At 44.5% G+C, this 72,089-nt stretch overlaps 1 protein-coding gene across 1 annotated transcript; it reads left to right on the forward strand.

The window, feature by feature from the left end:
* Positions 1 to 17,807: 17,807 nt before the first annotated feature.
* ATOH8 (atonal bHLH transcription factor 8) lies at positions 17,808 to 54,348 on the forward strand. Its single transcript, XM_034772321.1, has 3 exons — positions 17,808 to 18,789; positions 34,952 to 35,143; positions 49,760 to 54,348. The coding sequence occupies exons 1-3, from the start codon at positions 18,148 to 18,150 to the stop codon at positions 49,763 to 49,765; spliced, it is 840 nt and encodes a 279-aa protein (XP_034628212.1). The 5' UTR covers positions 17,808 to 18,147; the 3' UTR covers positions 49,766 to 54,348.
* Positions 54,349 to 72,089: the final 17,741 nt, after the last annotated feature.

Here is a 72,089-nt window from a genome sequence, read left to right on the forward strand (position 1 = left end):
TCAGCTGTCTGCGCAGGGCTGGGGCGGCACACAGAGGGAACACACACACGTAGCCAAACATCTATCAACATCTAACCACACTGGTGACCCACAACCACTGATCTGGTAAGTAAGCAATCTGTCCTCTGTAGGAATCGTGATCTAACACAACAGAAAACCACAAGCTAGTTTTGGACTCATTATCTCTTATCCTGCCCTCTGTGGCAAGAGAGAACAACTTTTCTTCATTTTTTTATGGTAGCCTTTCAAGTATTTGAAGGCAGTTATCATGTCCCAGCTTAATCTGCTCTTTTCCAAACTAAACATACCCAGTTCCTTCAGCCTTTGCTCATATGGCTTGCATTCCATCCCTTTGATCTTGTTGCTCACCTCTGGATCCTTTCCAGTTTCTATATATTGGTGACCAAAATTGGACACAATATTCCAGCTGAGGCCTAACCAGGATCGAGTAGAGTGGTACTATCACCGCCCATGACTTGCATGCTATGCCTCTATTAATGCAACAAAAATTGCATTTGCTTTTTTTGCACTAGCATCGCATTGCTGACTCGTGTTGAGGTTGTGATCCACCACAACTCCCAGATTCTTCTCAGCAGTGCTTCTGCTAACCCAGTTATCCCCCATTCTGTATTTGTGCATTTGGTTTTTCTTCCCTAAGTGTAGCACCTTACATTTGGCTTTGTTGAATTTCATTTTGTTGCCTATAGCCCAGTTCTCCAATTTATCAAGATCCCTCTGAATATTAGCTCTATCCTCCAACCCCAGGCCCCTCCCGCAGCTTTGTGTCATCTGCAAATTTGATCAGTATGCTTTCTTCTTCTGTATCCAGGTCATTATTATTAGATGTTAAATAACACTGGACCCAGAACAGATCCCTGTGGAACCTCACTTGAGACCTCCCTCCAACCTGACCTCATTCCATTAATAGTTACTCTTTGTTTTCAGTTGTTTAACCAATTATATATCCACTTAATGGTCGTTCTACTGAGCCCACATTTCTCCAGCTGACTTATCAGAATGTCACGTGGGACTGTGTCAAAAGCCTTGCTGAAGTCCAGGTATATTCTGTCTACCGCATTTCCCCTATCCACCGAATCAGTTACCCTGTCAAAGAAGGAAATCCAGTTGGTTTGACTAGTTAATAAGTTTCATTCCCAAAGGCTCATATATTACCATCTATGGACTAAAAATTGCCCTTAGTGACACCCATAAAACCCCATTGCAATTGATGGGTTGCACAAGCGTAGCTGAGGGCAGAATCTGGCCCTTTTCTGGCCAGCTCCCAGGATTGCCCATTGCAGCCGGAGTTTGTCTCTCTCCTATACTCTTGTGTTAGGCCCCTTCCACACCACCATTTTTTTTTACCATGCCAGTAAACTGGTTATGGACACAAATGGATAAAAACAGGGTTACGGCGTGTGGTTACTAAGTGGTTAATAATTTTAGTGAATTTTAATTGGGTGCAGCATTTGCTAGCTACATAACACTGTAGTTATACATGCCGTTATATACATAGTTCAGTTCCTGAAAATGTTTAGAGGCAGTTATTTGGCTGTGTTGACAGGCGTCCCTAACTGTACCAGCCAGCACATTGAGTCCTCTTTCACATAACTGCACAATTAGCCATCCTCCAGTGCCTCTTTCCACCTGCTCTGGGTGGCATTCTATGTGCTTAACTTTGAAGACTTTTACTCCCCAGACTTCCCTGCCTATGTCACCGGAGAAATGGAGTATGCTTAAAATGCCCATAACTTATTTTTAGTGCACATAGTATATTGGCTACTCCTACTTAACCTCTCTCAAAATACAAAGGGACATTCATTGAAACTGATTCAACAATTACTTCAGCATGGGGTTGTCTGTTTGTTCTGTGTTTGTACAGCACTTAGCACAACGGGGCTCTGGTCCTACCACGATAGAAATAAATAATACATTTAAAATTGATAAAAGGAGACTTTTTTTTTTAGCCACAATGCAGAACTAGCCCACGGAACTCATTACTACAGGACATCACTAAAGCCAAAAGCTTAGTAGGATTCAAAAAGGATTAGACATTTATATGGGTAAGAACATCCCTCCTCAGAATTTGCTAGAACCCAGTGGCACCAGACAGCAATAGCCTCCTCCCCGCACCGCCTGCACACACATATGCACACACGGGCAGAAACACACACTGGCCTGAGATGAATTTATAATGGCAGTTACTCTTAAGCAAAGTAGGCAGTCATGGGATAAGAGGGAAGGTTCTCTCATGGATTGGTAACTGGTTAAAAGATAGGTTTAAATAGTGGTTTCCCCGCCCCAGGGGTTTGTATTGGGCTCAATCCTATTCAACATATTCATAAATGAGCTGGAAAAATGGGTAAACAGTGAGGTGGCAAAATTTGCAGATGATACAAAACTACTCAAGATAGTTAAGTCCCAGGCAGACTGCAAAGAGTACAAAAGGATCTCTCAAAACTGGTTGACGGGGCAACAAAATGGCAGATGAAATTCAATGTTGATAAATGCAAAGTAATGCACATTGGAAAACATAATCCCAACTATATATATAGAATGATGGAGTCTAAATTAGCTGTTACCACTCAAGAAAGAGATTTGGAGTCATTCTGGATAGTTCTCTGAAAACATCCACTCAATGTGCAGTGGCATTCAAAAAAAGTAAACAGAATGTTGGGAATCATTAAGAAAGGGGAAGATAATAAGACAAAAAATATCATGTTGCTGCTATATAAATCCATGGTACACCCACATCTTGAATATTTCATGCAGATCTGGTTGTCCCATCTCAAAAAAGATGTATTGAACTTGGAAAAGGTTCAGAAAAGGGAAAAAAAAATGATTAGGGATATGGAACGGCTGCTGAATGAGGAGAAATTAATAAGACTGGGACTTTTCAGCTTGGGAAAGAGATGACAAGGGGGGATATGATAGAAGTCTATAAAATCATGACGAGTGTGGAGAAAGTAAATAAGGAAGTGTTATTCACTCCTTCTCATAACACAAGAACTACGGGCCACCAAATGAAATTAATAGGCAGTAGGTTTAAAACAAACAAAAAGAAGTATTTTTTCACACAATGCACAGTCAACCTGTGGAACTCTTTGCCAGAGGATGTTGTTTTGGCCAAGACTATAACAGGGTTCAAAAAATAACTAGATAAATTCATGGAGGATAGGTCCATCAATGGCTATTAGCCAGGATGGGCATGGATGGTGTCCCTAACCTCTGTTTGCCAGAAGCTGGGAATGGGTGACAGGGGATGGACCACTTGATGATACCTGTTCTGTTCATTCCCTCTGGGGCACCTGGCACTGGCCACTGTCGGAAGACAGGATACTGGGCGAGATGGACCTTTGGTCTGACCCAGTATGGCCGTTCTTATGTTATGCTGCAGGGGGGAAAGTAGGGGGAGCACAGGGGAAAGGATGAGGTAGCTTGGTCATCCTCCCCCCCACCTCCCACCCGGAAATGCAGAGCTGAGTTTAGCTAGGGAGAAAAGGGGGACTCTCCTTGTGACCCCCCCCCCTTTCTGTGTAGGGTCTGTTTCTTGGCCCGGGTGTTTGCTTGAGAAGGGAGCCGTGTCTTGTGGGGTCTCTTCTCCCTCCTAAGGGAAGATTATGGTCCCACCAGTGCTCCAGTCTCACTGTGAGGGAGAGGCAGATGGACGGGGCAGGAAGGGAGGCTGCTGTCAGATGGGTCTTTGCTTGACACTAACAAACAGACCTACCAGAGAGGGGTGAGCTGGCTGCAACAATGTAATGAGGAGCATCAAAGTGGTGGGGTCCTTGCAGAAGTCGTAGCTGCCTGTCACACTAAGCAAGGCAGAAAGCTCCTGATTACAATGGGCATCCCCACGGACAGCAAGAAGCCTAAACCTCTTAGCATTATGTCAACGATAACCAGATCCATCCAAGTTCTTATACAGGCTTGCACTGATATTAGCAATGTGCCAGAACCAAAACCTCAGATCCAAACTCCTTAAACTTTGAGAGGCTAGAATCTGAATTCAGATCCAAAAGTGTTGATTGCCCCCCCCCCCCTCTAATGGCACAAGCCAAAACCCCCAGCAGTCCAAACACTTCTGAAATCCAGACTGCAGTTTGGTACTTCAGGCACATTGCTGATTTTCTATTGGCCTGTGTTACTTTGCACTGTACTACACCTCAAGGCCCTGGATCAGTATAAGAAGAGTCAGAAGGTCACGGAGATATCCAGGGCCAGATTGTCAGAAAGCTTTTAATGTCCAGAGAGCATTAATTTATGTAGTGTGAAATTTAGTAGGAAGCTAACCTGGAGATCACAATATCAGAGAAATAGCTTGAATAAGTACAAGTGAGTCCTCACTAGCAGTGCCTGCATCAATGCACAAAGCAGTGCATCGTGGGTAGCTATCCCAACATGCAACTTGCCGCAGTGTGTTTTGGGAAGTTTGTGCAATGCCTCATGGGACCAAAACATTGTCACAGAGGGGAATGGGAACATTGTGTTGGCATCCCATGATGCACTGTGCTCAATGGCAAATAACTCAGTGGTTTTCACGCCTGAAAACCGCTGCGCGTACACCATCACCCCAGAAGCATGGAGCCTGCGCAGTTGTGCACTCTTGCTGTGAGCATCTCAAACACCTCATGCCTTCAACTGCAGTATTTCCAGAGTTGAAGTAGGGTCCACCATGCGGAACATAGCGATGTCCTGCAAGCAGCCCTGCTGCAAGCCATTGAAAAAAACAATTCACAGTTGCTGCTGGCAGTCACAGAGCTGCTGCACTCTGTTGAGCGCCATTTCTGGTCCCGTGAAACAAGCACTGACTGGTAGGACCGCATCGTTTTGCAGGTATGGGATGATGAGCAGCAGCTGCAGAACTTTCGAATGCGGAAGGCCACTTTCCAGGAACTTTGTGCAGAGCTTTCCCCCGCCCTGCAGTTCAGCAACACAAAAATAAGAACAGGAGTACCTGTGGCACCTTAGAGACTAACAAATTTATTAGAGCATAAGCTTTCGTGGACTACAGCCCACTTCTTCGGATGCATATAGAGTGAAACATATATTGAGGATATATATATACTCATTCGAAGAAGTGGGTTGTAGTCCATGAAAGCTTATGCTCTAATAAATTTGTTAGTCTCTAAGGTGCCACAAGTACTCCTGTTCTTTTTGCGGATACAGACTAACACGGCTGCTACTCTGAAACAAAAATAAGAGCCACTTTGACAGTGGAGAAGCGAGTGGCGATTGCTATTTGGAAGCTTGTACTGCCAGACAGTTACCGGTCAGTGGGGAATCAATTTGGAGTAGGTAAATCAACCGTAGGGGGTGCTGTGCTCCAAGTGTGCAGGGCCATTAATCGACGTATGCTACAAAGGGTAGTGATTCTGGGAAATGTGCAGGACATAGTGGATGGTTTTGCTGCAACGGTGTTCCATAATTACGGTGGGGCGATAGATGGCACAATAGATGGCACCCATATCCCCATCTTGGCATCAGACCACCTTGCCAAAGAGTATATAAATGGAAAGGGATACTTTTCAATGGTGTTGCAAGCGCTGGTGGATCACTGGGGGCATTTCACTGACCTCAGCGTAGGATGGTCGGGAAAGGTTCATGATGTGTGCAGCTTTAGGAACTTGGGTCTGTTCAAAAAGCTGCAATCCGGGACTTTCTTTCCAGACCACAGAATGAGCACTGACAACGTTGAGATGCCTATAGTTATCCTGGGGGACCCAGCCTGCCCCTGGCTCCATGGCTCATGAAGCCATACACCGGTCATCTGGACAGCAGTAAGGAACAGTTCAACTATAGGCTCAGCAAGTGCAGAATGGTGGTTGAATGTGCCTTTGATAGTTTGAAAGGGTGCTGGAGAATTTTACTAACAAGGTTGGACCTTAGTGAAGAGACCATCCCCGTGGTTATAGCTACCTGCTGTGTGCTCCATAATATCTATGAAAAAAAGGGGGAAAATTTTCTGCAGGGGTCGACAGTTGAGACAGATCACATGGCAGCCATTTCTGAGCAGCCAGACACCAGGGCAATAAGAAGAGCACAGCAAGGGGCGCTGTGTATCCGCGAGGCTTTGAAAAGCCGTTTCAATAATGAGTCACAGTAATGTGAGCTGCTTTTCTGCATTGTGCTTTCCGAAACCTTCACCTATCTTGTATCACTGTCCCTGTAAAGCCAACCCCCAGCCCAAGCCCACTGCTTCTACTCAATAAAGAACATTTATTTCTCGAATCCATTTACTTTAACAAACATAAGTAAAGAGGGAGAACAGAAAAAAAAGGTAACCTTGGGGAAAAGGGGTTGTAAAGTTGGAATGGGAGAAACATTTTCAGCTGTGTAACATACCACCATATTCCAGACCATCAAAGATCTGTGAATGGGCACCTTCTGTTCCTTGTATCCTCCCCCTGAGTTAAGTGAAAGGGATAATGGACTTTTCACCCACGTCTCATAGAACGCATGGAGGAGGGTGATTCTGCGCCAGGCGATGCTGGCTGGCAGTCAACCAGGGTCTGCAGAGGGACTCTACCCTCCTGCTTCTGTTCCTGCAGTTCAACCAGACACTTCAACATGTCTGCTTGGTCCCTCATAATCCGAAGCATCTCATCCTACATCCCACACTCTTGCTCATTGGAACTTTCCTGCTCTCCATGACCATGACTAACTTCTCGGACAGTGAAATCCTTCATGCTCTCAGCTCTGTGTCAGCTGTCCCAGAGGCGTTCATTATCTCGGTGAACATGTCCTCCCATGTTCTCTTTCTCCTCCTTCTAATCAGCGAAAGGATGCTTTCAGGTGTTGATGACACGCCGAAGGTCACATTTCCAGCTGTCAGTTATGGGAAAAAATAAAGGAGCCATTGTACATGAATAAAATGTTTCCATAGCAAGGCCATTTTCATTAAAAAAAAACACCCTTATTACACTAGGTGCAAGCCATAACATAATCAGAATCCATAACTGTTCATTGTGCTGTTTTGCTGCTCCAGCCATGGTGAGTAGCCCCCCCCCCCCAGGTCATGGGTGACCGCACTTTTAATGAAGTTTATAGCATGCTCCTGTCAGGAGCAGAGGTAGCTAGTCGAACAATGGCCCTCCCCCATAGCACCACAGGAAGCTGTTTACAAATGGGGCAGAGGGAAGGGAAACGTTTTCACTCCCAAATTGCTGAATCTCTCATGTGGGGCCCCCGTCCCCTATCTGCCACTTTAAACCACTTGCCGACCCATGCCAAGCACAGTAAAAGGCACATTAGCGGCCGTGTGGTTGGCGATCCAGAATGTGGTGGAGTGGGGTGGGTCTACATGCCCTTTTTTTTCTTGTAAGAGAACTTCTCCTGTTTCCCTTAGGCGACTCTATGTGATACCAGTCTCCTGAGGGTAACAGCGGCGGAAAGGAAGGAGATGCTGCAAGCGTCTGGGTACAGACCCGGGTCCTTATGCTACTATGCTGTATACCACAATGATGCCAGCAGAATTAATTCAGGAGTTGCGTGGGAAAGTGTCCTACTATGGTGAAAGAAATAAGCCTGCCCTGCCCAGAAACCTTCTGCAAAGGATTGCAGAGTACCTTCATGAAAGTTTCCTAGTGATATCCATGGAGGATTCCCAGGCTATCCCAGCTCCCATAAACAGTCTTTTCTGGGGGCCACCCTCTGTGTAGCCTCTTGTAAGCAGAGAACCACAGCACCTCGCTTTTTCTTCTCAGTAAACATGCAATACCTCTGAATGTGTGTGCCCGCTAAAGTTTAACTGGACTTTGATTGTAACTGTATACTCACCAGAGGTGCCTTCCCCAGCATCACGGTCCGCCACCATGATGTCCTGCAACCCACAGGGCTCCAGGGTTAAAAATATTTCCTGCCTCTGGGGGAGAATGGATCCACCACTTACCTGTCTCCCATTCGCCTTCTCCTCTTCCTCATCCACCATATCATTCTCCTTGTTGTCCCTATACTCACACACCTGTGAGGCGTCCACGTTGCTTGTGGGGGTGCTGGTAGAGTCACCCCCAAGAATCGCATGTAGCTCATGGTAGAACTGGCATGTGTGGGATTCAGCACCAGAATGACTGTTCACCTCCCTTTCCTTCTGGTACGCTTAGCAAAATTCTTTTATTTTCATACGGCACTGCTGTGTGTCCCTCATGTAGCCCTTCTCCCCCATTCCACGAGCAACCTTCGCATAGGTGTCAGCGTTTCTTCTGCTGGATCAGAGCTCTGCCTGCAGACTCTTCTCCCCACACAGGGATGAGATCCACCACCTCCTGTGCAGACCAGGCTGGAGTGTGTTTGGGACATGTAGTCTCCACGATCAGCTGTGCTCAAGCTGGCATGCTCCCAGTGCTGATCAAACAGGAAATGGGAAATCAAAAATTCCTGGGGCTTTAGCAGGGGAGGGGCTGTTTCCTGTGTACCTGGCTGCGGTGCAGCAGAGTTGAGAATGACCTCCAGAGCGGTCATGGATGAGCATTGTGGGACCCTACCTGGAGGCCAATTAAGTCGAATTACACAACGCTGCATCTGCACTACCTCGCAGGCGACCCATGAAAATCGAATTAAGTGTTACGCCTCTTGCAGAGGTGGATTACAGAAGTCGACATTAGAGGCGACTTAGGTCGGCGTAAATGACCCAGTAGTGTGGACACATACATTAATAGGTCGACTTAAGGTGGCTTCCTTCGACCTTACTTTTTATTGTAGACCAGGCCTAAGTCAGTATTGGTTGTCTAAACCTTCTGGGAGGTAGCAGCTCCTAATTTATGGGTGTCCTGGGTTCCAACTCAGCAGCTCTCATTTTAGTAGGAGTATTGGTGCCAATGCAGACTTGATAACTTCATTTTACTCCGGTTAAAAGATTGTATTATAAAGCTTCAGGCTCAGATTTCAAAAATTGGAGCCTAACATTAGACTTCTATAGCCATATTTAGGCACCTAGGAAATAAGCTGCCTGACTTTTAAAAGTATCAAGCACCCATCCATTCTCACTGAAGTAAATGTGGATGTTTAGCACTTTTGAAAAACAGGCCATTTACTTAGATGGTTAGGACTTAAGGGGTTTAGGAGTTTATGTTATTAAGCCCAGAAGAGACCATTATGATCATCGAGTTTGATTTTCTGAATAACACAGACCAGTGTTATTCATCCAGGCTTGGTCTACACTAACCCCCCAATTCGAACTAAGGTACGCAACTTCAGCTACGTGAATAACTAGCTGAAGTTCGAAGTACCTTAGTTAAATCTTACCTCGGTCCACACGCAGCAGGCAGGCTCCCCCGTCGACTCCGCGGTACTCCTCTCGCCGAGCTGGAGTACCGCAGTCGACGGCGAGCACTTCCGGGTTCGACTTATCGCGTCCAGACAAGACGCGATAAGTCGAACCCAGAAGTTCGATTGCCAGCCGCCGAACTAGCGGCTGGGTATAGACGTACCCCCAGTAATTTTTTGCATCAAGCCCATAACTTCTGTTTGAACTATAGTATGTGCCAAGATATGATAATTACTCTCAATATTAAAAATGTATGCCTTAGTTCTAATCTGAACTTGTCTAGCTTCAGCTTCCAGCCACTGGATCGTGCTATGTCTTTTTTCGCCTACTGTCAGAAAATTCTTCCCCATGTAGGTACGGGTTGACCACAATCAAGGCACCTCTTAACCTTCTCTTGTAAGAAGCTGAATATAGTTAGCTTATCCGAATGTCACCATAAAACATACATTCCAGACTGTCTGCAAATCATTCCTGTAAGCTCTTTGCTGAACCCTTTCTAACTTTTTAACATCCTTTCTGAAGTGTGGACACCAGAACTGGACACAGTATTCTAGTAATTGTTTCACTAATGCTATGTACGGAGATAATACCTCATTCCTACTCTTACTTGATATTGCTCCGTTTATACACCCAAGGACCACATTTGCCCTCTTACAGCTATGTCATTGTACTGGGAGCTTTTATTCACCTGGCTATCTACTATGATACCTGAGTACTTTTCAGCATCACTGCAGGATATAGCACCTCATCTTGCAAGACTGGGTACCCATTTTCTAAAATCTTGGTCTCTGCCTCTTTTTCAGCATTAGAAGTCATATTTTCCAATATGTATGTTTTGCAGACGCTCTTATTTGCCTTCTTCAAATCCCACTTCAGAAAAAATGGGCCAAATTTCATTCCTGGAAGCAAAGCCAAAAAAGAAAAATAATTCAGGCAAGTAGGATAAAATCTCATAATGTAGTATAAGAGAATAAAGAGATAATATAACCAGGCTGCAAACAGTCATAAGCCTTTTCTTCTTCAATGGATATTGAATATATCATGTAAAAAGCAAGCATTTCAAAAGATACATGATGTTAGATCCATGGCAAATATGACTACAATATATATTGGGTGTGAATAGTGCTCATTTGTTACCTCACTTCACTGTCCATGCAGTTTCATATATCCAAGTGGCTTATTTTATAATCCTGCCCGTGTATGCTTGCCAAGTCTCCAGCTAGCTTAAAAATGTAAAAAAACAAACAAACAAAAAAACCCCCACTGATGAGAGACCATTGACTTTACACTTTCTAGCAACTCCCACTCTACTTTTTATGGGTATTTAGCAATACTACAAGGGCTCTTCTAATATGGGAGTTATTTCTTGTCTTTTCATTAATAATAACTGTGTGATTCATCACCTTTCTCTTTTTCTCTCTTTATAGTCTCAAATTGCTGATTTTATGAATGTATTTTTCATAGAACTATAAAAATAGTTGTTTTAGATCAGGGATTGGACAACTAGAAGGCTGCCAAGAACTTTTTTTTTTTTTTTAAATACTTCATAATAAAAGAATGTGCTCCTGAAGGCATTTATATTGAAAAAAGTTATCCCACTCTCATTTTATATAGAGATATATTAATGTTATAACCTCGGAAAAAGGATTTTAAAATGCAAATGCTGTCAGACTACTAACAACAGTGTCACAGTGCATAGCACCCCAATTAAAAGTTAAAGAAGAAAAATTAAGACGGAGTATTAGTCTCACTTTGATAACTCTACTTCACATTGACATACCCACTGTGCAAGTTCAGATCAGACTGTTTTTGCTCTCCAGCAGTGTTTTAAAAATATCCCTGTCTAAGGAAGACAGTTGAAAAAAAAATATATACGAGTGTACAGCATTTCTTTTAACGAAAGCGGAGTTCTAATTTTTCCTGGGATTTGGAACTGTGCTCTGGTTTTAAGAAAGAATAAAAATGTTTCAACTGAATCACCTTTGAAACATTTGCATCACTTTGTTGTGATGTATATTCCATCAGTTAGTTTGCATTTGCTTTTTGTTTATTTTTTAAATCAGTTCCATTGTACCTGTTTACAGCCAATATGAATCTGGCCCATATACTCTGCAATGGGACTGGAAGAAGATCCTTCAGAACAGCCTGATGAGCTCCTGCTACTAAATCTTGCTAGGCTGGGATTAGATTATTTGTTTCTTTTGAGAAGAATTCATTTTCCAGCATCGGCTTCTAGAATTGCATGTGTTCTGCGTAACCCCCCACTTTTTTTTGCCAGATAGCCTTTTATGAAAGCAGGATAGCTCAGTGGTTTGAGCAGTGGCCTCCTAAAACCCAGGGTTGTGAGTTCAATCCTTGAGGGGGCCACTTAGGGATCTGGGGCAAAATCAGTACTTGGTCCTGCTAGTGAAGGCAGGGAGCTAGACTTGATGACCTTTCAAGGTCCCTTCCAGGTCTAGGAGATAGGATATCTCCATTAAATTAGGTGATAGGCTAACAGGCAGGAAAGAAAGGATGATCTTTTGGTTAAAGCCCAGAACCAGCAGTCAGGAGATCTAGGTTTCATTCCTGGCTCTGTTACAGACTTATTCTGTGGCTTGGGGTATCTCTTTTACCATCTCTGTGATTCAGCATCTCTGCTGCTGGATGAATAGAATAGTACTTCTCCAAAGACACCATCTGTTCAGATTTTCACTCTGGAGTCTTAGCTCCTTAGCATGAGATTGGCAGAACTCCCATAGCTCTTAGGCAGTGGTAGCAAAGTAACAGTACAAGCCAGACTCTCTCAAATATAAAGATTGTCCTCCAAACATTTCAGTCCGTTCCTTCTTGATGGCAGCTGACCAGAGAACTCCCAGCAGGAAACGGCTTCTCATCAATCATCACTCCTTTTCTTCAGCATCCCTGCAATAAAGATCAGCTATCCTTTCCCTTCTAGTCAGCTCCAGTTCCAGATCTTTGAGGCAGTTCCCTTCTTGTGTTAGCACACATTCATTGCGTCATCTGCCTTGAAGTTGACCATGATGTGCAGAGGTGTTAGGCTTATTTACCTGGTACCAACTCCCTGAGCCATCCAGCCCTATACATTTAAGACCAACGTTGATCAAAATATTTGGCAAGGTATAGAAATATAATTTGATAAAATTACACAGATATCAGTAACCAACTTTGAGTTTTCAAGAAAGATTGTTGATACCTAGAATAGCAATTGAGTGTCTCAAAACAAAACACAACTAGTATGAGTTAGAATAAAAGGGTATTTATTATAGCTAGTTCACATTTATTTGACAAATTTTGATTTCTGGATGAAAATTTCTGTCAACATTTTGAATTTCAATGAAAAAATGTGTGTGGGGAGTGAAATTAGTGAAATTTAAAAAATTGTTTCCTCCTCATTTTTAACCATCTCTAGTATTTATATATTCAACATTCAGAGACTCCTGAAAAAGGACATGATTCTTTATAAATATCAAGGATATTCATTTCTTATAAGACTGCCATAAAGCAACTTTACTAATATGTTTAGATATTTTAAACCATACTTATTAGAAGTATGGAGTCTTTTGAAAAGTGAAGGACAATAGTGTAATACTGGGGATAGCTATTTTGATGATCTCACACCTCCTTCTTAGTATGTTAATTAGAAGTAAGTCAGTCAACAACTTCAAAAATATCAAGAGTGGATGTAATTCTAAAAAATATGCTCTAATTCACCAGCAGTTATGGGCTTGATGTAGGAACAGCTGGGTGACATTCTATCAACTATGTTATGCAGGAGATCAGACTAGACTATCATAATGTTTCCTTCTGGCCATAAAATTGATGAATCTATGAAAGTTGGACGGCCTGATTAGACCCCAAGAGAAAAACATAAAAGTTAGTAGAGCAGAGAGGGGCAAGAGGGAGTGAAATGTGAGGCAATAAGTATTAACAGCAGACTAGACCTGTATGAATAAATGAAGGGTTTCCCCAGATATTCTAGGGGTGGAAGCATATCTTATAGTGAGTGCATACCACTTACTAAAAGGAGATAACATTTGGAAAATATTCTTTTTAACCAGCTTAAAGTGTGTGTTTTAATCATTCTAAATAATAATTACACGCCAAAAAGAACCATGCTAACAGAACATCAAGGTTACAAAGTCAAACATTCACAAAGATAGGAAATTAGGGTTGTCTGTACAACTTTAATTTGGCTCCCTGGTGCATTTGCATTTATGGTACAGTCTTTCATTACATGTTTACATACTAAAGGCCAGATTTTTCAAGAGCCAGACTAGCAGATTTTAAAAGATGCAGTACACACCTACCAGGATTTTCAAAAGCACCTAGGAGAGTTGGGCACTTTTGAAAACCCCATTAGGCACCTGTCTGCATCTTTAGATACCTTTAAAGACCTGGCCATAGACCTTCTGTCCCTGTCTCCCAGAATGTCCGCCTCCAGTGTGTGCATTTTGCTACCTTTCCCCTCTTTTACTATCTCCCTAGCTCCTATCACCACCAGCCCATGCCACCGTCTATTCCTATCCCCATCAGCCTAGCTTCCCTGCTCCTGTTCCACCAGCCAGTCTTCCTCTCCCACCTCATTCCCAGCCTGTCCTCACTCAGCATTCAAGTGAGGTTGTTCCTCCTTCTCCTCCATACTGCCTGGAGGAGTGCACCGGCAGGAGGAGCGCTGCTAGCACAGGCCTTAACCTCTCTGCTTTCAGTGCCTGGTCCAGAATTGAGGCAACACTTAGCAGCCAGGAAGAGGAATTACAGGAACAGTTCTGCTTGGCTCCTGCAGCCCTGAGCAGGAGCATGCTCAGTACAGATGGAATCTTCAGAGAGTTTAGCTGCCAAATTCTAGTAAACTTCTACTAAGAATGCACAAAACAATTAACAGAGGCTTCTAACTCAGCCAAAATTGGGTGGATATTAGGAGTGGCTTATTTCCGTTTTGCTAAGCTGATTCCTAATTACTTTAACTAAATTGACATAAACCAGGCTAAAACTGAAATAAAAGTTTCTACAGTCTTTTGCACCAGCTTAACAATATCCATTTAGAATCACACTTTAAATTAAAATAGTGCAACTCTATATGTAGACAAGCCTGACGTTAAATGACCAACAGACAAAGGGTTATATTATCTGTTATACTCTCCTCCGCTTCTATAGGCACTGTGATTTCTCCATCTAGTTTTTGTTACATGCAAAGATAAAAATCATCATCATGTTTATCACCGATATCTCAGGGTTTGGAGTTTTAACAGCTACTGCTTGAGCTAAAGGACAGGCAGAGTTGCATCAGTTTAATGTAAGGTGTATTTTTAAACTAATTTAGTTAAGCCAGTGCAGAAGGCTTTGTGGACACTCTTATTTTGGCTTAAACTAGGATTATTTCATGTTTAAGCTAAAGAGGAATAAGCCACTCTTAAACTAAAAGAAGAGTCTCCACACAGGGGCTTGCACTGGTTTAACCATACCAATTGAGCTAACTTGATTTAAGAAAACCACTGCAAATGTGTGCATATACATGGCCTAAGTCCCTTAGCTGGCAGCTGTCACGCCTCTGCTGAAAGATAGACTTCTTGGGCGAATTAACTTTTAAGGTAGAGCATGTGGAGAATTGCTGGTGAGATCGCCCCACTCCCTCCCCCGTGATGTTGCATTCCATATGTTTTATGGAAATATGCTTATGAGTGTGAATATGATGTAACTGGAATATGCTTTATGTAAAAGGTCTCTTGTAAGGTATCATAACAAAGGTTATAACCTACTGAATATATTACTCCTATTTGTATGCATGTATCATTCTTGTATCTGAAGCTAGAAATATGAAGTATAACTCTGAGGTCCTATTGTAATTATGCAAAGTATGGGCCATTAATGGTGGTTTACCATCTTGATGGCTCCCATTGACTAGGACAGTCTTCCTGTATATGTGTGGGCCAACCCGGAAAGAATGGAGACTAGGGGTCTTACAGTGACATGTGACCATGTCAACTGATAATGAAAGCCATCTTAAATCTGGTACTTTTCCATTTAGAAGGAGGGGCAGGGACCCAGAGAGACAAAAGATTCCCGCCTTGTGCCAAAGCTATAAAAAAGGATGGAGCAGGACAAAAGGGGCTGCCAGTCATGAGAAAACCCCTGCTTACCACCTGAGATGTCTGCTGGATCTAATGAAGATTGTACCAGGGGAAAGGAGTGGGCCCAGACTAGGAAGGAGTCTAGTCTGTGAAAGAAGCTTATTGGAACATCTCTGAGGGTGAGATATTACGTGCAATCAGTTTCTTAATGTATTAGGCTTAGACTTGCGTGTTTTTGCTTTATTTTGCTTGGTGACTTACTTTGTTCTGTCTGTTATTACTTGAAACGACGTAAATCCTACTTTTTATACTTAATAAAACCACTTTTGTTTATTAATAAACCCAGAGTAAGTAATTAATACCTGGGGGAGCAAACAGCTGTGCATATCTCTCTATCAGTGTTACAGAAGGTGGACAATTTATGAATTTACCCTGTATAACCTTTATACAGAGTAAAATGGATTTATTTGGGGTTTGGATCCCATTGAGAACTGGGTGTCTGGGTGCTGGAGACAGGTAACCTGCTGAGCTGTTTTCAGTTAAGTCTGCAGCTTTGTGGGCAAGGACCAGACTCTGGGTCTGTGTTGCAGCAAGCTAGCATGTCTGGCTCAACAAGACAGGGTTCTGGAAGTCCCAAGCTGGCAGGGAAAATGGCCTCAGAGGTAATTTCAGCACATCAGGTGACAGTCCCAGGCGATCTCTGTGACTGAACCCATCACACACACACACACCCCACACACACACACTTGGAGAATTTGGGGGAAGCCATGCCTACAGAAAATCCCTACATCAGCCTTCATCTTTAAAAGAATTAGGAACCAGAAGTCAAAAATAGGGAGAAAATTACAAGTATTATGTTACATATTATTAATTAGTAATAATACTTTGATTGTTCCATCTGAGGCTCTCAAAGCACTTTAAAGGCATCCCTTAACTTTTACAACTGTGCATGAGATAGAGAAGTTCCCTATCTGCATAGGGAATTTGAGGCACTGAGAATTAAAGCAATTTTCCCAGCAAGACAGTGGCCAAGGTGGGAACAGAACTTAGTTCTTTTGATTCCTGGGTCTTGTGTTTTAATAGCGGAGACAGTGTGGTTTAGTAGGCAAGACATTGGACTGGGCATCAAGATATCAGGGGTAATTTTCAGAAACACCTAAGTGGCACAGGAGCCTAAGTCCCATTGACTTCCAATGGGTATGTCTACATTGTAATTAGACGCCCGTGGCTGGCCCGTGCCAGTTGCCTTGGGACCCTCTCCCCTCGCAGGGTCCTAGAGCCTGAGTGCCAGCTAGAGCCCAATAGCCTCACCACAATTAAACAGCCCCTTAGCTCGAGCCTGGGGAGTCCCATTCAGCCGGCATGGCGCAGCTGCATGTTTTTAATTGCAATGTCGACTTAAGCTCCCAAGTGTCTAAGTCAACTTGCGAAAATGGTAATTATGTTAAGTCATTTAAATGTTTCTGAAGAGGTTTTACCCTTGGTTTTTATTCCCAGCTTTGTCACTGATGTGACGTTGGGCCAGTCTCTTCACCACACACCTCTGTTTGAGAGAAATATCCTTCCTTTAGCTTGTCTGGGCTGTGTGGTCTTCAGGGACTGTCTCTTACTATGTGTTTGTACAGTGCCTACCACCGGGGTGCTAATAAATAATAATCCTCAATAAAGAAACAGAGGGTCCTGTGGCACCTTTGAGACTAACAGAAGTATTGGGAGCATAAGCTTTCGTGGGTAAGAACCTCACTTCTTCAGATGCAAGCCTCAATAATCCTCAATAAGTAACTCACTCGCCAAGGCTTCCTCGGGTTTGTTTGTAAAAATCAAAAAATGGTCTTTGCAGTAGAAGCAGTTTAAAAGCAGAGTTAAACTCAGTACCAAAGCCGCAGCAGCAGGAGAGATCTGAGAAGTAAGAAGACAGAAATGCCTCGCCTGTCTCAGAGAGATCTTTGCTAAATCATAGGGCTGCCTCGGCTCTCACTCCCTCAGGTCGAATAACTCCTGCTGGCATAATTAAGAAGAATGTGTCAAGTTAAGCACCTCCCCAGCCAGAGTTCTTCTCATACCCTATAGATCAGTTTCTTCCCCTTGTATGTGAGTGATCAATGAGGCTGCTAGCAGCGTTAGGCGGGACCTAGAACCAAGACGACCCTCTTCAGCCAGCAAATAAAAATAAATAAATAGACCCCTGACCAGTGGGGAAGGGAAGGAGAAAAGGACTGCAGGAAACCAGGCATCTCACCATTAATTTAGGAAGATAGGGGGGAACTGTTCCATGTATAAAGCAGCACATCGTGAATTGCTCTTAGCAAGTCTGTGTCTCTAGTAGGGGTGGGAGTTTGTCTCTGCCTGTGTGTCGGGAAGAAACAGACTATTATAAAACAGCAAGTGGGGGGGGAGTGAACAAAGGAGATTGGCAGCACAGCTGTTTGGGGGGGGGGGCGGGGAATGCTTCCTGTTTCTTTAAAGCTCATCTGTGGGGTTGCAAGGCTGGAAAGTCTCTTGGCTGTGCGAGGCAGTGAGCTTGTCACAGGCGGCGCGCTGACTGATCTCTCGCACAGGGGCTTCTGTGTAAACTGAGGCTAAACAAACACAGATGGAGCGCAGCGTGCACTCCCCAGACAGGCGGCCAATGCGGCAGGGACTTCAGCTGACATTCTGACTGCTCCCGGGGAGAGCCCCCCGCCGCCCTGCCTGGGCCGAGCCGCGTGGGAGCCCAGCTGCGGCAGCAGAGCAGGAGGGGGAGGGAGGGTGTATGTCTGCAGGGGGGGAGCCAGCGACCTGCGAGCCGGCACTCACTGACAGGCGCCCGACATGAGAAACATGCAGCTCCTGGACGAGGAGCCGTGGCAAAGCCTGTGCGGGAAGGAGCTCGGCGGCCTCAAGAAGCTGAAGCGGAAGCACAAAGAGCCGCCCGCGAACGGCTACAAAAGTTTCAAAGTGGCGCTGAAAGTCAGCGAGCGCGGGCGGCAGCTGGAGAGACCCGCGAGCCTGGTGCCCGAGAGCGGGGCGGCGGGCAGCTCGCAGGGGGCGGCGGCCCCGCCGCTCCTGGGCGGCAGAGAGGCGGGCAGCGCCGCCGGGGCGCTGGACATGCGGAAAGGCGCTTTCCCGGCGGCAGGACTCGCCTCCCAGCCCCCGCGCAAAGAGCCCGGCTTGCCCCCGGCCGCTGTGAACGGGCTCCAGCCGTGCCCGGGGGAGCAGAGCCTCCCGTCCAGGCTCGTCTTGTGTCCGCCGCCGCCGCAGCGCCCTTTGGAAAGTGCCTACGCCTCCGTCGCACATGGCGCTTACAACAGCACGCCCGAGTCCGCCGCATCGCCTAGGAAACGGCTGGGGGAACCGGCAGGCGTCTCCTCGGAGATCAAAGCCATCCAGCAGACCCGGCGGCTGCTGGCGAACGCCCGGGAGAGGACCCGCGTGCATACCATCAGCGCAGCCTTCGAGGCGCTGCGAAAACAGGTACTCGCATCCCCCCTCCCCTCTGCTCATCAATCACCTCGGGCATGCAAGCGCCTGCCTGGCCCATCTCCGCTGCGTGGCTGCCCCCCTTCCCCCAAAGAAGTTTGACTTCAAAGGAGAAGAAAGTGACCCCCCTTCCCCCCCGTGCTGTTTCGTCCTCTTCCCTGATTTTGCGGGGGGCTTTCGGGGTGCGCCTCTCCGCTTGTCTTTTAAAAGAGTATTTGCCAGCCACTGAAATGCTAATACATCCGCCTCGGATTGCGGGAGATACCCTGAGCCCTGCTGCTGGGGCATTCCACGCAGTGGGGGCGCTTTCCGTGACCTTTGTCACACTTAACTTCACCCAAAAGGTCACTAAACTTTTTGTGCGCCAGAGTTTTTGTTTTAATTCCTAATGAGATTAGGAGGGGAGGGGAGTCGAGGAGGTAGTTTGATAGAATAGAGGGTATTCATGCTGCACAGGATGGGTGTGATAAAGCGAATTACTGGACAGTTTAAAACTTTGGATCTAACACGGCGTTTTTTCAGCACCAAAAACTGCTCCTGGATGCAGCATTCCTCTCATCAAAAGAGTTCACGTGGGTTTCATGCTGGGGATAAACAATATCTTCCTAAATCAAGCCCATTGTCCTATTGATTACACCTCATCTTACTCGTATCATTTTCCCAGAGATACTTTACTTTTTCTGTGTGTTAAACAAGCTCTGAAACTCAACTTTATTTGGGGTCGCCTGCATTCGCTCCATGAGTTATTATTACAATACAAATACAGCCTGATGTAGTGGAGCGAGGGATAAGGGCAGAGTGCAAGAGCCATTAATAGTGCTCACCAGGCTGGTCAGTGGTTATCAAAACTTTTTTTTTAAATGTTAGAGCAGCAAAGGAGAGAGAAAGATTGAAAATTGACTCTTAAAAACCTCCCCCCAAAATCACACTGGCTTTTTATACAGGCAGCTTATTCATACCAGGCAGGGGGTGGGAGAGAGAGCTGTAGCAAACTGTTTGCCAAAGTTGTGAGCTACAATGAAGCCTAAATCCCACCTCATGACACAATAGCTCACCTCACTCTTGCTGTTTACCTGGAAGAGTTGGGCTGGGAGTTTTCAAAGAGACACAAGGGAGAAAAGGAAATCAACTCCCGTTGACTTTTGAGTTGGCTGTTTAAACCCTTAGGCCTCTTTGACATCCTCAGCTAGTTCATCATTCTACATGATCCATCTTCAAGGTACCCTTTAAGCCAATGTGAAGAACAAGCTTTCTTTTAAAAAAGCATATAAAATCCTCATCATCCTGCCTGAATGGGAAATATAAACTTTTTCCAAGCGCAGAAGAGAACGTCTGAAATGTTAAATAATGCTCAGGACAATGTCGCTGCGACATGGTCACCTTCTGAACATGGTGTTGAGTGAAGCAGCTTAGTGTGAAGGAAGCACCTCTATCCGCCCATCTGGTGACGCTAGACCCATTCAGCAAGGTTAACTCTAAGCCCTTGAATAGGTCCACATGCTTATGTATCTTGCAAAAGTGAAGCCTTTCATATTAGTTAGTTAGTTGTAGGGTTTTTATGGTGTTCATCACCACAGTATCTGAGCACCTCCCAGTACGTAAGAACAGCCATACAGGGTCAGACCAAAGATCCATCTAGCCCAGTATCCTGTCTTCCAACAGTAGCCAATGCCAGGTGTCTCAGAGGGAATGAACAGAATAGGGAATCATCAAGTGATCCATCTCCTGTCGCCCATTCCTAGCTTCTGACAAACAGAGACTAGGGACATAATCCCTGCCCATCCTGGCTAATAGCCATTGATGGACCTGTCCTCCATGAACTTATCTTGTTCGTTTTGGAAACCTGCTATAGTCTTGGCCTTCACAACATCCTCTGGCAAAGAGTTCCACAGTCAATGAATTTATTCTCGCAGCACCCTTGGTAGGTTGGGATGTGTCTACAGAGACGCTAAGGTAGTTTAGTGTCTGTAGAGATCAGGGCTATAACAGAACATCATTTGGTCCTGTCTGCACTAGCAAGAAAGACCCAAGAGGGTTATAACATGACCTCCAGACCTTGCAAAATGTGCTGAGTAGACAGGTCCCGTGAAAGAGAGGAGAGAGAGCCGGGACTGGAGCCTGCAATGAGTGCTCAGCTGTTCTCAAAACCAGTCCCAGGAGTGCAATGAAACGGGAGGTTCTGACCTATCACATTTTGTGAGCCCCAAAATAGCGCTTTTCAGTGCTTAGTCTTCCCCTTAGTTGACTAATTAAATTGTTTTCCACTGTAGTGGCCTGCCTGGTGAAAGCAGAGAGCCATTAAACAACAGTTCCCCATGCTTGGCCAGCTTTTGTTCCTTTGCCTTCTCTGTAAATGCCAGTAAGAGCATTTCAAGGATATGAAGGATACAGCAGGCAGGGTCACATAAGGTTCCCTCTCATAGCAGGGGTCTGATCCTGCAAGGTGCTGAACAATCACATTACGCAGAAGGTCCTTTCAGCTTGGTCCTGCAGCCCTTGCTTACATGAACAGGCCCATTGGCGTTAGTGAGACTTGCAGGGTTTCTGAATCAGACCCTTTGGCTCCATCTTGCAGCCTTTACTCATGTGAACTGTTGGATTGGGTCACCTGAGAGAGGGCTTCAGGATCAGGCCCGTTTTTTCTGTACCTGGTTACTTTGTGCTCTCCCTTTAAGGAATATCTCGTGAAGTTTCTAGCTTTGCTGCCTGAAAAGCTTCCGAAGGATTATTTTGTTTTTAAGGGTGGGTGGCTGCCTATCCCAGAGTGATTGGTTCATTTCCCCCTGAGTTATTATCCACTTTTGTGAACACACAGGGACCACTGCTAATCCCATTGAAGCAAACAGAAGTTTTGCCATTGATCTCCATGGAACAAGATTAGGCTCATCATGGGGCAGTTTTTCAGTGTAAAGTCACTCATTTGTCCCTACGTTAAGATATTATTATTAATTATATTGTGGAGGCAGCAGAAAGCTTCAATTAAGATTGTGGCCCCACGGTGCTAGGCCCTGTGCATACACATAGTAAGAGGGAGTCTTGCAAAACTAAGCCTTTTGTAAGTTTAAAACTAGACACTTGATATATTTTTGTTTTCAAAAACTGCTGCCCCATTATGGCTGTTCAGTGACCGGTGTGCAATGCATATGTCTGTGTCGGTCCAGTTCTCAATGGACAGACATCCAGGTAACAACAACAACAACAACAAAAAAACCACAATGGAAAGTGGCACTAATTTCCCAACTCATTGGCAGTCTCCATCCTTGCCGACCTCAAGCACAAACCGAGCGAGCAGCACACTGAGGCCCGACTCTTCTGGGAACTGGGCATTTCATGCAAAGTTCTTAAACTCCTGGGTTTGGCCCTATCTCCATAAATTATTTCAGCCCTGGATTCAGCTGAGAGTGCAAGGAACAAGTGAGCATGGAGAGCAGCCTGAGCTCTCCACTCACCCCCAAAGCCGCTGCCCCCAGGTCAGTGCTGAAGCACTCTGAACAGGCTGGTGCCTGGGCTGTGGAGAGACAACTTAGCGGTAATTCCCCAGACGAGGTTTGTTTTCCCTTAAGAAAAGCACTGGCAGGTTTTCTTGGCAATTCAACGCGGGGAAGGGATAGGTCAATGGATCATCGTTTAGTGATGTTTTGATTTGTTTTTCGCTAACTGCCAACAATGTGCTTGGCACTACATGTGACAAGGGGGAAGATTCAACAGATGAGCAACCATCCTGCCCCTGTGCAGAGCACTGGCTTCCAACTTGCATCACCCGTATCAAATCTGATGGCGAAATGGCAAGGCCTTCCCGGCGTCGTTCAGATAGACCTGGGAAATTATAGCAGATACTTCTTCTGTAGCATGCTGAATTCAGCGGAGCTGACAGCAGCTGAGGATAGGCCCACACTGTATATCTGAACAAATCCGACAGAGTTTAGTAACCCCCTTCCCATTCCTACGCCCTTGAACTCAGCTTTCAAGCTGTGGTGATCGGTTTTGTACTGAATATAGGACAGAGCAAGTTTAATGTGCTTCCATTGTGGCATGATATAGGCATCCATAGGTAAGGAACTGCCTGACATTTCTTGCATTCCTGGGCAAAGAGCTCAGATAGGGATTATACAGAGATTCATTTGTAGAGATTAAACTGGCAGATCTCAACTAAGTGAAGCCTTAATGCCTGCCCCCGGCATGCTGGACAGGAGGTAATCCCCATACTCTGCCCACTAGGAGAAGGTTACACACAGACCTCAGTTTATTTGTTAAGTTATTCCTCCATTCCTTCCTTGTCATCACACAGCGCTCTCTTAAGCAGCTGGGATTCTTTCCCTGAAGCATTGAAACCGATACCTTGCCATAGGCTGGGCGGCAAGTGGCGCAGAAGAGAGTCACCATTGCTGATTCTGTTTCCCAGCCCTACGCTCCTTCTTTGGGAAGGGAACAGGAGCTCTGAAATCAAAGCAGAGGTGTCATGTTGTACACCAGCAACTGGGAGATGAGGGCTGGAAAGCAAGTGCAACAGAGCTATACGTTCAGATTGTGCTTGTGGCGAAATGGATTTAAATAGACTTTGCTCACCAGAGTTTCAGTCCATTCGACTATGAAGTAATCGTTTAGGGCTACAGGGCCTGATCCCGCAGCCCTATCTCATATAAGACCCTGCAGCAGCCTCAGCTAAAGTGCTCACGTAAGCAGAGGCTTCAGGATTGGGCCCATAGCTACTAAGCCGCATGGGGCCCAATTCAGTGAAATGAGAAGAAAAATGCTGCTTCTCTGCAATATGTTCTCTCTTTCCATCCTGTTCCTGAATCCTACTTCCCAGCCCACCCTAAATCAAGCAACTGGCATGCAGCATGCTGGGCAGCGGCATACGTACACTATACAGCTGTGCACATATGGCACACATGTTTCAGCTGTATTTGCTAGCTATCCAGATGGCAGTAAGGCTGTTTTCTGCCTGGTGGGGAGAAGAATCAACCACAGTTGTTTTGCAGAAGGAGAGAGTAATCCAGGCATGTTGTTAAGTACTTAGCTATCCCCACTCTGCTCCCCTGTTCAGACTTCTCCTCCGAGATGGGAGTTAGAAGGGCAGTTGTATATTCTGGAAAGCAGCTCCGCTTTTTAAAATGAGAGCAGAAGTTGGTTATTGTTGCACTACACTGGGTCCCTTCTGTTTGTATCTATGCCACTAGTAGCATGAATTTCTCTCTCTCTGCATTTCTAATGCATCCATCACTATAGTATCTTGGCACCAGACTGCCTAGCCACTCTGTAGTATCTAGCTGCTAAGACGACAATGCTGTCAGAGCATTACTGGAGTGGTACACAAGTGAATAGCAGTTTCTTTCCCTAGAGATTTCCACAAGTGACTTCTTGGTACTGGCTACTGGAAAAGTTATTCCCTGATATCTGTGGCTCTTTCCTCAGAGCAACATCTTCCCACTAATACAAAAGACTGTTGGGATCGACAGGGTAGTTCCTGCTCCATGCTAGGATAATGAGAAAAGGGCCTCACTATCTGCATGCACTAAAACACTTTAAAATAGTGCAAACGCTTTTGCTCGTTTTTCTTGCTGCTGCTGCCTCGTCTCACAGACGGCAGAGAGGGGCTACAAGCTGTAGACCAGGCGTGGCCAAACTGTGGCTCATGCGCCACATGTGGCGCTTTTACAGTTAAAGTGTGGTTTACGGAGCCTCCCCAACCCCCCTCCCCATTCTTCGCCTACCAGACTGGGCGTGGGGGGTGGGGAGCTTGAGGCTTCTGTTCTGTGGTGGAACTCGGAGCTTCTGCCCTGCAGAGAGGGAGTCTAAGGGCTTTAGACTCCCGTGGGGGTATCGGGGCAGAAGCCCCATGCCCCGGCAGGTGCTGCTCCAAGCGGCAGATTGTGCATGTCTTGCAGCTCTCAAACGCTGATGATTATTGTATGCGGCTTGGAGCGTCAGTAAGTTTGGCCACTCCTGCTACAGACCCTCAAATATAGGGCCATGGCGTTTCCCCCATTAACGCACAGCTCACCATCCTGAAAAACGTTCGGCTTCCATTGCCTGTCCTAGTGATGTCAGTGTGGCCATTTTCTATTCTATTCTATTCCGGTTCTTATACCGCGCCCATCACCATGGTATCTGAGCATGTGACATGACAAGGCTCTGTTTCCATAGATTCTCTTGTACCCCCTATCATTCCTGGTGGCCACTGTCTTTCAGGAGCCCAGATGCGATAGAGGGAGAAGACATGCTTCCAGTGCTTTGTTAATGAGAACAAAGTTCCATCTCACCTCATTCTGAGTTCACTTATGTTGGCGAAATTCCAGTGGCTTCAGTGAAGGTACATTATTGTAAACCTCGAGTAAGAGTGAGATCTGAACAGGCCAAACCATGTTCAAATGAGGCAGAATGATGGTATCAGAATGAATGAAACACCCATGCCAGCATGTTTTCAAACACGCCACTATTTGGGCTAGGCTCCGGAGACACTGTGAAAGCTAGCTCAGTAACCAGCAACAATGCAGCAGTGTCTCCGTTTCAGTTTACAAATTCAGTTTTGCAGCAAGAGGTGCTTATGCCAGAATAAGTGGCAGAGTCTTCCACCATGTCATTCATTTGCATCCCACTGGTGCTGAATTCTGGAACAGCCAGTTTAAGAGCTGAGAAAACTCAAATGGCAGCAAGATTTCCACTGATAGGAGGGGAGGCCCGCATCTCTCTGTCTGATCTGGAGAGCTGCCCACATTGGCACATATGCAGCTTGTTTGATGTTCGCCTCTCAAACTCCTCCTCAAAAATATGGTCCACGGAGCCCCAGTGAGTTGGAGTCGCTATGCTGGGAGCAGATGTTTCCACAGATTCATTCCTCCCCTTCAGCTAGGTCAGCATTTTTCTAAACCTTTCCACCACCACATTTGTACTCCTTTCTTTCTCTTCAGCAGTTGATAGGCCCACTCTCCAGGCTGATGGGTGTCCCAGGGATGTTTTACTCACGGTTTTCACAGCTTTTTGTGCTACTGGGAGCTGAATTTACCGCCCTTTCGCATTCCTTCACTGCTGTCTGCTGGTGTCCGTGTCCCTCCCTTGGCTGCTATTCACTGGTAGTTGAATGAGTGTAAAAGAGATCCCACATCCACAGGACTTAACTCTTCAGCCCACTGATGGTCACTTACAGTGTGTGTGTCACCAGGAGCAGATTGAGGCCCTGATCTGGCTGTCATTGAAAAGCCTCCCGTTGACTTTACTACAGGTTGGAGCCGGCCCGACAGGGTTTGTTCTGGCTCCAATGCTGTCAGCAGAGAGACTCCCACTGACTTCAGTAAGAGCTGAATGTGCCCCCAAGGGAGGATCCCTGCCTTCAAGGCTCATCCCCCAACACAGCTCTCCAGGTGTAGCATTTCCATTGTGCGTGGCAACGGAACTTTGCAACATTAATCTGGCCCGGGAGCGGTTTAAACCATTTCCGAGTTACACTATTATGATTTCCAGTGCCATGGGAGTACATGGTGCTTTACAGGAAAGGGAGATGACAAGGCCCCTGCCATGAACACCACACAATCTAAATTAGACAGATAACACAAAGCTGGGCAACGGAACAAGGGAGAAGAAAGTAAAGAAAACAGAGAAAACTCCCAACACACCTCCCCAAACTAAGGAAAAATGTTACACAAAGAACACAGTCTTGTGCCTGTTGTTGCTTGATGTCTAATTGGCTTTTTCACCTGATAAAAAATCCTGTGACTGACAATATGTATTGTCTCTTTCTGCTGTAGACACAGTCAGTTATCCTTCCCTCTCCCCTAGGGCTCAATCCAACTCCCACTGAAATCAGAGGAAAGACTCCTATTGACATCAATGGGTATTGGATCCAACCCCCAGTCCCTGCCTGCCTGACCCTAGTCTGCTCTCAGATTATCCTCTTCAGCAACTACGGTGGCAGTGAGGTGGGACAGTGCGCAAGCACCGAATCATCAATACTGTTATTGTCAGCACCTTCATTCACGTCCTGCGTGTGCTTTGTCCCTTGACCAATTTGTGTGTTGGCCACAGCTTGATTCATCAATAACGTTAGTGTTATCACCCCAGTCCTATCTAATTCTGCCCCCGGCATAACTTGGAGAGCAGCGTTCATATGCAGAGGGAGGCACAGGGAAGCAGGACCCTGCTCCTCAGTGAGAGGGTAGAGTTTTCCCACGTGGCAGCCAGCACTGCCTGAGAAGCTGTTTTCCAGGAGGTGCTCTGTTGACAGACACCTGGGGACAGTGGCCAGAGCAGCTCACAGAGAAGCAGAACAATAATCCAGGTTTGGCAAATGAGTCGGAAGGATCAGGGGGACCAAATTTGGCCCTGGTGTAAACAGGTGCCACTTCAGTGATGCTTACTCCTGAGCTGAATTTGGCCCCCTGGGTCCAAGCTCAGGTGGCTCACTGGAGCTGCTCCTGGTGCCACAACGTTCACACCGCTATTTTTAGCTTGAGCTGAGCTAGAGTGAGTCTGTCTACCCAGACTGGGTAGCACACTTGCAGCTGCAGTGTAGACACACCAGTAGGGCCCAGTCCCATACTTGAAATAAACGTCAGGGTTTTCTGCTACGTAAGAATAATCCTATGCACTATATAGCATTGCTTGCCATCTTGTACCTGTAAATCACCTGGACATGCATAAGGCATATCTAGCTATGGGAAAGCTCTTATAGGGCAGTGGGAGGGCTGCAGCACTGGAGATATCCTTGCTCACAGAATCACAGTCCAGAAGGTACCACCAGCTCATCTAGAATATGTGAACCCCGTGCACATGCATTCTTCACCAGCCCTACACAGTACCTAGCACAATGCGACGCAGCTCCTTGCCGGGGCTCCAAGGTACTGCCGTAATACAAACAAATCACGGTCTGGGATCCCAGGCGCACTTGGGGCAATCAGGGCAGATAATGTAACTGTAAAAAAAATCCATATCCAGAGAATTAAAACAAACAAAACAAAAAATCAGTGGCTTGTGCTAGTTCTTGTTTATTTACACATCCATTTCATGACACACACACACACTCACCCACCTGCATGTGCTATCGGACAAAACCAAACGCTCATCCTCAGCCCTTTTCAAATAACATGTTCCTTTAAATAACAATTTGGGAACATGTGATGATATTTTGGACGTGTTCTTAAACTCGTCAAGGTGGTGAGCTCTCTCTTTTGCTGTCCCAGGCATGATGCTGCCTTTCTCCAAGTCCTAGGGAAATTATGCAAGAGAGAGAGGCAGTAGGGAAGCTTCTTCTAGGAGTAAATCCAGCGAACAGTTCTCCCCACCAGACCCAGCAATGGGCATGGGTGGGAGCTTGAAAACAGTCCTCCTCACTCCCCTATCCTGCCAGTACCCCAGTGAGGTCGCTGAACCCTTGTGGAAACACTAACTCATCTCAGGTTGGAAGGAGTGATATAATAAAGCCAGTGCTATTAAGCACTAGACATTCATGTGAACCTTCTGGAAATTTTTTTGGCATATTGCTCAACACAAACAATGAGACAGTTAAGTTACACTGCGTATTCTAAAAGGACTCATCGAAAAGCCAGCCAACTACCTTCCCAGTGGGGCTCTAAAATATTTTAACTCCCAGCACAAAAATAAACCAGAGGAATTAAAAGATAGGCAAATTCAGCAGCTTATTCTGGCAAATTGTAGAGGCAGTTTGCTGTCAGGAGGTCTTGCTTTATAGTATAAGCCTGTACGTTTTGCTGCCTAACGTTGCCTTACCAACTCTACAGATGGGGCCAAATTCTGCTCTCATTTACACTTATGTAAATCCAGAGCAAGTCCGTGCAAGGCAGCGAAGTTAGTCCAAATTTACAGCAGTGCAACAGAGCAGGATCGACTCTACCCAGGGCCTGGTTCTTCTCTCACTTACGCAGCGTTATAGTAGTGCAACTCCACTGGTTTCGCTAGAGTTGCTGCTGATTTACACCAGTGAAAAGAGAGAGTGGAACGGGCGTCATAGTGTTTAGAGGTATGAGCTCATAAGGCATTGGTACGAAAATGAACATGTTCTTTTGATAATGGAAGGGAAATATTGGACCAGCTCCTCAGCTGATGTAAATTGGCATAACTCCAGCCAAGTCAATGGAGCACCTCTAATTTACTCCAGCTGAGGATCCGGCCTGTTACTGTGACTATATCTATTGTCCTACTAATTGAGGGAGCTGTTAATGGATCCTGTACCCACTGCTTTCCCCACTTAGGGTAAGTCGATAGCGAAAGCTGTGTACAAGCTAGCCTACCCCAGCTAACTGGAGTCCAGTTAGGGTGGGTAACAATGCCAGTGAAGACAGTGCTGCACAGGTACCCCAGAACCGGGGTACACACTCAGCTCGTTAGCCTGTGCTGTATTGTCTTCACAGCTATTGTTACCCTTGGTAATTGGATTCAAGCTAGCTCAGGTAGGGTGGCCCGTGTGTAGCTTTAGCTGTGTAGACTTCCCCTTACTTTGCTCCACACCACTGTCAGTGGCCTCATGTCACAGCATCTTTCCCTCCAGTGATGGGGATGGGATGCATCTTCCATATTTTATTTCTTTAATGGGATAGGACAGGATCGGACACAAGAGAGCACAGAGCTGGCTGAGGGCCTGGTCCTAATCCCGTGACGCCAATGGCAAACTTCCCATTGGCTTCAAATGGAGCATCTTTGGGTTCCAAAAGCGTTGCCTCTGAATCATAGCTATCAGAGATGGAACAGACTTGTTACATCAGATCCCATCCATCCTCCTGCCAATGCAGAGTTATTTCCTACAGTACATTTTCTACAGTGTGCTCTCTGCATTGCTTCCAGCCTGTGCCTGTCTGGGGAACAAGGAAACAATAATAGTACTTAGCCCTTGTAGACTCCAACAAACTTTACAAACATTAACTAATTAATCCCGGGGCCCAAACTTCAGCTGCCATTGGGATACCAGCCCAGTGTCTTCTTAACATAGATAAATATAGGGTAGTGCCAATTTCCTTGCCTTTCTGGCAGACAACAGCATTTTTCATATTAGAGAAATCTTCCTTCCTAACTCCTCTATACGTAAAACTGGAGGCTGTGCTACTAGCTGGGAAGCAGCGGGGGGAAGAGAGATGAAGGGAACATTCTAATTAAGTGTCTGTCATAGCCTGAAATTTAGAAATCCCCCTGCCCATGCATTTATGAGTAAACTCACCCATAGTGAATGGATAGTTCTCTGAAAACATCTGCTCAATGGGCAGCAGCAGTCAAAAAACCTAACAGAATGTTAGGAACCATTAAGAAAAGGATAGACAGAAAATATCGTAAAGCCACTATATAAATCCATGATCCACCCACACCTTGAATACTGCATGCAGTTGTGGTCACCCCGTCTCAAAAAGATATATTAGAATTGGAAAAGGTACAGAGAAGGACAACAAAAATGATTAGGGGTATGGAACAGCTTCAGTATGAGGAGAGATTAAGAAGACTGGGACTGTTCATCTTAGAAAAGAGATGACTAAGGAGGGACATGCTAGAGGTGTATTAAACCATGAATGGTGTGGAGAAAGTGAATAGGGAAGTCTTATTTACCTCTTCACATAACACAAAAACCAGGGGTCACCCGATGAAATGAATAGGCAGTAGGTTTACAACAAACATAAGGAAGTACTTCTTCACACATTGCACAGTCAACCTGTGGAACTCCTTGCCAGGGGATGCCATGAAGGCTAAAAGTATAACTGGGTTAAAAAAATTAGATAAGTTCATGAAGGATAGTTCCATCAATGGCTCTTAGCCAACATGATCAGAGACAGAACCTCATGATCTGGGTGTTCCTAAGCCTCTGACTGGCAGAAGCTGGGACTGGACAATAGGGGACAATAAACTGCCCTGTTCTGCTCATTCCCTCTGAAGCATCTGGCACTGGCCAGTGTCAGAAGACAGGATAATGGGCTAGATGGACCAGTGATCTGATCCAGTATGGCTGTTCTTATGTTCATCCTAAATCTTTGTATGTCCCCCATTCAAGCACTAACTAAACCTGATCCTGCTTAGCTTCTGAGCTCTGATGAGCCAAGGGTGGTGTGGCTGCAAAAAAAGGTTTGCTCTCTTTAAAAGAGTAAATTAGAAGCCTGCTTCTGCTTTCACTCCTGCCTGTGTAAATCAGTGTATCACTGACACCAATACTGGTGTTACACCAGTGTGAGAGCAGAATCAGGCCGTAAATCTCGAAATACTCTAATATAGAACCTGTTCTTGACATTTAAACCTGCTCTTGAAAGAGTCCTTCCCCACCACATGTGCATAGCCAAGACTTGCAACACCTATGCCTGGCAGTCCACTTCTGGCTTTCTCTTGGGCGAATACCAAAACCCCAATCTGAACTCCCCCTCTTTGGGGAATGTTTGGATCCAGACCAGATCTGAACTTTGTGTCTCAGATCTATTCATAATTAACGCACAAGCCTCTTTATAATTCCCCCATTAAATTTGAGTCAAGATGGGAAGTGCTCCTTGGAAACCCTCTATTCTAACATTGTTACTAGAGAGAAAACCCATATGTGTCTGTGTTCCTGTACTGCACGCACCATCCTGCTCTCTGAAAAGCTGAAATTCTCCAGGTGTGCACGCTCTTGAATAAACCCTTATCTCGGGGCTGCTCCAATTTATACCTTGTCACAGTGTACGGAAAAGTGTCTTCTAATCCCAGCTGGTGATTTTCTCTAGGATTTTAACACAGGGATCTTTCTTGAACTTTGTAACAAACATGGCTCACAAAATAATTTGTTCTTTAAAAAAAAAAAAAAAAAAAAACCTTCACAAAAGAGAGGGAGGGGAAGCAAAGGAGGGAAAAGATATTTTCCTCCAGTTTTTGTTTTGTAACTGGCGGACATGTGTGCATCAGGCTCAAGTATTTCATGGTCCGTTTTACTTCCACTTGATTTAACTTTCTTGCTCTCACTTTGAAATCGTTCCCACTTTTCACTGAAACCTTCCATTTTGCTCTCCATATTGCTTTGATCATCAGCTGTGACTTCTGTTTGATCTGAGATTTTCGTTGGCCCCATCATATCCTTCCAATGATAACAGATATTTTGTTTTTGTCGCTGCCATGGAGTCTCCTTTAACAAGAAAAATGCCCAGCTTAAGTCCATTGTGGAGTTGTAGGCAAGGGGCTACTGGAAGTGAAGCACAGTGGGTAGCTGCAAGTGTCAACAAAGGATTGAGAGTAGGTAGGGAGCTCTTGAAAGCCAAGTAAACAGGCTGTTGGGAGAAATTGTGAGCTAGTGGAGAGAACACAAGACTAAGGGTACGTCTGTACTACCCGCTGGATCGGCGGGTAGTATTCGATGTATCGGGGATCAATTTATCGCATCTCGTCTAGACACGATAAATCGATCCCCAAATCGACACCTGTACTCCACCTTGGCAGGAGGAGTAAGTGGAGTCGACAGGGGAGCCGCGGTGGTCGACTCGCCACCATGAGGACAACCAGGTAAGTCGAACTAAGATACTTTCGACTTCAGCTACGTGAATAGCGTAGCTGAAGTTGCGTATCTTAGTTCGAACCCCCCCGCTAGTGTAGCCCAGGCCTAAGTGCCAATAGAATTCTTGTGTTCCATTCGTAGCCAGGCCACTGATTTACTGGGGAGCATTATGGACGATGCTTAACATGATTGTTACGTGAGAATGTTTTGAGTGTTCCTATAGAGCGATCCTGGCTTGCTTTTGGCATAAAGGAAGGAGACTGCTCCCCAGCACACCAATACAACAGAACACAGGAGGTGGCTCTATTACTTAGTAAACATTAGAGCGGGTCCCTGATTCATGTGCTGTGAGAATGCCACCAAGTGGAAGACGGGTTTTCCAAAGAGAGGGAGAGAGAAGAGCAGGTTCCCTACATTCCCAGTATTACCAATACTGTGCTATACATTTTAAAAATTTGAGGAAAATCCTGTGAAATTTGTTGGCTTGTTTCTGGAGAAGTGCAAGATACTCTTTGAGGTCTCATCAGACAAACCCACATCCTACAAGCTGAGAGACTATGTGTTTGGCAAACATGTTGGACATGGAGGGCCATTGGAATCCCTCCATTAAAATCAATAGCATTACGCCAGGGATGAATTTGGTTCAGAGTATTGGTTGTACGCTCTGCATTATCTGCTCACGGACCTGGAGACAACCTGGGGGGAGAGACATGGATGAGAAGGGCAAAAGCACAAAGGAAGCTTCCCCAATTGTCTAACAACCCCAGGATCAGGGTGAAAGGGACTTTGCTGGGCAGTCAGACAGTACAGAAGAGTTCAGGTATTCCGGTGATGGGTATAGTATAAAATCTTAGATTGACAGAAAGACAGCCAGCCTGGGTAACTAGTGTACAGGGATGGGTTTCAGATAAATAACTCAAGGCATGTCTACACTACAAACTTAAGTCAACCTATGTTAGGTCAACTTACAGCCACCGCAGTAATTACTGTGGTGGTTCATGTCCACATTGCCCTTCTTCTGTCGGTAGTGTACATCCTCACCAGGAGCGCTTCCACCGAATTAAGAGTGACAGTGTGGGGGCTCTGTTCGCAGTTCCCCGCTGGGAGCCCAGCTGCCCCCCGCCCTGGCTCTCTGGTCCCTTAGAGCCCTCCCACCTGCCCTGGGGTGACAGCCAATAGCTGATCTAAGAAATGCAGTATCTACACAGACGCTGCATTGCCCTAACCACACTGACATAAGCGCTACGCCTCTCGTGGACGTGGAGTTATGATGTTGGCATAGTAGGGCACTTATATCGGCGGGAGCAAAGCTGTAGTGTGTGCACTGACATAATTAGGTTGACATAGGCTTCCTGACATCAACCTAACTCTGTTGTGTAGACCAGGCCTCAGAGTCCAATTTTCTATATGCAGGAGAATCTCACTGATTTTCTCTGAGTGCAAGGCCCACTGGCAGTTCTGTAAATTGGTGAGTCCAGCAAAGCACAAGAATAATACCATTGACTTCAGCTGGGAGAGTTCTCTTTAAAATTGGACCTGAGTACAGTGGGGCTACTCATGTATTAAAGATAAGCATGTACTTAAGAGTTTTGCAAGACCATGATTTTAAATAAATCAATGCTATTGTAATTTATTTATTTATACAAGTGCCAGTTATTTTTATTAATTTATTATTATTAGTTATTAGTTTTTATTATTCAAATACTTCATATTATACTAGAAAACATTCAGGAGTATGTTCTGTGAAAGTCTGAAGTTATTCGTAATATAAGACCTCACCACAGCCCTCTGCTGTTAAATCTTGGCTGAGAAATGGGGTGAGACTGCTGGGTCTTTCATCAGATTTATGGCGTGTGGATTACCTGAGTGAGAATTACTGTCTCAAGGTTCTACTCGGCAACGATGCTGTATTTTTACATCTACATCTGCTGTAAGTGCTGATTGTTGTTGTCAAAGCTCAAGGGGCCAGATTCGGATACCCTCACGCGCTCGCACTATAGTACGGTACTCTACAAGGAGTCCCACTTAAGTCAGTGTGGCTGCTTGTGGAGTAAGGTGCTACTAGGGCCGGCGCTTCCACTAGGCAACCTTAGGCAGTCGCCGAGGGCGGCAGATTTGGGGGGGGGGGGCGGCATTTTGCCATCCTTGGCGGAAATTCGGCGGCGAGGGGGTCCTTCCGTTCCGGGTCTTCGGCGGAAATTCGGCGGCGGGTCCTTCACTCGCTCCGGGACCCGCCTCCAAAGTGCCCCGAAGACAGGAAGCGGAAGGACCCCCGCTGCTGAATGCTCAGAGGAGGAGCGCTGCTGCCTAGGACGGCAATAACCCTGGCACCGCCCCTGGGTGCTACTCAGTGTGAGTGAGGGGATCAGAATCTGGCACAAAGGTTGCAGTATCCAAATGAAACCAGCCAGGCAACTAAGCACAAAACCGAATTAGAGTAAACATTCCGGGCCATATCCTGCCATCAGATTTTAAGCAGAACTGCCCCTGCTGAAATCAAGACATCTCACACTGGTTTCATTCCCATGGAGATCAGCAGGGGAGTTCTCTTTAAAAAGAAAAAAACTGATGGCACCATATGGCCTTTTATCAGTCAAACTCCTATTTATGTTAAACAACTGCTAAATAAATAACCTACAATTGTTTTGTCATGCCTTCGAGCACAGATATTTTGTTTGTCTGGCCTAATTTTTTTTTTCCTGTTACCCTTTCTAGGTTCCCTGCTATTCTTATGGTCAAAAGTTGTCCAAACTGGCCATTTTGAGAATAGCCTGTAACTATATCCTTTCCCTGGCCAGACTAGCTGACATGGATTACAGCGCTGACCACAGTAACATGAGCTTCTCAGAATGCGTGGAGCAGTGCACTAGGACCTTGCAGGCAGAAGGGAGATCTAAAAAAAGGAAGGTATGTTTCAAGAGAACAAAATAACACAAATAATCCAAGGTGGTTTCCTTCTTTCTCCATCCTTTGAACATTTCCTTATTTTTATTCCTTATTCTTTCCCCATTTTTTGGTTTTCTTCACCTCCTCTCCCCCCCAATCTGTGTGATCTTGTAACAACCACATTCCTCTCTAATCAAAAACTTTTCCATCCTTCCTATTCTCTGGGCCAAGCTCTTCCTCTCGCTACTTGCCCAACACACTTTAACATGACCACGATCCTATTAGCATTGTCTTGTGGCTGTTATTTGTTAAAACAAACCAGCCCTGGGTCGCCTTTTGTAGATCATAAAACACAATCACTCAGCTGTGTTTTCTGTTTTGTTTAATCGAACGCTTATCTCCAAAAAAAATCGTCTGACAACAAAATAAAAAAGAAGTAGCTAATGGAGACACTGTACATATAAACACATTAGCGAGATGTCTGACCTGAAGAACATATGGGTATCTTGGGGAAACAACACTAAATCTAATTACACATTGCATTCCTTCAGGTTACTTAACATTGAACCAATTAGGGGAAATCATCATCAAGCCGCGTTAAAGAGGAAACTGAGCATTCTGCCAGCTTTCCTCTAGGAAAGTGACATGGGTAAATTAAAAGAGTGATTGATGTCTTTGTTCAGAGTTTTACGACAAAAAGAGTTTTGTAAACTTGAATTGAACTTCCCTCCGCATTCTGTACCCAGTTGTCATGCAGGATAATAAATCAGCAGGACTTTAATGGATGAATGGACAGCTAAGCTGAGCAGTATTCACCTTCTTCGGTTGTAGTAAGATCTACCTCTGATTCAGAAAGGTTTCCTCATTTTTTCCCCAATAAATACTTTTTTCAGAAACCCAATTTATAAATAAAACAGAATTGCACTCTCCCGGCCTCTTCCTTTAGCTGACACGATTAATATTTATGACTTAGCGCACCTTCGTACTCTGTCCCATACAAGACATACACAAAAAGACAAATCCCATGCTCCAACATGGTTACTATTTAAAATACCGACAGAAATCAGGCTGAGACACACTGAAAGGTCCAGAGGACAGAGTCGACTTAGACATTCCTTACATATATTGCTAACACTTTACGTCATTGTTTCTTAACCAATGGGGTGGGTTGCAAGGGATCACCTGGATGGTCTTATCCCACAGGTTAAGAAAAAAAAAATGGCGTAATTTCATGGTGAGAAGGAACCATGGCAGGGGCAGAAAGAGACCAATTCTCTACCTCTCTGTGCCTCCTGTTGTCACCCTGCCCCTGCTCCATCCCCTTCAGTCCCACAGGGCAGCAGTCCCATCCCTCACTCCCTCCTCTCCTGCATAGCGCTGAGTCTGTGGCAGAGGACAGGACAGTCAACTTCACAGCCTTTTCAAATAGTGCTCGTGGGGCGAGAGAAGAGAAGCACAGCCCAGAACCAGTGCCCCACTTGCCCCAAACTCAGCACCCCAGCAAGCTGCAAAGGATCAGGAGATGGTGGATGGCAGACCAGTTTTTTGGATGATGGATCTCCAATAGTTTGAGAACCAGTGTCCAAGATTATGGAAACTAAAAGAAGGGTTAAAGACATAAAAATCCCAGATTTCAAACTGCTCCAGATTCATGGGTGTTCTGAGCTGTGGTTTAGGTTTGGACTGGTCTTTAATAAACAACTAAACATCTAAATCCTGACATTTATGCTGTTTATTCTCTCAGTTTCACTCGAACATAAAAGAAGATCTCTCCCATTTGCAGAAACTCTCACTGGACAGCAGCACATTCCCCCGCCCCCACATACAACCACTAGTCAGCAACAATAATCACGTCACAAAACAAAATCTTCCTAACCCTCAAATTCCCAAAGAAACGCAAGCCCAGCCCTCCCCAAATGCCTGCTCAGAAATAGAAGGGGGGGGGGGCTTTGTCTCCTACACATTGATACCAGACTGATCAGTTTCTATTTCTGAGTCTCACAAACACAATGTTTATGTTTAGAGGTCCCAGCTGGGAAGGGGAATATTTCAGGAAACATCTTCAGGTTTATCCAAGGCCAGAACTAGGCCCGTAGTCTCTATCCAGCAAAGCAGATTCTTCCAGATGAATCAACAAGTGTCAAGTTATCCTGGGCAGTATTTCCTAATGTGCTGGCAAGAAGGCGCTCAGTCAAGGCGAAGAACAAAACTAAGAGCCATTGATTGGACACACTAACCAGTCAATAATTCCAGCAACCAGTCAGAGCGCAGAGAGCAAACCAGCACTTCTATTGGTTAGCAGAATTTGGAAGCTCCCCCTGGTGCCAATGAAAGTACACCCAAGGACAGTTTTGTCACCATCAGGGCCAAATCTGACACCTTTTGAAGCTAATGGGAAGACTCCTTTTGACATCAAAGGGTGCTGGATTGGGACCTTTAAATTACAAGAATGTGATCTTTAGCTTTTAAAAATGGGGTGAGGTGAATCTATTTAAATGTAGGAAAAACCCACTTCTTTATACCTAAAATCAGAATCTGCTTAATTTCCTCTGCCTTCCCTCTAGCCCCATAATCCATAGCAGTGTAAATATCAGATATGAAAACACTGAAATCATTATTAAAAGGCTGGGATATTTATTCATAAAAGAACTGAGCTCTGGACTTCAGGTGGTGTAAAAAGATCTCTCTTCTGCGGGGGGTCTTCCTTAAACTGTTGGATGAGGATACAGTGTCTTGGACTGAAACCACTGCTCTCTCGTTAATTTTGAAGTCGGCACGTTTTCCAAGAACTCGGTGTGTTTTTAATCAGTTTTCAAAAGTTGCAGTTCACTGGGTAGTTCTGCTGAATTATCGACTTTGGGTTGTTTGTTCCTTGCTCTTTAAAATTATAACGAGCCAAGTAAAGACAGTCAAGTCCCCAAGCAATGTCCTTCACTTCACTCCATCCCCCAGTACCTTTATCTACGGTCATCTTTATTTTATTGTGGTTTGTCTCCTTCTCTCGTGTCACTCTCAATTCTCAAGCAGGTTACAGAATGTGCTATGGCACAGTGAGCTTTTCACACAAAAAGTAGCTGATTGGGGTTTGTTTTGACAGGCAACGGCTCCAGATGTTGAATTTGCTGATGATATGTAGCCTTTTGCTTTGTTTTTGATGTTGAATTATCTGCTATTCCGGACATTAGACTATTGCTCAGACTTTGCTGTTGCAATAGGAAAAACAATGGATTTTTTTCTTTTCACTCCATTGTCTTAATTAGAAGAGTTGGATTTATCCTTTGAAACCTTTTATGCTAGAAAATGCTGCTCTTAACAAGTCTAAAACACAAGGTGATCTGGCAATTCTAGCTGAGACTTGACTAAGGGTGTTTGGCGATCCTATTTAAAAGGAACCAAGGGTAAAATGAAAGACTTCAAATGCCTCTTTGTAAAATAAATGGCCATGGGCTATGGGGAGCAAAGGGGGAAGAGAGGATTCTTATGAAGGTCTTCATTTTTTAAATTTGCCTTTCAGTCTGTTATGTATATCATTTGAGCCACCTCCTGCTCTTGAAGGCACATGCACGAATCCCAGTGAATGGGAGACCTGGATACTCATCCAGGGGCAGAATTCAGCACAGAATTCCATATCTGACAGAGATGGGGTAATAAGCTCCTTTGAAACAGACACAGTGGGGTAGGGAATATTGTGTGGTCACGGGCAGAACTCTCCGTTGGCATTATTGTGAGCGTTGTGGATGTAAAAGCTGCAGCGGGCGGGTCAGAGAAGAGAATACGTATTATATTTTTCTATTTTGTGTGGCATTCCACACACCTACAGAACACAATCCAAAGCCCTCTGAAGTCAATGGAAAGATTCCCCTGATTGCAGTGCGCTTTGGATCAGGCCCTGATAGAGTGCTACCACACACTATTGCTGTGTAGAAGAGGGGCACACGATACAAACAAGCTTCATTCATTACACAGACCTACCACTAACACAAATGATCCTTTTTATTGTTCTTTTCCCTCCTCCCCCACTCATGCCTACAAACAGGCAGTGCCTGGGACATAAAATCTGAGTAAATGGCTTTGCACAAGGGACTTCATGGGGGCCGTATCCTCATCTCAGGCCACAGAGCACTAACCTAGCTGCTGTTATAGCACATGAGCTGTACTATGGCTGCTGACTCTGCAAGAGGATTTCACCAGTGGATCTACAAAGTTGTGGATATACTAGCCATGCTGCTGCCTTCTCTCCAGACTTCACTCCAAACCCCCTTGCATCCCGAATCCCTGAGCACGGCTCCATGGCGCCCACAGCGGCTGTGGCATTCCCCTTGGCCAGCCTCTCCAGGGCCTGTTGTGGGGCACAGGAACAGGGTACCTCACTAAGTATCCCACACAAATAATTCACCCCACAATGCTGGGTGGGCTTCCCCTCGCATACAGGAGAGTGGCAGCTCCACCGCCACCACCCGCTCAAACTTTTGAACGATAGCAGAGCGTGTTTCGTTATCTTTCTGAATATAATGTTAACTGTTAACCCAATGCAGTGGGTAAGTTTGCTTTTCTGTGCGGCTGCAGCTGTTTAGCTTGCAAGGTTCTTTTTTCTTTCCCTCCCCCTCTTCTTTGTTTTTGATTAGTTGTTCTGTTAGTCAGTAACATTGTTGAGTACATGGAAGCTAAGCTGGAGCAGGGAGGGCCCCCCCCCCCCCCGCCTCTCTCTCCTGGCAGTCGCAGACTCCAGATGTTCAGAGTGCTAGTTGGGAAGTCCTGCTGGCGCCACTTAGGGCAGAGGGCAGGGGAAAGGCACGCGAGCTGGAACCCAAAGCACTCAGTCACTGCAGGATTTGGCACATTCCCCAGCTTTCTGCTGGCACATTCCCCAGCTCTCTCCTGGCCATCTGTTCCAAAAAAACACTTTCAGAACCTCATCATCACTCAGGATACAACACTGAGAGCAGCTGTTATAGAGGCAGAAGGAAAAACCATGCAAAAGGTCTCTTTGTGAGAGAGGAAACTGGGTTATGAATAACAGCAGAACAGTTGGAGCTCAATAAAAAAGTTTTCTGCTGGAATTTAGCTTCATATTTTTAATTCTCTATATATGTTTATATGTGTGTGCACACACCATTAAAAATTAGAAACTAAAATATATATATATACATACATACATACACACACACACAATTGTATCTATGTATATGTGGAATTAAAATTAAAATGTATCTATATTATACTATAATCATGTTAAAATTATATAAGGCAAGAAAATTAATTAATGATAGATAGATAGATAGACAGACATACACAGTGATTTTCTTGCCATGCTCTAATGCCACTTAATTTTTCCTTTGCAGAATCCAGCTCTAATACAGGCAATTCTGTTCCAATTTGTAGGCAGCGTTTTCTGCAGCCTCCCTACCCCCACTCCTGGGACGAACGAGTGGTGATTTTCTAACATAAAAGGAATAGGTAGCGCAAGGCACCAGTCGTATGGCACTGAAACATTTTGCTTAGAGATGAATTGTTCTCAGATACTGTGATGTGATGCATTAGCACTATTATGGAGACACAGCCCCAATGTAAAGCCACGGCTCCTTCCCTTGAAGATCTATCCCACTCATTTTAGAGATTTATGAAGAAGATTGCTATTCTGATAGTAAACACAGGTATTGATGATTGTAACACGTATCAGTGGTCACATTGCTAAATACCAGGTGCAGTGAAGTCTTGATCATCTGAACTCCATTTCTTCAGTGGAGGTTCATGATGCCTGGGGGTTTCTGGTAAGTAAGGTTCAGGCTCCCATTTTCCCTTGTTTGAGTAAAGCGGAGGTTGCTCTTTAAAAATAGCCACTCTGCTTCCCTGAGGTCAGCAGCTTAGCATGACTAAAAGAGGAATTGTCCACTTTGGCATGGGGAACCTCTCCTAGCTGTCTACAGCTGGGAAAGTAGCACAAGCTGCCTTTGAAGGCTGTAGAGAAACCCTGAGCTGGCTCTCCTCACCATCCCAATCCCACACGATTCAAAATTTTCAGCCATCCCAAGACACCCCAGGACAGCCTGGGCTCCACTGTCTAAAATGTCACACCTTCATCTGCTGGGCAGCACACCCAGGAACAAAACCACATCAACTCTGGGACAAAATAGCCATCTGAATTAGGTAGACAGACCAGGCAGCTACATACAATGATGAGCCCCTCCTCTCCCTCCCCCCCGCACAACTAGCCCCCAGCAGCCCTTCCATGGCAATCATGCATTTTTGATAAACCTACGATTTGGAGCAGTATAGGTGCCAAAGGGGATAATGCTAAAGAGCAGCCACTCCCAACCCATGCTATTGCTGCAAGCTAGCGTTAACTTAAAATGCTCCAGCAGTTCTTCTGTCTTGAACTGGTCTAGCACCTGGATGCCGTAAGTGATCCTAGTTGCCATCATTGATCTTGCTGTCTGTAGAAGAGGGGCAGTAAGGGCGTGGAGTCCAAGTAAGTTCTTTAGCCCTTCTGCCCTTTGCGGGCAGTGGATTCTCAGGGCTCCAGCATATCTCTATGGATTCCATTGCTGCACTCCTCACATTTGCCCTGGCCCAGTGGGGTTTCAAGATCACATCCCTTCTGCTCCATCAACAACTCAAGATGCAATGATGTTGAGCAGAAGGCTAGCACTGGAGTCTTTCCGCTGCATAAAAGACAGGATGTGGAGAGCCCGCAAACATACCCCAAGTGCCAATAAGCACAGCTCCTCAGGCTGTCCCTATGCCCAGTGGAGGATAGACAAGAGCAAGGCTGGTGATCTATGTAGATCTATCAAAGAACCACAATATCCCTGCTTAAGAGGGAATACAGCAGCTGCATGGTCTCCTGTAACTTTAGGTTCCACAGCTGGGTGTTGAGGATTCTCCCCTGACCTCTCCACGTATCTCCTTCACACACGTCCCTTTTACATAGACTGTGCACTGGGTCTAGGATTTGGCCCTCATTTATGCGGCAGTTAATGAACACAAACCAACCAGATTCCACAGGCATCTTGGTCTATTGAAACCACTTCATCTGAAATGCTTCCCAACAATGCCCGTTTGCTAAGATCATTAGTCAAAATTGTCAAGTTCAAGAATTAGGGGACGTCCATGTGAAGTTTTTTTATTAGTATTATTAATTAAATCAGCCTTAGAACTTTCTGACTACTGTGAGAAGAGAGGGAGGGCTGGGAAACAAATGAGCCTGATTCTGATCTGACTTAGACGAAGGAGTAGCTACACTGAATCAGTGGAATGCCAGTGTAACCTACAAAGCTCCTACAACATCAAATCACATAGGATGCCTTCCTTTTGCATTCGCAATGTCATTTATCTGCACTTGGCTAATCCATTCATTTGCACATAAATATCGCTGGCCTCCGTGCCTCTCAGCAAAGATTTCATAGCAAAGACCTGCAGCGAGATCTCCTATTACTAAAGCAGCATTGCACAACATCTATTAATGGTGCATTACGTAGTAATATATAAAGGACAGTGGGTCAAAACCAATGAACGCAGAACCTGTTACGATCCCAATTTGTTCCCTAACTGACAAAATTCAGCAATCCAAAGCCCTCTGAAGCCACAAGGAGTCTTGCCATTGACTTCAGTGGGCTTTGGACTAGGATCTGAGGCTGCCAGTCCTGCAAGCCTGTTTCCAAGCAGAACGCCTCTGATGTCGAGGCAGCAAGGTTCCCTACTTTGTTCCCTTTTGTTTTCTCTAAAGACTATTGCTAGATAATTCATTTCTGCAATGGAAAAGGTCTAGCTTATTAAGATTGTTGTTACAGGTTACAGCATGGGATTCAAAGAGAATCTATTTTTCTACTGTCCATTACTGAGGTAGTTCATTTCTCCAGAGTTTCCCTGCCCCCTTCCCTGTTTTATGTTTTGATTCCATAAGGAACGAAGTAGTCTTTAAGCAACCAAATGTTGTTGTGGTAATTATTAATAATTGTATTTACTTAGTGTAAATACATAAAATGACTTGATTGTTTGACAAACACAGAATAGGAGGTGATTTTCCTACCAAATAGTTTAAGGTAAATACAATTGTCTGCCTGTCCCTCTGCCAGCAAAAACTAATTTATTCAAAAACTCAGATCACAACTTTCATATTTCCAAAACTAAATTAGGGCACTTGTTCTACATTGTGTTACTCAAATCAGCATTTAGGTGCCATAAGAGCCGATGTAAGCGTCTCCATGTTGAGATGAGTGCTCAGATCCCAAACTGGAGGCCCAAGTTTGAAAACTGAGCTCATCATTGTTAAAATAAGAGATCCTGCCTCTCCCTAGTCAAATCCTTACATTTTCATTCTCATCAAGAACCAAAAAACATTTTGAGTGGCACCAAAAACGTTTTCACTTTGAGCTCTGGATGTTACCATTTAATCTGTTAATAGAATATTTTGACTGAGAAATTTCTCCTATTTCTTTGTGTTTTCATTGCCCTAAAGAGCTTTAGGGAGGCATCTGTTTCTTTTTTCAGTGTAGAAAACAAACAAATGCATATTGTGAAGAATTTAATTACATTTATATGATGGCTTTGTTAAACATTTTGAATAGAGATGCAACTGACCAGAACCCTGGAATATGAGAGTTTTCACAATCTGAACTGAGACTGAATCTAATTTTTGCAATTGGCCAGTAGCTCTATAATGGGCCATATTAAAACCCTGGATCCAGATTCCCCCAATCTTTGGGGCATTAAAAATCCAGATGCGGGATACAAATTTGCAGCTTGAAGCCCAGCTTTAGTTTTAAAGATGAGCTCAAGATCAGTTAATAGGAAATGCTCCACTTCTAAGATAACCTGAGCCCTGGCCCTGCAATGAGCTCTGTGTGGTCAGATCACTGCATACATGCAGTGCCCTAGTGACTTCAAACCATCTCTGTGCTAGCACATGGGTTTGCCTGCATGGACCTTATTGCAAGAATGGGCCCTGATGTGCATTGTATACCCACATATACAGGACAAAAGGGGAAATGTAAAGGGGGCTTGCACAATATGCAGTAGCAGATGGTCACACACGCAGCTTCCAATACTGCTAATATAAAAGAAAATATTGATACCCTTATAACATCCCTGATATAGCACGCAATCCTGAAACATTGGCTAGGATGCAGAAAAGAGCCACAAAAATGATTTGAGGGCAGGAGAAAATGCCTTACAACTTAGTCTATTTAGCTTATCAAAAAGAGGATTGTGAAGTGACTTGATTATAGTGCATCAGTACTTTCACAGGGAGAAAATATCATGTTCTAAAGGGCTCTTTGATCCAGTGGAGAAAAACATAACAAGAACTATTGACTGGATGGTCAAACCAGACAAATTCAGATTTCCAGCAGTGAGGTGATTAAATGTTGAAACAAACTATCCAGGGAGATGGTGGATTCTCCATCTCTTGATAGCTTCAAATCAGACTGGAGGCCTTTCTGGAAGTTATGCTTTGAGTGCAATCAGCTGTTTGGCTAATCCAGCTGTTGTTCTGGAGTTGTTTGTTTGTTGCCGGACAGTGAGGCAAGATGCAGGAGTTGGTAAATTTTGGGTCTGATCCAGCATCACCGGTTTTATCTTTTGTATCTTATGCCTATTTCAAGGCAGACGTGTCACTGGTTAGGGATTTGGCTAGGTCAGGAATAGAGAAAGCCCCCACTCTTCAGTGATAAGCTCTATGAAGCCCTATAAGGGCTATCTTTATCAACTCAAGAAAGACATGGGCATCATTATTGACAGCTCAATAAAAACCTCTGCTCAATATGCAGTTGAGGTCACTGCCATGGAGAGTATTGGAGGCAGAGAACTTGACATGATTCTGGACCCTTATATGGGTGTCAAGACTATCCAGAGTTAATGATAACAAAAATTGTGGAAAGATATTAAACCTCATGCTTCAGGGTTTAAGCCAATCTCTAAGTATGTGAGATCAGAATGAGACCTAATGCAAGAGGCAGATTATCCCACATCTACTATGCAGCATTCCCACACCTTCCATTGAAGCATCTGGTACTGGCCACTGTCAGAGATGAGATACTGGACTAAACGGATCTCAGGTCTGCTCCCGTCTGGCAATTCCTATGTTCCTACCAATGCACCTACATTTATATGTCACTTCTCACTGTAAAGTCTAAGCACTTTTAGAGAGTACTGGAACTCCAGTTCGGGTACCTTTTGAGTAAGGGCTCAGTCCTGCATCTCTTTTTGTGAGGTGCAGAGCACCTTTAATTCCCAGTGCAGTCAGTGGAAGTTGAGAGCTCCTTTAGCATGATCAAGGGCTAAAAGAGCACTCCAGGAAGACAAGGCCCCTGCAGAGAAGCTAAATTAATTCTTTGCATTGTTCTTCACTGCAGAGGATGTGAGGGAGATTCCCACACCTGAGCCATTCTTTTTAAGTGACACATCTGAATAACTGTACCAGATTGAGATGTCAATAGGAGTGGTTTGGGAACAAATTGATAAATTAAACATTAATAAGTCACCAGGACTGGACAGTATTCACCCAAGAGTTCTGAAGGAACTCAGCTATGACATTGCAGAACTGTAGTATCTAACCTATTGCTTAAATCATCCTTTGTACCGGATGACTGGTGGATAGCTAACATGACAACAATTGTTTTTAAAAAAGACTCCAGAGATAATCCTGGCAATTATAGGCTAGTAAGCCTAACTGGTGGATTGGTTGAAACTATAGTAAAGAACAGAATTATCAGACACAGATGAAAACAATATGTTAGGAAAGAGTCAACATGGCTTTTGTAAAGGGAAATCGTTCATCACTTATCAGTTAGAATTAGAAACATAGAAACCTGTGGACCAGGGTGATCCAGTCAATGCAGTGTACTTGGACTTTCAGAAAGTTTTTGAGAAGGTCCTTCACCAAAGGCTCTTATGCAAAGCAGGCAGTTATGGGCTAAGAGGGAAGGTCGTCTCATGGATCAATAACTGGTTAAAAGATAGGAAACAAAGGTAGGGATAAGCTGTCGTTTTCACAGTGCAGAGAAGTAAATAGCGGGGTCCCCCTAGGATTGGTGCTGGGACGAGTGCTTTTCAACGTATTCATAAATGATCTGGAAAAAGGGGTAACAGTGAGGCAGCAAAGTTTGCAGATGGTACTAAATTACTCAAGATAGTTAAGTCCAAAGCTGAGTACAAAGAGATACAAAGGGATCTCACAAAACTGGGCAAGAAAATGGCAGATGAAATTCAGTGTTGATAAATGTAAAGGTATACACATTGGAAAACATAATCCCAACTATACCTATAAAATGATGGGGTCTAAACCTCTCAAGAAAGAGATCTTGGAGTCATTGTGGATAGTTCTCTGAAAACATCTGCTCAATGTGCAGCAGCACTCAAAAAAACCTAATAATGTTAGCCATGATTAGGAAAGAGGTAGATAATAAGACAAAAAATATAATGCCACTATATAAATCCATGATACACCCACACCTTGAATACTGCATCCAGTTCTGGTCACCCTATCTCAAACAAGCTATATTAGAATTGGAAAAAATACAGAGAAAGGCAGCAAAAATGATTAGGGGTATGGAACAGCTTCCATATGAGGAGAGATTAAAAAGACTGGGACTGTTCATGTTAGAAAAGAGATGACTAAGAGGGGGAGATGATAGAGTTCTGTAAAATCATGAATGGTGTAAAGAAAGTGAATAAGGAAGTATTATTTACCCCATAACAAATTAACCAAAGGTCACCCAATTAAATTAATAGGCAATATGTTTACAACAAACATAAGGAAGTACTTCCTCACACAATGCACAGTCAACCTGGGGAACTCAATGCCCAATGATGTTGTGAAGGCTGAAAGTATAATAGCATTCAAAAAAGATTTGGATAAGTTCACGGAGGGTAGTTTCATCAATGGCTGTTAGCCAAGATGGTCAGGGATGCAACCCCATGCTCTGGGTGACCCTAAACCTCTGACTGCCAGATGCTGGGACTGGATAACAGGCTGGATCATTCAATAATTGCCCTGTTCTGTTCACTCCCTTTGAAGCATCTGGCACTGGCCACTGTCAGAAGACCGGATTCTGGGTTAGATGGAGCATTGGTCTGACCCACAGCAGCTGTTCTTATGGGTTTTTTATTTCTTGTCACTAACACTCAAGGTAAAATTTTCAAAGGTGCTTCAGTGACTTGGGATCCAAAGTCCCATTTTTAAAAGTGACTTAGAGCCAGAATGAATTTGTAAATCTGAAGATGGGCACCTAGGGGGATTTTCAAAGGCATCTCAGTGAGAGACTGACTCTACGCCCAGTGATAGGGCAGTCACATAGGATGTGGGAGACTCAAATTGAAGTTCCTGCTCCATATCTGGCAGAGTGGGGATTCAAACATGGGTTTCCCACATCCCAAGTGAGTGCCCTAACTACTGGGCTATTGGATATTCAACATGATACATCAACTGTCATGTGAAGGAGGCCAGAGCCTGTACACCTGCTCTGAGATCTCCTTCAGGGTCAGGCTCTGCTGGCGAGATAAGCGGGGGGACACAGTAAGAGAATCCCACTTGGGTTTTGGTTGAGCTGCTTGTTAGCTGTAGGTCAGCATCAGGTCTTAGGGGGCTTTGTACACGCCCATCAGAAGAAACTTAGGTGTCTATGGAGGTAGGTAGCAGCTAAGTGGTGGTTTTGAGAATGTCCATGATGCCTAAATGCTGGATGTAGGCACCTAAAGAGGCACCTAGGCACCCATTACCATTGTGAATCTAGCCCTTAAGTGCCTAAGACACTTTTGAAAATGAAATTTAGGAGCCTGACTGGGAGTAACAAAAAGTCTCCATTGTACTAAAATTTGCTTGGAAATGCAGAGTGGGTATTCGGCAGTGGGTTTGTGAGCAACTTCTCTATGTTTGAAACCACAGCTCTGAGTTCTGTGTATTGTGATGCAGTAATGAAACATTGCAGTGACGTTCCACAGCCGAGTGCAAATTCCCAAACTAGGTCTGTCACTCATGTGATTAACAGATTTATGCACAAACGAATGCAAGGGGGACATTTCACTTCCGAAGGCCATGAAGCACGCCAACCAGAAAGATGAATGCAGTAACTCAAGTCACTCTGTCGCACAACTCCAGGTTGTCCCATTTAGTTTCCCTTCCATTCATAAATCCGTGTTCAACTTCTGAAATTTAAAACAGATCCCGAGAGGTCTTTGAAAATTCACAAGGCTTTTCAAATATGAGTTTTGTATTTAAAATCACTTCAGCTTTTAGCAGTTGTAGCTGGATTCAGCACGTTTATCCTTTTGCCACAAACACTCCCTAAAAACACACATACACTCACTCTTCAAGATGCCTGTCCTACTCCATGCTGTTCTATTCTCCAAGCTCATAGGCCTCGCCCATCACTGTGGTATCTGAGCGTCTACAATTCGATGCTTTGCAAATAATTTCTCATTTTCAGTATAAATTTGCTTTTGGGGACCCATCTGGCACATGGCCAAGAGGAATCCCTAGTTTGTGCATGTGAAAATGGGAAACACAATTGGCAAGACAGCCCTGAATTTTACCATGGGACTTTGGGGCTTGCCGCTCTGAGTACAGTGGTCAGGAAGGAGAAAGAAGAGATGGAGAGGATTTGTGGGGGAGGAGAGAATGAGATTTATAGGAGGAAAGAAAGGTTGAGGGGAAGAAGGGAAAGAGATTGTAGGGGCTAGGGTGACCAGACAGCAAGTGTGAAAAAACGGGACGAGGGTGGGGGGTAATAGGAGACTATATAAGAAAAACACCCCAAAATCGGGACTGTCCCTGTAAAATCGGGACATCTGGTCACCCTAGTAGGGGCAGAAGCATTGAAGGGGGGGGGGGAATCAAGACAGCTGCATGAAAAAATAAGTATGTTTTGCAAAAAAATCTAAAACCATTTTCCCCAACGTTTTTCAGTTTCCTGGGAGAAGGAGGCTCCTCTTTTCATTCCCCTTTTTCCTCATTTCCCCCTTTTTTCCATTTTGCCACTAGAAACGAGGGGAGGAAAGGAGAGGAAAAACAAAATATGAAAAAAATAGTTTTACTCTTTTTGGTGAAAAATCAAACATTAAAAAAAACTTTTCATGTTTTTTTTTAAAAGGTCACTTTTCATTAAAAAAAAAAAGGGGGGGGGGGCTCATGAAAAACTTGAACCAGCTCAACAAGGATCTGATCCAGGCATGATTCTGCAACCCTGGCTCTCTCTGAGCAATACGTCACTCTGTGAAATGTCCTGTGAACTCCTTACTCACAATGAAGCTTTGAAGTCAGCCAGAGCCTGGGGGCTCCCCCGAGACCGACTGTTCGGCAGTGTGAGTTTGGGATTCACCATCTGCCCCACAGATTTCAAGGGGACATCCTGCTCAGTAAGATGCTACTCATTGGAAATAGCGGTAGCAGAATCTGGCCCTTAATGTTCTGTGTCTCCATCCTTGGGACACCATATCATTCAGGTTCTGCTGAGCTCACCTAACCTTTCCTTCTCAGAGCAATTAAGCCTGATCCTGCCCCACTGAAGTAAATGGGAGGAACACTGCCATGGACTTTTATAGACACAGGATTGGGCCTTTAAAGAACAAGCACCTGGTGTCATTGAAAGAATCCCCCACTTACCAATATGTTTACCGCTGTGATGTGTCATTTCTTTCCAGGAGTAATAACCAGGAGGGAGGATTCAGAAGACTTTCCAACCAGAGTTCCATCCATTCTTGGCAAAGGTTGCATGATCCAGATGAAGACTGCAGCTTTTTGAAAAGACCCCTTTTCAAGACGAGAGTTGGCAGTGGGACTTTCTCAATCTCTGGAAAAAAAAAATGGAGATGTCTTTTTTTTTTAAGCCAGCCACCTTTTAGTATGTGCAATTTATTTAGCACTTTTCCCTTTGCTTAACTGGGAAATGTTACCCTCTCGGCTCATGTTGTACAGTCATTTTGTTGTTGTTGTAGCTGTTGTGCCAAAGACTTGATGGAGCTTCTACACTGTGTCTAGTTTTGCCTTAAATGTTAAATCCTTGAGCCAAAGAAAACTCAGAAATTCCGTTTAGGTAATGTTGAGTGGGCCAGTTTAATCAGTGACATATCTGAATTTCTGAATCCTTCTCTAAAAGTTTCCTCTTTTTTTTCTCTTGTTCATATCTATCTACTTGCAGCCCTGGAACCAGCATTCACAGCCGGAAAAAACCAGGACACACCAACACTTGCTCCAGAGTTGATCTCTCTTTCTTTCAGCGATTTCATTGTTCTACTTCTTTGGCAATTACCTGGTTTTCTTCCTGCTGGGAAACACATGCATAGGGTAGAAATATTGACACAAAGTGAGTGCTGAAACCAGATCTATGCTTTTTAAATATAAATATATCAATAAATAAAAAGTGCCACGTAAAGCAATAAAAAAAAAATCAATAAGACAGTTCAGATAGGCAGCATGGTGTGTAGCAAAACAATTCAGTAGTTGTTTCGGTTTTGTGAAGTCATTTTTGGCTGTTTTTTTTTTTTAAGTAGTTAAAAACCCATGTAATGCAAAGGCATTTGAATCCTATACTGTATTTTTCGCTTCAAATTGAAGTAAAAAAATTAAGAACCATTTGCTTGGAGTAAGCAAACTTTATAGGTAATGCAGTTCATATGCAAGACATCTGCTAGTGATGGAGGACAGAATTCAGTGTCAGAGTAAAAGAATATGGGTTTGTAAAGAAAGGAGATTAACATATTTTGTTTTCACTTAAGGGTAAAGGTTATACCTCAGGGGACAGATTCAGATCTCAGTTACACTAGTGTAAATCAGGTTTACTTACGTTTGATTTACTCCAGTGTAACAGATCTCAATCTGGCCCTGTGTGTGTATGTCTGGAGTTGCGTGGGGGAGTGGGGTCTCTTCTCTTCATTATATGAACATGTAACTCTTAGCAGCCTCAGCAGGAATTATGCATGTGTGCAGAGGGGAGATCAGACTCTGTGCTACTAAACCATTGACCGGATATCAATACAAAATCCTGAACTCATCAGTTGCCATCTGTTTATTTTTCTGTCTGAGCTCACCAACTTAAAGGATCTCTCTTGGTTTTCGTGGCCCCTGAGAAGGTGGTATATGAAGGCTGAGTGGCTGTGTGATATCTGCCCTGAAGAGCGTCTGACCCTCCATGACAGAGCACTGGACTCTGGGTTGAGGGCTTGTTCATTGGAATGCAGATTTCCAGTGAGGGCATGGGAGAATTCCCAGTTGAAATGCTTGAAGCGCCTTTGCATGATACTTCCCATTCAAGGATGTAAATACATCTCCCACAGCCCGCACAGTGCTTCGGAGTCCCGGCATACTTGAGCAATGCTACCAGAAGTGGAGCAACCACCCAGAAATCTCCTGTGGCGTCTTATCAGCAATCACTATAGGGATACTGGAGGGAATTGCTGCAGCTTTGAAGATCCACTGCTGAGAGGTAACTGGAAGATGGGAGGGGGAGGTATGAACTGATGGATTTAGTACAGTAGAGGAGAATTAACGAAGCGGATAGAAAAACTGGGAAGGAATTGAAGGATTGAAGGGCAGGGAGGAGGGAACACCACAACATGAGCGAATGTGGATACCTAGGGGTGCTGATGGAAGTTTTGCTCTGGGGCCTAGCGACAAACTCTGCTTCGACTAGCAGTAAACCTGCCCTCCCATTGGGTAAATGCACAGAATTCGGCTTGGAACCACTGGTGGGAGATAAGACTGACACAGTCAGCTCATGCTGTTTTAGATATAGTTGGGGTAGCACAGCCAGTTCTCTGATCTGGAGTAGAGTTGCATGAAAAATTCAGAGTGGGCACTTTTTAAAGGAATTTAGTTTCCTTTTCTGATCACAAATTGTCCAGAAGCAGTTCATCATTTTGTAAGGTGTGTTAGTTACTAATTATTCATTATTCATTACTTGCTAATAGTTCTTTTTCAGGAACTATGCAGGAGTCACAAGCCGAGCTGTACTGCTGCATTCTGGTTGGATATCTAGGTCACATGGTATTACGTGTGCTCTGATTAGGGGGAAGATAGAATCAGGATTCAGGCTTACAAATTCCAAAACTCATTTTCTTCTAATATTCTCTACCACTCACATTAAATTTGCTGCTCCTGCCATAAAGTCCTGCAGAGGAATGTTCCCCAAAAGCTAATACTAATGGAGTACTGCCAGAACAAAAGTAATGTCAGGTCTTCAAATGTCCATAAAATATTTTGTAGATGTTCACTCAGCTCTACTCTGGACTCTCAATGGGATACATTTACCTAAAACTAGGGAACTACAATAGTTCTTGCCCAACACCATTGCCAGCAAAGTTAGCAATATGGCAATATTGATAGCCCTAAGCCATGTCTTCACTGAGAATGAATGTGAGTTTTTACCATGGGATAACTAACACATGTGTGAGCTATGCCATTGTAAAAACATAGTGGAGACAAGGCACTGGAGTTTTTTCTGCGAGGTAAATTAGGCAAGATCACCCATAGGAAAGAGTATAGTGCTGACCTTGACTAGCTACCTCCTGGTAAAGGCTACCAGTGCTTTATCTGAGATAACTACCCAGTGTTTGTTCTCGCTCTGTAAAAAAGACACCTTTGTGCCAGTGAAGACAAAGCCTTAATATAAACGCTCCATTGGCTGTTACACATTTGTAATGCTATATCAGTGAGCTGATCTAAGAGATGACATACGTGCCTAACACCACCATGCACTCTGCAGAGCTTATCCGAAGGGAAATTCCGTTGGCAAGTGGACTTTTCCCTTGCAATAGCCCAAATAAATACATGTGTTGAAGATAAGGGAAAATGGGAATATGAACTGTGCGTATCTGAATTTTAAAAGAGAGCCCTCCCCCACCTTGCCCTTATTTTCAATTTTTGGGTTCAGTTACACAAAATCTTGAGATTTGCAGGGTTTAAAGTAAAGAACAGGATACAGCCCTGAAGCTGCATGTTTCCTGGTTGCTTACTTTTGTGCCCTGAAGCTGAACTTGTTCCTCGACACTGTTGTCCTTTTAATTTACACGTAAACAATTTGCCAGAACTCAACTGTAATTGACCATGAACTTCCATAATGGAAAGAGGCGACAACATGTTCAATAAGTAATGACGAGCTGATCCAGGCAAAAGGGTTTCTAGTTTGATAATGCATTTACTACAGCACAGAGTGGTGCTCACCAGGACTACTAAATCTAGCCACTATAGGCTCATGGAGCCAGATTCTGATTTCGATTACAAGCAGTGAAAATCCAGAGCACAGTAACTACAGTAAAGTCAATGGAATTTTTGCAGATTTATACCAATATATTGTACCTGAGATCAGATTCTGGCCTCCTGGGTGTTATGGACTATAATGCGAAAGGTAAGGTATGCCATGCCAATAACAGCACACATCATCTGTACTTAAAGCACCACACCTTGTAAGTGTTCACACAGCACCCCAGTATATGATAGCATCTGCCCTGGTCAGGCACTGTACCACTCAGGTCTAAATGATCTCTGAATGACTTTAGCCAACATGAAGATTTCAGAGATATTTAACAATGAAAGCAGATCTTAGAAATGTGACAACACTATCACCTCCATCTCCCCATTGTGAGTTTTCAGGGGGCGTGAAATGGACCTTAAACTATGTGAAACAAACAGAGGTTGTATGTTTCAATAGCAAAGGATTCACAGCAGCATTCCATGAGAGCTACTGTACCTGCATGTTAAATAAATGTTTTGACACAAACAACTCATTGAGATGTTACCTAGTCTTGTACCACAATGCCGATCCTAGCAGCAGCTATAGATATAAAGCGGAATTTTGCTCTCAGCTATCCTGGTATGTAACTAACTATAATCAGTGGAGATAGTCCAGATTTAAACTGGTCTCACAGAGAGCAGAATATAGCCCATATTCTGGGATGATTTACATCTCAGGAGATCCTATTGACTTCAGCAGAACTCCATACATTGTATGCTAACACTGTATCTCATGCATAATGTAAAAGCACACATACAAGAACGGGGCTGAAGATAAGAATCCTTCCTCAATACAGAAATCCTCTTTCAACAGTTCTGGAAAACCACTCATGAAGAAAGAGGACAACCTCAGTAAAGGGACCCCAGGTTGCAAATGTAGTTTTGCCAACTCTTGTGATTTTATCCCGAGTCTTGCAATATTTGGTGGTTTTCTTAAAGCCCCAGCCCCTGAAGGGATGTAATTAGGTGAAAATCTCATCTTTCATTAAAAAAAAAGAAAAAAAGAGTTTCTAGACATAATGGTTACAGAGAAAAGCTTGAAAGTGTGAACCCAATACACTCTCTGGACACAAAGCTACATGGCAAATGGAATGAACCCCAAATATTTTTTAAAATCTCATGATTTTTAAGCCTGTCATATTGGGGGATCCTGACTCATGATTTTTGAATGCTTGAGGTTTGTAATCCTGCATATAGCAGAGAAGAAATTTAGTGCTTCCACAGGCGTGGAAGTTTAGTGGCAAATAATGTCTTGAAATACACCCTGTGCAACCCCATTGAGACCAGAGAAAATCAGTAAATTAGGATGGATTTAGCCTTCTGTATGCTTTTGGGCTGGAGCATCTGGCCATAGAGGAAACAGATTCAATGTGTCTAGGGAGGCACATCTATCTAATCTCATGTATATAAAAGACACTTAGCACCAAGGTATCTAAGCAGCAACTCTAAGAACCACCTAATTCTAACTAAACCTCATAACATTAGGAAGAATGCCCTGATTCTCCTACTGCATAATCCTATTTACTTCAAGGAGTACCGCTGATTTACATCCCTGTAAAAGAGAGGATAATCCAGCACTTTGTATTTAAGCACTTAAAGATACAGTACAGATAGGCACCTATAGGGAATTTTGCAAATCCCACCAGGCACCGATCAGCACCTTTAGTCATCTAAATACCTTTAAAAATCTGGTCCCATTATTTTGTATGGATCGTTGGGATTATGTTTTCCAATGTGCATGACACCACTTTTAGTTCCAAGAGAGAAATAATATTACAGAAAAAAGGACAAACTCTTTCAGATTGAAGTGGTATTGAAAGACAGGTGGATGGACCTCTGAAAATGCAGTGTTCATATTGCATGCTGTCAACAATTCCCATTTCAGAGCCTCTGATGTACATCAAAGATGAAATACAGTAAGCAGAGAGCAATCTATATATAAAGTGCACACAGACTAAGAATCATATTCTCCACCTACTAGTGTTCAACTTTCTCCTTTCCATAGGATTTTTCATTCCCTTCAACCTCATGCTCAGCTGACATATTCAAGTCTAATCTTAGGTCCTTACCTGGCCCCCATTTCTATGGTATCTGAGGGTATGCCTACGCTGCAATAAAAGACCCACCGCAACAAATCTCAAGCTCGATCAACTGAGTTAGATCATGTCTACACACACTACAAGATGATGTCGACCTGACATCAGCATTATAGCCACTGCAGTTATTAAATCACTTGTGTGTGTGCACGCTTGGCTCTTTGTGTTGGTGGCGCGCATCGTCACCAGGAGAGCTTGTATCGATTGTATTGTCAGTGTGGGACATTGTGTAATGGCACCTGAAAGCCAGGAACAATTGATGTAAGCAGTGCAGCATCTACACTGACCTAATTACATCAACCATGACTTTATGTCACTCGTGGAGGTGATATTACTAAATCAGGAGCCAAATTTAAGTGAAAACACTTCAATGGCTAGGCTGACGCAAGGGAGCTTACATTGATCTAACCCTGTTATGTAGACCATGCCTCAGACTCACAGGGTTCACGCTATGGAGATAAAAATTGCAGTATAGACGTTCAAGCTCAGGCTGGAGCCTGGGCTCTGATACCCTTCTCCCTCCCTGGATTTCAGAACCAGGGGTCCAGCCAGAGCCCGAATGTCTACACTGCTACTTCTAGCCAGTGGGAATGCCTGACCATCGACACTGCACTAGTGAGAACCCCAGCCTGATACATGTGAGATCCTGCTCTGTCTTTCCCATACCTCATGTATCCCTTTCCACTCCCTTCCCCACACCGTCTTCCTCCTCTCTTGGCTCTCTCTAATTCTGAAACCAACTACACCGCACAGCACCAGCACAATGAGATGGAGCAACCCAACTAGCCCTGCTCAGCCTGAGAAGAACTAGTGAAGGAGAAGGACCTGACCAGACAAACTAAATAATGTCCCTGTCCAGGGAGGTAAGATGAGATCCAGAGAAACAGGAAAAATAGGTGTCTTGGCCAACCTGCCAGCCCAAAGCATCTGTGATTGACCAGCCACCCTGTATCCTGAGACTATCAATAATACCCGCATTTCCCTGTCTTTTAATATCCTCTCTCTTCTCGCCCTTCTGTGTTGAAAGTAGGAAAGTGACTATCATTCCTGACTGAGAACTGAATGCAGGGTTGTTGTAGCTGTGTCAGGCCCAGGATCTGAGAGAGACAAGGTGGGTGAGGTAATAGCTGAGAACTGAACAGGAGAACTTACCCTTTCTTCCCCCCTAAGAAGGGCTGCTTGACAGAATAAAAGACTCTAATCAATATTCCCTCGTTCTAAAAAGAGACTTTGATAGGTTTTAATTAAGTTTGCTTTGCCTACTCACTCAATTTCGGTTTCAATGCTTTTTGCCTCTTTTTTATTCTTTTCCTTTTGTGTGTCTCCGTCAATACAATTCTAACCTTTGGCATGAATTTTCTAGTGTGTTTACCATGGTAATGAACAGGCCAAGGTCTTTGTACTCAGAACTCCAAACCTTGTTTAAAACTGTGAATGCTGTACAGAAACAGGGTTGAGTTACCACCTCTGACTCTTTCCACCCATATATTCTATTGAAATTAACGCAAGTTACACCCATGTAAAAGTGGTGCACATTCGAGCAAAATCAGAACAATCCTTCATTATTCTTCTAGTTTGCAAATCCTCCTTTAAAATAGGAGGGCCAGATCCTCAAGAGGTATAAACCGGGGTAGCTCCACTGTCGTCTATGGAGCCATGTTCATTTATGCCAGCTGAGGATCTGGCAAATTCTTCTTGATAAAATCCTGGTTAAATGGAAACAGCGAGCTTAGACAATTCGTGTAACATAAAAATCTAAGGGATCAGATTCTGCTGGTATAAATATGAAGTAACTCCACAGAGACCACGAAGTCACTCTGGATTTATACTGATGTGACAGAGCACAAGCTGGCCCCATACGTTTCCATTATTTATTGGAAATGTAATTTAAATCTAGTCCTTCAGCTATTCCATTCAAAACCAATTTTAATATACTTTTGTATTAATAATGCAGATATCAACATTAACATTTTTGATGTAGTCCAGTCATTGAGCCAAAGTCTTTGCTGGCACAACTCCGTTGAAGACCCTCTGTTTTTAAAACATCATTTTTCTCTGTTGCATTTCCATGTGTTTTTCAAGTATCTCCATGGCTCTAGGTAGTCTATAGCCACAGAATACAAACTCAGAGCCAAATTCTCCACTCATTTCCACTGGTGCAAATCCGTATTAGCTCCAGTGAAGTCAATGAGTTCTTCAGTGACCCAGCAGAAGCAAAGCATCACAAATCGCCTAAGTGGCTGAGTTTGGAATGTCCCAAGGGCTGAAATTTATTTCCATAAATTATGAAGCAAATATTTACAAAAAGGCACATATGCAGAAATAAGGATTGGTTCGTAAATAATTCCCAGACAGATACAAGGGCTACTACTTTCATTGGGTAATTTATTCACAACATGTAGAGCCAGATCCTGGGTCCCATGCCAGCCGCATTGCCTCTCACAAGCTGCTCTAACTTTGCCAAGGATCAGACGGGCATCTGCACTGCCAGGATGCAAGGGAGCATAAAAATGCCTTAAAACCACCTTCCCCCCCACATCTAGAGTGGATCTTGTGCCAAGCACAGCCTAGACAGACTGGAAGAGCCGACCCATGATTTAACCAGCTCTGTTTTCTTGTTTGGTCACTCACTGAACTAATTAGCTGCCAGAACACTCCCTACTAACAGCAGTTTGTATACTAATTATTATTATTTCTATTGTGGTAGCACCTAACAGGCCAAACTCTTTATGCCAGTGGCTCTCAAACTTTTGTACTGGTGACCCCTTTCACACAGCAAGCTCTGAGTGTGACCCCACTAATAAATTAAACACACTTTTTAATATAGTTAACATCATTATAAATGCTGGAGGCAAAGTGGGGTTTGGGGTGGAGGCTGACAGCTCGCGACCCCCATGTAATAACCTCGCGACCCCCTGAGGGGTCCCGAGCCCCAGTTTGAGAACCCCTGCTTTATGCTAGGTGCTGTACAAGCACAGAACAAAAAGACAGTCCCTGCCCCAACCTGCTTGCAATTTAAGAGTAAGATGAGACACAACAGGTAAATACAACAAATAGATAGAAGGGCAAAATATAACAATGAGACTAGTATGATGTATACAATTATTTATGTATGATGTAAAGGTATATTATTTTGCCTGGATTTTCATTACTTGAATGTTTCACACACTCTAAAGTATTTCTGACTTCAATGGTCTTTGCTGTTTTTACGTGGAGTTCATTTATTCCTTTTATATGTCACGGGGGCACTAATTACACTGCAGCTGTAATATAACTGTATTGTAATGATTAGCAATTTATGTACTTACCCTATATAAAAAGGTACCAGCATGGTTACATGAATGATTTGTGTAATGATATATATGCTGTTCTTAGGTCCAAATATGTTATATATGTAATCACATACTACACCCTATATAATAGCCTTGGGATTGCGGTGTAAATTGAGGTAATTATAGAAAATTATGCTACATGCAGGGCCCCCTAGACCAACCAGAGCATTCACTACCAGAGAATAGCCATTATTAGGGGGACAGGCAAATTGTTCTTTGATCGTCAGAGAGTCCCAAATCCATCTGATTACATAGCAGTAATGATGAGAGGAAGGCAGTGAGTGCGAATGGAGAGTAAAACATGCATCAGGACCTGGGGGAGTGACAGAGGTAGTGATCCAGGTAGAATTAGATTTGAAGAATGTTTCTGCTAAAGTTGCTTTCAGTAATTATCACACTGGCAGGAGCTGGGACAGATGGCCCACTACCATTAAGCCTTGCTCTACCTTAGGTCTTAATGACACAAGCTCACTGGTCCGCTCCAAAGGATTAAAAAATCATAATAACCACATTAAATAAAAACAAGCAAAAAAAAAAACCCCAAAAGAAAATATTTTATAATGTTAATTCTAGATCAAAAGTCTGTCGGGGTCATTAAACCTGAATGTGTAGTCAGGCCTTTGTAAATCAGTTGTAAATATTAGCACTGACTTTAATTTACCCTCTCTGTCCAAGAGTTTTTCAAGACCATCTCTCTAAAAGTTCTATCCTGCCATCCATCACCATAGTATCTGGGCACCTTCCATATAAAAATCAATAGCAATAGCAAAGTCCCTAATGGACTTCTATGGAGTCTTTGGCACATCTCTCCAGCTACGTCAGGCAGCAGTTTAAAAGGTAGACGTCTCCTAGTTACATTTTTGTTTCATTATCAGTAACTATACTTTGCAGCTATCATCCAAGGATCTTAATGCGACTTTGTTTTGAGAGTGACCAAAGTTGCCCAGGTACTCAGGACCAAATTCTGCTCTCAGACACACCTGTGTAAATCCAGATAAAATCCGACTGATCTCAGTGGTCTTTCTCCAGATGTACACTGGTCAGTGACAGGGAGAGCAGAGTTTGGCCATGAGGTTTATCAATACACTACATGGACAGTATGCTTTACTAACAAACTGCTAAAAGCTCCTATCATGCACTTTAAAATATATTTACACCATTGGAGTCATTGCTATCTATCAAGTGAGTATCAGTGTCTAAGGTCTTGATCCTGCAAACATTTATGCCTGTGAGTAATCTTGCTGCAATCAAAGGGACTTCTAACATGCATAAAGTTAAGCACATGCATAAGTGTATGCAGAACTGGCGCTTAAATAAACAGACCTTTACAGGTATATCTATGTGCATTTACAATTAAATGATGGAAGTTTTTCTTTTAGTATAAGAATTAAACCATATATCCCTCCTGCAATTTCAACTATGTGCAGAATTTGTTACTTCCTGTCTTAAACTGTGACATTACCTTGCTGTGTGCTGTTTAACTTCAGATGTGGTTGCGGATAACAATTAGTTGTGGATAATGTAGCACATATATATGTATATTAAAGACAGGGATGGTACCACTTCATATCTGTACTGAATTCAGCAGATTATGTGCATTTACACACCTACAGTACAGGTGTCACCATCTCACATAAATTAAGACTCAGCCATCAATAATCATAGAATCATAGAAGATTAGGGTTGGAAGAGACCTCAGGAGGTCATCTAGTCCAACCCCCTGCTCAAAGCAGGACCAACACCAACTAAATCATCCCAGCCAGGGCTTTCTCAACCCAGGCCTTAAAAACCTCTAAGCATGGAGATTCCACCACCTCCCTAGGCAACCCATTCCAGGGCTTCACCACCCTCCTAGTGAAATAGTTTTTCCTAATATCCAACCTAGACATCCCCCACTTCAACTTGAGACCATTGCTCCTTGTTCTATCATCGGCCACCACTGAGAACAGCCTAGCTCCATCCTCTTTGGAACCCCCCTTCAGGTAGTTGAAGACTGCTATTAAATCCACCCTCACTCTTCTCTTCTGCAGACTAAATAAGCCCAGTTCCCTCAGCCGCTCCTCGTCAGTCATGTGCTCCAGCCCCCTGATCATTTTCGTTGCCCTCTGCTGGACTCTCTCCAATTTGTCCACATCCTTTCTATAGTGGGGGGCCTAAAACTGGACGCAATACTCCAGATGTGGCCCCACCAGTGCCGAATAGAGGGGAATAATCACTTCCCTCGATCTGCTGGCAATGCTCCTACTAATGCAGCCCAATATGCTGTTAGCCTTCTTGGCAACAAGGGCACACTGCTGACTCATATCCAGCTTCTCATCCACTGTAATTCCCAGGTCCTTTTCTGCAGAACTGCCGCTTAGCCAGTCAGTCCCCAGCCTGTAGCAGTGCATGGGATTCTTTCGTCCTAAGTGCAGGACTCTGCACTTGTCCTTGTTGAACCTCATCAGATTTCTTTTGACCCAATCCTCCAATTTGTCTAGGATACTCTGGACCCTATCCCTACCCTCCAGTGTATCTACCTCTCCCCCTAGCTTAGTGTCATCTGTGAACTTGCTGAGAGTGCAATCCATCCCATCATCCAGATCATTAATAAAGATGTTGAACAAAACCGGCCCCAGTACCAATCTCTGGGGCACTCCGCTTGATACCGGCTGCCAACTAGACATTGAGCCATTGATCACTACCCATTGAGCCCAACGATCTAGCCAGCTTTCTATCCACCTTATAGTCCATTAATCCAATCCATACCTTTTTAACTTGCTGGCAAGAATACTGTGGAAGACCATATCAAAAGCTTTGCTAAAGTCAAGATATATCACGTCCCCTGTTTTCACCATATCCACAGAGCCAGTTATCTCATCAGAGAAGGCAATCAGGTTGGTGAGGCATGACTTGGCCTTGGTGAATCCATGTTGACGGTTCCTGATCACCTTCCTCTCCTCCAAGTGCTTCAAAATGGTTTACTTGAGGACCTGCTCCATGATTTTTTTCCAGGGCCTGAGGTGAGGCTGACCAGTCTGTAGTTCCCCGGATTCTCCTTCTTCCCTTTTTTAAAAATGGGCACTATATTTGCCTTTTTCCAATCATCCAGGACTTCCCCCAATTGCCACAAGTTTTCAAGGATAATGGCCAATGGCTCTGCAATCACATCAGCCAATTACCTCAGAACCCTCAGATGCATTAGATTTGGACCCATGGACTTGTGCATGTCCAGCTTTTCTAAATAGTCCTTAACCTGTTCTTTCACCACTGAGGGCTTGTAATAAAGAACAAGGGAATGGATTTTTTTTTTTATTTATTTAAAGAAACAGTGGGGCTGTCAGAAAATTGAGCCACCTGCTAATGATAGATCTGGGGATTTCAGATGCCTGTAGTTGAATATATCTGGACAGCATGTGCTTGACACACTTGAAAGGTGTTCTTCCACTTCAAGCATTTAAAACAGCACAAACTAAAAATTAAAAAAAAAAAAAAAACCCTTAGATCCTTAATGTAAAAATCATGAAGATTTCCTTTGCTCTGGTAACTAATCAGTTCAGGATGGGTTTACATAGGAGTGGACAGCTATCCCCCGCTCACAGCCTCTCCCCTATTCCCAGATAATGAAGACGCAATCATGTAGCACTAACTGAAATTTCCCTAATGGATTAAACAACTTGCCTGGGAAATAAATGACATAGGGCCAATATTTCCAAAGCTGCCTCCAAAACTGTGATTCCACTTTGGAGTGGTGCAAAGGTCTTCACATGCAAGTGCCTACAGCAGATTCAAACAAGCTGCATTTGGTAGGATTTGTGAGCATCAGTCTGAGGGTTGGCATGTTCAAAATACTAGAACTGAAAAATGGTGCCTGCCTGCGATTTTAGAGAGCAGATAAAAGACTGCTTTGAAAACAGAGGTGGTGCTCAATGCCAGAGAGCAAAGATTGTGTTCGAGGAAGGAAGAATGGTTTGGCTTTGTATAAATATATTTTTAATACTATCTTGCTAACTCTAAGACACTTATTTCCCTACCAGAAAATATCAGCAGAGGACTAGCACCTCTTGAAACCTTTCTGCTCTGTCTGTTCAGTTTCCTGTGTGTTCTATAAGGCGGGACACAATCCCAAACCATGCAAACTATGGTTTTTTTTGTTCTGAGTTCAAACTTTTTATTAGCATTAACTATTTAACAAAGCAGATAATTATGATGATGATTAATTATTGGTATTACCATAGCGCCTAGGAGCCCCAGACATGAACTAGGACTCCATTGTGCTAGGCGCTGTACAAACACAGAACAAAAACAGTCCCTGCCTCAAAGAGCTTACAATCTAAATAACATAGTACCAACCAAATGTAACCATCACAGTCAGATAAATCCACTAGCTCCTTCCTTATTCTTTTCTTCTTCAAAAAGATGTAAATTATATAAAAAACCCTATATGAATGCAGCTTTTATAAATAATATTTTACTTGCACAAGACTCATGAACTTGAAAGTTGTCAAACTTGTATCTGCATAGTGTCATGCTGCATGCACAGTACAACCTTGCCAACTTCACAAAGGATCTGGAAGACCCATTGCAAATAGCTGGAAGCCTGATCATTCCATCCATGGCCTGAGCCTGCAGACTCATGGAATCAATGCTTGCTCAGGTGAATAGTCCTACTGAACTCAAAAGATCAGTCTGTCCATCCTTCACTGTGCTATCTAAGCACACTACTCACGTGAGTAGTGATTGCATGGGTGAGATTGTTTGTCGGTCTGCCCTCTTATACGCAAAATTCAGGGCCTGGAAACCCCCCTCTTGTGGGTTCCTGGCCCAGGGCTAGGACACCTAGGCAGCATGGTGATACAAATAAAGAAAGCAGCAGTAGTTAAGGTTTCTTTTATGGCATTGTGACCCTGGGAGCCCCTCAATGCCAACTGGCAGAGGGGCCCCCCTATTATAACTCACCTCAGGCTTGACACACTCACTGACCCAACATGCTGGTGTCATATGTATCTCAAAGACATCATGTAAGGTATTATTAGATGTAAACTGGTGACATGCTGGTCCTGAAAAATCATTGTGTGATGTATACAGGGATTGTGTACAAAGAGTCACAGATGTGTGCTGGAAATATGTTCTTAAAATGTGTGTGGGAGGCAGAGCATGAACCCATCCTGCCCTAGACAAAGGAATGTGGATTCACCTGTTTGACCGGTTTGGTTACAGACAGAGGACAATGAAAGTACATTTACATATAAGGTGAACAAAGCCAGCAAGGTAAACAAGCGGCGGAGAAGAACATTTAACAATCATATCGGGGGACAGAATTGGCACCCAGGAAGCCTTCCTGGCTCTTGAGGCAGAGATATAGGAGCAGCAAAATCTCTGTTCTTTTTAATCAACTTATCCATCACCGTGGGAACACCTGGCACAGCACCCTTCCAGCCTGTGAAAGTTGGATCCCTTAGCCTGGCAGGCTAGGGATGCTGGTAACTTGACGTATGTAAGAAAACTGCTTGGCAAAAGATTGTAACTTCCTAAGATTACGTTTTAGTCACTAGAAAGCGTTTTGTTTTGTTTTTGTCTCGCTGAGTATCACACACACTGAGGTCTGGGCAGTGAGCCCCAGTGGTTGGAGCAGAAGTCTGGCTTAGTGGTCAGAGCAGACTCAGAGGGCAGGACCGGAGGCATAGTCAGGGCATGAGCCAAGGGTTGAAGCCAGGAATTCAAAGCTAGGCAGGAACGAGGGCTAGAGCAAGGGCTAGACAAGAAGCAGGGCTGGCGCACCTGCAGGCATTGAGCAGCCAATATGCTGCGGTTGCTACGGGGCATAAATGGGGATCTGGTGGGGTTTCTGACTGCTCAGGGACAGGGCTGGCTCTGGCTTTTTGGCCGCCCCAAGCAAAAAAAAGAGAGAGAAGGGGGCTGCCAGGACTACAGCAGGGGTGCTCCCACACGGCCCCTTCCGCTGCGCTGCCGCCTGCCACGAGGGCTCCACTCCGATCGGCGGGGAGGGAAGGAAGAGGACTGCCCTGCAGGGCGCTCTGGCTCTCCGCGCCGCCACCCCCTACAGGGCGGCCGGAGCAGAACAAACAAACAAAAGCAGCCGTGCCGCCCTAGGATTGGGCAGAATGCCGCCTCGAACAATCTGCCGCCCCAAGCACCAGCTTGCTCAGCTGGTGCCTGGAGCCGGCCCTGCTCAGGGAGCACAGTCACTTAGTGAAGCATTATTGGGCCCAGCCGATTTCACTGGGTCGCTAAGCAACCGAGCTCAGAGGCAGCTGAGTTCCTGATGCTCAGTATCACTTAAATCTCTGTTCTTTTCAATAAACATATTCTTGTTGTATCCCAACACCATCTCAGTGCTGTGTATGAAAGTGAAGTGTGAGCCTTCAGCTAAACCCACCGGCTGGGGTGTGCTCTGCTTCTTTGGAGGCAGGGAACATAATTTTCATGAGCGTCCCATGAGAGGGTCTGGACACTGCAGGGAGTGGTCTCTGGGGAGCTCAGGAACTGGGTTTCACTGATTGTTACCTGCAGGGCAAGGTTTAGACTGGCAGAGTCCTGAGGAGTTTGTTGGCAAGGCAGGAGGCTGGTGTGGCAGAGAGCTGACCCATAGCTTGGCCGTAGCTCTTGCTAAGTCAGAAGGGTAACAGTGGCTCACAGTTCTGAGTGTCCTAAGCACACCATCACCGGTGTTTACTCCTGAATTGTTCCATTGGGGGTGGAGGCTGGGATTTCCCCCCACCCCCACCCCCAATATGGGACAGACTGGGAATCTAGCTCACATCCTCTGGGATCTGTAGGAGGCCATGACTGCCTCTATGAAGCTCCATCCTTCTTCACTGGTTCTGAATATCTCAGCCTACATCTGCTAAGGGGGAATGCACCATGGCCCATACTTTTGAAGACCTAGTCTCTACTACTGTTAAAATCCTATTCGTAACAATGCACAAATGTGCATGTAATACGTTCCAAATTCCTTTGACTTGACTGATGCTTATTTTGATGTCACTGAAAAAAATTCTGCAAGATGAATGTTCAAAGGATGTTTCAATCCGAGACATTGTGGAAAGGCTTTTACAAACTCACGCAGGCACTCTCTTTGCCAACTGCTTTCAGGAAAGCTCTCCATGCAGCATGGATGGTGTCATAGTGCATGATACCCTTACAGTCACTGGGCTGGGCAGAGGACGTCCATGTAACATTTTAATTCATTTATTATTTTCATGCAAGCAGACTCTCTCCTCTGTGAGAATCTCTTCTAGCAACAAAAGCCAAGCCAAATAACAAGACGACTTTAAAATGGTTTAAAATACATGATCATGAATGAAGCAGTGCTGCCTAGTGTTTGCACTCAAGCCCTTTGTTTGTTGAGCCCTACTGCAAACACACACATCATATCCTGCAGTGCATTATTTAGATCTTGATTAGCTGAGAGTTCACTTGTCTGCCAATGCCATGGTGTTGAGATCAGCCAAGTTACTCTATTACTCATACACCTGAACACATTAGGGATGGGTAGCAGAGAGTTCTCCATGAAATTATTATTTAGAGTGAGCATTGCTCTACCTCTGTTCCCGTTGAAGTCAATAGGTAAAAACACCCTTGGCTTTCAATAGGAACAGAGTTAAGCCAAAGCTGAGTCTTTTGAGAATTTCACATAAAGCTGGTTGGAAAATGGGGTTTTCCACCCATGATCAATTTAAACAAAATGGAAAAAAATAATTTGCACCAAAACCTGAACATTTTCAGCCAAAATCCCCAATGGTTTCAGTTTTCCAGCAAAAGGTTGAAATTTTCCATAGAAAGCAGAAATTTTTCACAAAAAAATCTGTTATTCAAAACCCCAATTTTCTATGCAAAAACATTTCCAGTGGAAAATATCCAACCAGCCCTAACTCCACCCAATTAAAATGTTTTGTCAACGTTAGCTGCATTCCTGGATTTTTCACGGTGTCTCATCTTCTATGTAGGTATTTATCTTGGAGACTGTAGGCTCCTCAGGACAGGGGCTTTCTATGTCTGTGTCCAACGCACCAAGCACTCTGTTGGAACTGATTCATCACCTTTGACGAGGGGAGCCCTCAGTGCTTTTCAAGAGAAACACAGCCCTTCTCAGGATAAGGCCCTGCTAACAGCCGAACTTAGCTTTGCATCACTGCTTCCTAGGATTCTCAACACATTGATCTGCAATGAGCCAAAACTTGGCCTTAGCTCCTCCAAGCCCAACACAAATATGTTTTCTAAGAAAGAATTCAAATCAGCTATGGCATTTTTAAGGTGTAGAGAGGCCATCAACATAGATTTTCCTCACAAGTTCAGCTGCCTTTTTTTTTTTTTTTTACATGCAGCTGTAGCTATATTAAAAGTGCTCCATTTAAAAAAAAAAAAATCTAAAACATGATCGCTCCTTAGCCTTTGTGTGGATAGGTGGCGCTCCTCATTGGAAAAGAAAACAAACCAGCTACAGGAGATCACTTTGTAAAGCAGATTTTTCATAATTGTTTTATGGAGGGGGCATACAGTGCAATGGCAATAGCGTGTTACAATGGGATTTCACTCACCCCAGCTCCACTGACATCATAATACCGCTATAACAGCATAGCATAAAGTCAATCTATGTCTTGCATACACTGCTAGTGATATGGCATCGGCACCAGACTACACGGTGCTGCTGCTAGGACTTCAATGGGTGGGCTGATTTCACGGCCGTACATTTGCACTGACGTCAGGCAGCTGTGACACCAATGTAACATTTTTGAATTGATGTCGTGAGTAGAGCGAAGCTTGGCCCCAGATCTAAACGTGCTCAGAGCTTGAGGTTTCAGTTTACCCCGTAGAAAGACAGGGACCTACCACATGCGACACCAAACTCTCTCTCTCACACACACACACACACACACACCATTCTCTCACTATTCACCCGGATTCACCTTCCCTTCATCCCCCTCTAGTTCCGTCACCACTCACACAACAACTCAGCCACCACTCCATTTACTCCCATTCTCACCAGCTGAAGATCTGGTCCAGAGGGCCACATCCTACAGTCCTCACTCAGGCCAAACTGATCTTGAAGGCACTGATGACTAGGAATTCCATTAATTCCATCAGACTCAATGCGGGAGTGGTATCTATGTAACGTTACCTTTGTTGACTGCGGCCCTTTTGTCTCATGCTGTAACTGATAGGCCTAATAACAGAACTCATACAGCATGCATTCATTCGCCCTCCTGGCAATCAGTGTGTTATTGAAGCGCGGTGGTGAAAAGGCTTGCACAAACACAATGAGCCTGGGACTGAGCCCAGCTGCATTACTAAAGTAAATACTTCTGCTGCTGACAGTTTGACTGTAGGGATTTAGAGAAAAAAAAGTTTTGTACATCTACTTATGCAACATATGGTTTTATTTTTCCTGTTAACAAAAACAGTAGTGGTCAAAAGTCATCACCCTTTGACAACTGCTCAGTGGCCAGCGTGAAATGGGCTCGGTGGTCTCAGACCTGGTTTGAACACAGCCACATAAAAACAACCCCCGCCACCACTATTTGTCACCAGAGTTGGCAGTATCAGCCAGGAGGCCAAGGATCGAATGGGCTCGGAGACTAGTCTATCCTGCCTTCCATAGAGGTAGTTCAATATTTCAGCCAGGTCAGGGTTGAAAGCTATTGGTGACAGAGGCACTTTTGTTTTTCCCTGGGGGTGCCCCAACCTCGCTCCGCCCTGAGGCCCCACCCCCCCTCCCCCCCTCCCCCCGGGGCCCCCCCCCTTCCCCCCCCCCCCCCTGAGGCTCCCCCCCGCTTCTCTCCGCGCTCCCCCAAGCACCTCCCCCAGCCCCTGAACAGCTGATTGGCAGCACCGCCGAACAGCTGTGGTTGATGGGTGCTGAGCACCCCCATTTTCCCCCCCCCCATGGGTGCTTGAGCCCCGGAACACCCACAGTCACTCAGTGCCTCTGACTGGTGATGTGGTGTGGGAGAAGATACCGACTGTGGGGATACGTAGTAGCTGTCAATCTCCAGGGCTTTCAGCCCAGTTCCTTTCATTCACTTTTTGATTAAAAACTCCTCTGTGGTCTGCTTGCATAAGGCCTAGAAACAGCCTATACTAAACAGTATTAGCAAGCGTACTGGGCATGCCAGCTAACTCGATTTGTAGAAGACATATAGCCCTGATAGGTGTACAGCATCTGAAAAGCAAATGATCTGAATTGGGCCCTTCATCTCCAGCTTGCGTACACAGTCGTGTGAGAAGGTCCCCCCCAAAAAAACACTCCATCCAATGATCACTATTGGGTCTGAAAGAAATTAAAATCTACCAGGGCCAAATCCTGCCCTCAGATAATCTGTCGACGCCAATGGGCTTGCACTGTTGTAATGGAAGACTAAACCTGTCCCTGATTACTTAACGGTCTGATCTGCAGAGGTGCTGACCTCCCACAGACTCTGTTTCAGACAGTGGGAACTGAAGGAGGTCAGCGTCTTTGAAGGAAAAAAAAAACAGGCCCTTCACAATCGATTCATAATATTTAAAGTCTTCATGATTAAAAGAAATTTTATTCTAATATCACTGATCCATGTTTGTAACAAGCTCTACTAATGACCCTTAGCCTTGATAGGGCCAGATTCTGCTGTGGAGCATGGAAGATGCACTGGGAATCCAATAGGAGAGCCTATTCTTGTAAAAAGCAACAGAGGGTCCTGTGGCACCTTTAAGACTAACAGAAGTATTGGAGCATAAGCTTTCGTGGGTGAATGCCCACTTCCTCAGACGCAAGTACTGGAAATTTCCAGAGGCAGGTATAAATCAGTATGGAGATAACGAGGTTAGTTCAATCAGGGAGGGTGAGGTGCTCTGCTAGCAGTTGAGGTGTGAACACCAAGGGAGGAGAAACTGCTTCTGTAGTTGGATAGCCATTCACAGTCTTTGTTTAATCCTGATCTGATGGTGTCAAATTTGCAAATGAACTGGAGCTCAGCAGTTTCTCTTTGGAGTCTGGTCCTGAAGTTTTTTTTGCTGTAAGATGGCTACCTTTACATCTGCTATTGTGTGGCCAGGGAGATTGAAGTGTTCTCCTACAGGTTTTTGTATATTGCCATTCCTGATATCTGACTTGCGTCCATTTATCCTCTTGCATAGTGACTGTCCAGTTTGGCCAATGTACATAGCAGAGGGGCATTGCTGGCACATGATGGCATATATAACATTGGTGGACGTGCAGGTGAATGAGCTGGTGATGATGTAGCTGATCTGGTTAGGTCCTATGCTGGTGTTGCTGGTGTAGATATATGGGCAGAGTTGGCATCGAGGTTTGTTGCATGGGTTGGTTCCTGAGTTAGAGTTATTATGGTGTGGTGCGTGGTTGCTGGTGAGAATATGCTTAAGGTTGGCAGGTTGTCTGTGGGCGAGGACTGGCCTGCATCCCAAGGTCTGTGAAAGTGAGGGATCATTGTCCAGGATGGGTTGTAGATCACTGATGATGCGTTGGAGAGGTTTAAGCTGAGGACTGTAGGTGATGGCCAGTGGAGTTCTGGTGGTTTCTTTTTTGGGCCTGTCTTGTAGCAGGAGGCTTCTGGGTACATGTCTGGCTCTGTTGATTTGTTTCTTTATTTCCTTGTGTGGGTATCATAGTTTTGAGAATGCTTGGTGAAGATCTTGTAGGTGTTGGTCTCTGTCTGAGGGGTTGGAGCAGATGCGGTTGTACTTCAGCGCTTGGCTGTAGACAATGGATCGTGTGGTGTGTTGTAATAGTTCCAGCCTTATTTTCAGCCATGTTCACCTCAACCTCTGAACTGTGGCTATTTCGCTCAAGTGAATTAAACCTCAGAATACATTTAGGTTTAGGGAGGTTTCGGTTGGATATTAGGAAAAACTTTTTCACTAGAAGGGTAGTGAAGCACTGGAATGGGTTACCTAGGGAGGTGGTGGAATCTCCTTTCTTAGAGGTTTTTAAGGTCAGGCTTGACAAAGCTCTGGTGGGGATGATTTAGTTGGGGCCTGGTCCTGCTTTGAGCAGGGGGTTGGACTAGATGACCTGCTGAGGTCCCTTCCAACCCTGATATTCTATGATTCTACATTGAGGTTCCTGTGTCACTAATACAGTCCTAAAGACCACAAACCACTGGCAACATTAAGTAGAGAAGAAGGATGGTCTTAAGAAGCCTTAAAACAGGCAAAATTTCTCCATACCAGCTAGATGGAGAAGCCTGCCTGGATCTACCTGCAGTGAGGTGCAGAGGCAGAAGACTTAAGAGGGAAGAGACTTGAGGAAAGCCAGAGGCAGCAGCACCTGCATTCTTGGGAAAGAATTGCTGAGCCCAGCAAGGGGCTGAAGAAACTATGTAGCTGGAGAAGGACTTGTTTGGATTTAAACTCACATTTGAACTGTGATGTTGTTTTAATAAACCAGACACCAAGAAGGGGTGTTATTAGACTCATGTGAGAGCCTGGGTACAGTTATTGGGAAACCCAAGAGGGGAAAACTGAGGCAGGGGCAAGGCCCGACACCAGACTAGGTAAGCCATTACCAGGACTAATTTTTCCCACCTCTGCCCAGGGCCAGTGCTACCATTTAGACAAACTAGGCAGTTGCCTAGGACACCAAGATTTGGGGGCGCCAAAAAGCTGTGCCCCCAATTTTTTTTTTTTTTTTTTACAGCGTTCCTATGCCCCCTCCCCAAGTGCGCGGTTGCTGCTCCACTTCTCCCGGCTCCCAGGCTTGCAGCGCCAATCAGCTGGGAGGGGAGGAGAATTAGAGCGGGGCGGCGTGCTCGGGGAGGAGGCAGAGCAGAGATGAGCTGGGATGAGCTTCCCCTGGAGGGAAGCTGTTGTGGGGGGTGGGGGGAACCTCAGGGCAAGGGGGGGGCAGGGAGCTGCCGCCGGGCTGCGGGGGTCGCAAGGTGGAAGTTTTGCCTAGGGCGCAAAACTTCCTTGCACCGGCCCTGCCTCTGCCTCACATAGTTAGAGCATCTAGGAAGCTATAATTCTTTTGCCATCCAAGGTAGTGTGACAAAGTTCCTCCTCTATCTTGGTGGGTCCTGTGCTTATTGGCGGATTTTCTTGCCTCAGAGATTCACCATTTGGGTTGGGGAACAGCCCAGAGACCTTTCCCTCTGGAAGAACCCACAGTCCAGGTCAATTGGGAGGAACCCAGGCCCCCCCTCTACTCCGGATTCCAGCCCAGGGCCCTGTGGACTGCAGCTGTCTATAGTGCCTCCTGTAACAGCTGCATGACAGCTACAACACCCTGGGCTACTTCCCCATTGCCTTCTCCAAACACCATCCTTAGTCTCACCACAGGACCTTCTTCCTGGTGTCTGATAATAATTGTGCTCCTCAGTCCT

This window comes from Trachemys scripta, chromosome 5 (assembly GCF_013100865.1).
Source record: "Trachemys scripta elegans isolate TJP31775 chromosome 5, CAS_Tse_1.0, whole genome shotgun sequence".
In the NCBI taxonomy this organism is placed as follows: Eukaryota; Metazoa; Chordata; order Testudines; family Emydidae; genus Trachemys; species Trachemys scripta.

Bases quoted from the DNA above. Each gene is read 5' to 3' on its own strand.
- ATOH8 (XM_034772321.1), top strand. From the start codon at position 18,148: ATGAGAAACATGCAGCTCCTGGACGAGGAGCCGTGGCAAAGCCTGTGC. The intron at 18,790-34,951 runs GTACTCGCATCC...TACCCTTTCTAG, and splicing joins TCGAGGCGCTGCGAAAACAG to GTTCCCTGCTATTCTTATGG.